The sequence below is a fragment of the Pongo abelii genome, chromosome 4 (genome assembly GCF_028885655.2).
Source record: "Pongo abelii isolate AG06213 chromosome 4, NHGRI_mPonAbe1-v2.0_pri, whole genome shotgun sequence".
Lineage (NCBI taxonomy): Eukaryota > Metazoa > Chordata > Mammalia > Primates > Hominidae > Pongo > Pongo abelii.
Window position 1 is genome coordinate 134,466,246 of NC_071989.2, and position 72,089 is coordinate 134,538,334.

The 72,089-nt window shown below is 39.0% G+C and overlaps 1 long non-coding RNA gene across 1 annotated transcript; it reads left to right on the plus strand.

The window, feature by feature from the left end:
• The first annotated feature begins 20,241 nt into the window (after positions 1-20,241).
• Positions 20,242-39,838, plus strand: LOC129059525 (uncharacterized). The gene is made up of 3 exons (XR_008525487.2): positions 20,242-20,397; positions 21,235-21,370; positions 39,787-39,838. It is a non-coding gene; the product is annotated as an uncharacterized LOC129059525 (long non-coding RNA).
• Positions 39,839-72,089: the final 32,251 nt, after the last annotated feature.

A 72,089-nucleotide genomic window follows, 5' to 3' on the forward strand; every position in this document is an offset into this window, starting at 1 on the left:
AGCAACCCCTTGATAGACAGGTTTGCATGACTCAAAGGGAGTTAAGTACTAATATCCAAGACAATGGGGAAAAGGTCTCAAAGGCATTTCGGAGATCTTTGTGGCAGCCCCTCACATCATAGGCCCAGAGGCCTAGGAGGAAAGAATGGTTTTGTAGTCAGGCCCAAGTCCCCACTGTTGTGTGCATCCTCAAAACACTGCTCCCCCATACAGGCTTCATTGGCTGAAGCCTCAGCTCACAGGGTCCCAGTTATAGCCCAGGTTGCTGCTCCAGAGGGCACAAGCCATAAGCCTTAGTGGTTTCCAGATGTCATTAAGCCTGCAGGCGCACAGGATGCAAGAGTAAAGGAAGCTTGGCATCCTCTGCCTAGATTTTGTAGAATGTATTGGAAAGCCTGGGCATCCCAGCAGAAGCCTGCTTGCAGGGGCAAAACCCTCACAGAGAATCTATACTAAGACAGTGTGAAGCAAAAATGTGGTGTTGAAGGCCCCATGCAGAGTCCCCACTGAGGCACTGGCTAGTGGAGCTGTGGGAAGGAGGCCACCATCCTACAGACTCCAGCATGCTAGATCCACCATCCCTTGGTGCTATTCTCACAGTAGTGAGTTCTTGTGAGATCTGGTTGTTTAAAAGTGCATGGTAACTCCCCTCACTCTCTCTTGCTCCCAACTCTTTCCATGTGAAACACCTGCTCCTCCTTTGTCTTCTGCCATGACTGTAAGCTTCCTGAGGCCCTCCCCAGAAGCAGATGCTGGTTCCATGCTTCTTGTACCATCTGCAGAACCATGTGCCAATTAAACCTCTTTTCATTATAAACGACCCAGACTAAGATATTTCTCTATAGAAACACAAGAATGGTCTAACACAGTATTGTCATGAAGGAGTATTGAACTTTGCCAATGGCTTTTTTCAAACCTAATGAGATTAGGATGATTTTCTATTTTATTCTGTTAGTAAAATGAATTACATTGATTGATATTCAAATAGCAAACTAAGCTCACATTCCGGGATAAACTCATTGGTCATGTTGTATTATCCTTTTCACATGTTACTAGACTTGATTCACTGTATTAGTTTGTTCTTTCATTGCTATAAAGAAATACCAGAGACTGGGTAATTTAGAAAGAAAAGAGGTTTAATTGGCTCACAGTTCCACAGGCTGTACAGGAAGCATAGCAGCTTCTGCCTCCAGGGAGGCCTCCAGAAACTTACAATCATGGTGGAAGGTGAAGGGGAAGCAGACACATCTTACATGGCTGGAGCAGGAGGAAGAGAGAGGGGGACGTGGTGCTATGCACTCTTAAACCACCAGATCTCACAAGAACTCACTCACTATTGTGACACGGTACCACAAGGAAAATCCACCCTCATGATCCAATCATGTCCCACCAGGCTCCACCTCCAACAATGAAGAGTACAATTCGACATGAGATTTGTGTCGGGTGGGTGACAGGGTAGGGGTCACAAATCTAAACCAATCATTCACTAATATTTTTGTTAGGGAATTTTGTCTGTGTATTCATGAGAAGTATTGTTCAGATATTTTATTGTCTTACTGTATCTTTGAAAGATTTTAGTATCAGGGCTATGCTGTCCTCAACAAAACAAAACAATGAAAAGAATTATAAAGCCTTCCCTTTGCTTCTATTTTCTGAAAGAGTCTGTACAGAATTGTAATTATATCATTCTAAGATATTGTGTTGAATACTTGGATAAAACATCAAGACCTGGAAGGTAAAGTAATGAGGAAATAGTACTGTTGGCTTAATAATGAACAAATAGATCAGTGGGTGAGAGAGAGAGTCTATTCAAAATAGTGTTCAAACAACTTGAGATTCTAATATACTCCACTCCTCTTTAAATCATACACAAAAATTAATTCAACATGAATTAAAGACCTAACCATAAAAACCAAAACACAAATCTTATTTAAAAAAAAGGAGCAAATGTCTTTGTGACCCTACTATAGACAGAGATTTCTTAGAAAATAGATATCACAAACCTTAAAGAAAATATTAACAAATTGAAGTTCATCAACAATGAGAAATTATTAGAGAATTATAAATCAAAACCCTGAGGTAAAATGACACACCAACATAAATGGCAAAAATTTGAAAGACTTAACAACACCAAATATTGACAAGGATTTAAAGTAATGAAACTCTGACAGCATACTGGTGGGAGTGTAAAATGCTATAACCATATTGGAAAATGGTTTGGGAATTTTATGTTTAATTAAACATATGCCTACCTATGACCCAAAAATTCCACCTAAGATAAATAATAAGCCATTTCTAGAAAAAGCCATATTCAAGAATGTTCATAGATACATATTTACTTATAGGCAAAACAAAACTATACCAATGTCATTCAACAGGAGATTTGATACATAAATTGTGGTGTATATTATGAAATACTATTCATCAATAGAAAAGCCAAATTAAGTATGCATAAAACAGCATGGATAAATTCCAAAAACTTCATGCTGAACAGAGAAGCCAGATACAAGAGTACATACTTTTGATTTCATTTAAGTGAATTTCAAGAACAAGCAAAACTAATTGATAGTGCAAGATATCAAAATAGTTGCTTTGAGGAAAAGGGGAGTTGACTGGAAAAGGGCACAGAAAAATCTGGGGTGATGTTGCATGTGGCAACTGAAGGGATGTAAGCTGCTAGAAAAATATTACCCTCTTCCATTTCCTTCATGGATACTTTTAAGTGGCCTTCAACATGGTTACATATATGGCTCCCAGCAAGATTAAACCCAATTGCTCAGAGCAGATATCCCCTTGATAACGCAACTCTGGATGGACTTTCCTTCCTTTCCTGTTTATTCTTCCTAGTCCTATACTCTCCTTGGTTGGAACCACTTTCTGAAACACACTTTCTGCCCACAAGCCCATGTGCCAAGCTCTACTCTGTTGGGGAAAGAAACAAAAGTTATCTAGAGGGCTCTGTAGCTGTCAGGATGGATGAAATCCAAATCTATTTGGTCATTTTTGTCACTCTGCTCATGATTCAAATCCTAGGAGAGAACACACAATTGGCCTAGCTTGGGTCCTATCTTCCAATACACAAGGGTGGACATAGGTCCTTTGATAGATAGTTCCTCAAAGAGAAAAGAGGTAATTCCTCAAAAAAAAAATGGAATTCTAATTCCAAATGAAAAATTTCTATTGTCTATATCTTTGTGTCCAAATTATATTAAGAACCTGAGGAGCATAACTTAGAAGAATACGGTATATTTAAATTACAGCCATAAATTAACAAAACTTAACATCATATTTACATTTTACTTATTTTACTAAGGGTTTGTGATTATAGGCCATTCCTATTTATGGAAATTAATTAAAAATTTAAAAATTTTGGGGCCACAGGTAGGCATATGTTTTTGGGTGTGTGCATTTCTCAAAACTCATTAAACTGCACCATTTAAGATTTATTTCACTAAATGAAAATTACACCTCACTAAAAATAAATGGAAGACACACACAAAAAAAATGTGTCAGGCAAAGCTAATCTGTGGTGGTAAAAGTCAGGATAGTGATTACCCAAGGTATGAGATTATGACTTGACTGAGGTATGAGGCAGCTTCTGCAGTACTGATAATGTCCTGTGTCTTTATGTTTACTTTGTTAAATTTCAATCACACTTACGATGTGTGCACTTTTTAAATATATTGTACTTCAGTATAATTAGTATTTTTAAATTTTGATGCAACTAATCACAAAAGCATGTTCCATCAATTCCTAAATATAAACATACATACTGTATCATTGACACAATGGGATGTAGGGGAGTTTCTAGCTGTACCATCCTATTGTGCATAATAAGCTCCTAGTGGAAAAGGTTTAACCTGTTACTATGACAGTATGCTTTGACTACAGCATTCACAGAGAATAAATCATTTCAATTTAATCTGTCCAGTTGCTTTATTATTAAAGATGAAAGGAAGCAACAGTGAACATTACTAGAGAAATCTCAGCAATATACATCTGTCACATTATAATACAGTGGAATCAGAGATCATTCAGGAGTGTCATAATTGTAATTTCAGAAAACCAAATACTATTTGTGTGATAGCATCCACCTGTGTCTCTTTAACCTGTATTTTCAATTTGCTGCCTGTTTATATCTATTCAAACCTGAAGCATTATGTGTCATTAAATACCATGTAAATAAGTTAGGCCTAACGGTAAAGAATGAGAAGCTAACTTGGGATCATCAGCATCTGGGGCCAGAAGATTATATTTTAACAATAGCTATGTGGTCCTTGAAGTATAACATAAGTATTTGGATACACATGCCAAGATGCAACTAAGGAAATAGACTTTACTAGAGATGAAACTATCTCCTGGTGAAAGAAAACATTAATGGATGTATCAGTTAGGGTTCTTTGGTTGCAATCTATAGAAACTCACTTCAGCTAACATAAGCAAAAAAAAAAAACGTATTATAAGTTGATTTGGGGATTTCTCATTGGATTAAGGTGACGAAGGACACGAAGGCATCTTTGGGTCTTTGAAAAGGTAAATTGATGGAAGTGTGATGGAAGTGGACTGCTTGACCTCACCTCACATCTTCTTGGATCAACTCCCTACCAATAGGATATCTGTGGGCACCCACTCGGTCATTCTAGCACATGCATAAAAACCTGAAGATATGAAACGGGTCATGATACACATGGCAACTGAAGGGATGTAGGCTGCTAGAAAAATATTACCCTCTTATATTTCCTTGATGGATACTTTTGTGGCTTTCAATGTGGTTACGTATATGGCTCCCAGCAAGATTAAACCCAATTGCTCAGAGCAGGGATCCCCTTGATAACGCAACTCTGGATGGACTTTCCTTCCTTTCCTGTTTATTCTTCTTAGCCCTATACTCTCCTTGGTTGGAACCACTTTCTGAAACACACTTTCTGCCCACAAGCCCATGTGCCACACTTTACTCTTTTGGGGAAAGAAACAAAAGCTATCTACATGGCTCTGTAGCTGCCAGGATGGATGAAATCCAAACCTATTCAGTCATTTTTGTCACTCTGCTCATAATTCAAATCCTGAGAGAGAACACACAATTGGCCTAGCTTGGGTCTTATCTTCCACTATTCAAGGGGTGGGCTTAAGGTCCTTTGAAAGATAGTGCCTCAAAGAGAAAAGTGGTAATTCCTCGGAAAAAAAACTGGAATTATAATTCCAAATGAAGAAAAATTGCTATTGTCTATATCTTTCTGTTTCCAAATTACATTAAGAACCTAAGGAGCATAACTTAGAATAAGGTATATTTAAATTACAACCCTAAATTAACAAAACTGTTAATGTCATATTTGCATTTTACTTATTTTACTAAGAGTTTGTCATTACAGGTCATTCCTATTTATGGCAATTAATTAAAAATCCATTATGAATATGAAGATGGTTAAGTTAGAAGCTCATATCCTCACTTACTCTTAAAAAGTTTGATATAACATTACCACTAGAAAGTAGCTAAGGCTTCTAGACATAATGAAGTAGCCCATTCTACCCTACTCATCCCACTAATTACAATTAAATATGCTGAACAAAATATATAAAGCTAAATATATATATATATATCAGGACTATGAAAGGTAGAGAAAAAAGGCAGACTGGCTAGGGACCTGTAGACTAAAGGGAGAATGTGGTAGTGAGTTCCTTGGTTTGGTTTTGTCTCTTGGCTTTGGCACTAAAGCAGCCTGAAGCCCAGAAACAAACAGATGAAGACCAAAAAAATAAAAAAGCACCCCCCCTCACTCCCAGTATTGTTCTTGATAGCCACAGAACAGGGAAAAGGCAGTCCTATGGCACAGAAACTGAAGGACAGGACAGGACAGAACAGATATTTTAACTATATCTTCCCTACTCTAGGCAAACACCACAAAAGAAACTGTGCCCCTCCCCTTTCTCATGAGGCATTGCAAAGACTGTGGAACTGCTCCATGTAAACATGCACTCATCACAAAGAAGCTGCAACATCCCTCATCCTCCCTCTCCTCTGGGTACTGTGGATACTATGGGTGGAACCCTGTTAACCAGTCCCACTCTATAATAACTTCAGGAGAGGCTGAACCCTTCCTTCCTCCACCTTCCCCATCAAATAGACCATCTGTACCCTGCACTAACATAAGCAGATGTAGCATTCCCTTTTCTCCCCAGCCAGGCACTACGAAGACTGTAGAGGTACCCTGTTCATAATATTTGTCCTGTACATCTTATATTTAATTAAAAGTTAGAACTTAGGAGTCTGAGGCAGGGAGATTGCTTGGGCCCAGGAGTTTAAGGCTACAGTGATCTATAATCACATCACTGCACTCCAGCCTCGGCAACAGAGCAAGACCCTGTCATTCATAGATAGACAGACAAATGGATGTCATTCATGGATAGATAGACAAACAGACAAATGGATGGATAGGTAGAGATAAATGCTAGAAAAAAATAGTAAGATCCTTTCAAGTTTGCTATTAATACATGACATGAGAAGAATGTTCCTAATTTCACGATTGCTTGATGAATTTACTGTTTTCTTCAATATGTGAGGGTTTTATCACTCATAAAGGGTATTTGTCTTTTAAATCTCTAAAGGCTTTAATTCAGAATCTTTATTAGAGCACTTTTTATTTTATAAAATATGTTGAAGATAACCTTACATTAAGAAAATTATATACAACCCTTCAGTTACTTAGGCCTTTCTGACCTGAGATTTTTACAAAATTTTTAATTTACCAAAATTTTAAATTTTGTTAAATGTTGTTCTACAGAAGAAAATGATTTACAATCTTTTTTTAATCCAGCCAGTCTTTATCTTTCAAGTGGAGAATTTAATCCATTTACATTCAAAGTTATTATAGATAGGTGAGGTTTTGTTTCTGTCATATTATTTTATATATTCTTTCCTTTTTCTGTCATTGTGGATTGACAATTATCTGTAGCGATACTTTTGAATTCCTTCTCCTCCTCCTTTGTGTGTTTTACCAGTTAGTTTTACATTTCATGTGTTTTCATTATTGTAAATGTTGTCCTTCACTGCCAGATTTAGGACTGCCTTGACCATTTATTGTAGGACCAGTCTAGTGATGATGAACTCCCAAGCTTTTGCTTCTCTGGAAAGACTACTTCCTCATTTATGAATAATAATTTTTCTGGCTATAGTATTCTTGGCAAGCAGTTTTTTTATTTCAGTACTTTGATTACATCAACACATTCTCTCCTGGCCTATAAGATTTCTGCTGAAAAATCAGCTTTTAGTCTAATGAGGGTTTCTTTATAGGTAAACTAGATGCTTTTGTCTTGCTGTTTTTAAAATTCTTTTTTGTCTTTGATTTTAGACAGTTTGACTATAATGTACTCTGGAGAAGACCTTTTTGCATTGTATCCATTTGGGGATCTCAGAGCCTCCTGTATCTGGATATCTAAATCTCTTCCTAGACTTGGAAAGTTTTCATCTATTATTTTCTTAGATAGGTTTTCTAACAGTTTCATTCTTTCTTCCCTCTGAGCCCACAATAATTTGAAATTTGGTTGCTTTATGGTGTCCCATATGTCATGAAGTCTTTGCTCATTGTTTATTTTTGTCTGAATGGGTTTCTTCAAAAGACCTGTCTTTAAGTTCTGAGATTCTTTCTTCTCCTTGAAACCTGTTGTGTAATGTTTCATATGTGTTTCGTAGTTCATTCAATGGATTCTTCAGTTCAGAATTTCAGTTTGGTTCTTTTTAACATCTATCTTTCTGTTAAATGTCTCATTCATATCCTGAATTGTTTTTCTAACGTGTATTATTTTTGAAAAATCTCTTTTTCTCACTGAGCTTCTTTAGAATAATTTGAATTCCTTTTCTAAGATTTTGTGAATTTCTTTTTGATTGGGATCTGTTGCTGGAGAATTATTGCATTCCTTTGGAAGTGTCATGTTTTCTTGCTTTTTAATGTTTCTTGTGTCCTTACATTGATTTTTATGTATCTGATGTAACAGTTGCTTCTTCCAATTTTTTAAATTTACTTTCATAGAAGAGGATTTTTTTCCTGAACGTGTATCTGTGTTGCTGGTTGTATAGCACACTTCGGCTTTGATTCTGAGTACATGCAGTGATATATTCTTTGTATGACTTCTTCAGCTGTAAACAGCATCAGTTGTATCTGTGATTTCCTCAGCGGCTTACAACGCAGTTATTAGTGGAGGCTGTGGTGAAGTTTTGCTGGGGATTGGGACAGCAGGCAGGTCAGTCTTTAGGCACCAGTGGTGGCAGCAGTGAGGTGATAATGTCTGCCCTCGCGCCCCAGGGCAGCATATGCTGACACCAGTGGTTAATTCTTGGGTGTCCAAGTAGCTTACTCAGATGCTGGTAGTTTCAGCAGTAGGCTGAGTGGGTTCTCAGGGTCCTGGGTAGGCAGCATGGCATGAGTGATGACAGTGGCAGTGGTAGAATGACCCTCTGGGTCCCAAGCAGTCTTTTTCGGTATTGGCAGTGGGTTGCAATGGGCTAGGCAGACCAGTCTCCAGGCCCAAGGTGGCATGTGCTATGGTAGTGGCTGGTTAGGTAGGCCCAACCTCAGGCACCTGGTAAAAGTATTCATGTGCCAGTGATGTTGGACTGGGTTGGGTGATCTCCTAGCCCCTGACTGGGTGCTGTGGCAAGTGTTAGAGGTGAAACCAGGCCTGTACTCAGGCTCTCTGTTAATAGTTTCAGGCATCAGACATGGTAGGCAGGGGTAAGGCAATCCCTAGGCCACCAATGAAATGCTCAGGTTGAGGTAGCAGCCATGCTGCTTCCTTGCCACTTGGAAAGGTAGTGCTGCCTTCAATTGCAGGCATCTTAGGCTGGCAGGTGAGGAACATGCCAGTTTTACCCCAGTCTCTGTAGTGATAGCCAGAACCTCAGTCACACCTCATCCCCTCATTCACTCACAATACCTGGGGGCAGCAACCATGCTTCTCTTGTACCACAGCTACACTACTCTTGCACCTCAGCCCCCACACTGCCTAGATGCAGGACACTGCATAGTCTGTTGGGGGTGTGGCTCTAAAATGTCGCCTTGCTGTAGGACCCAGCATAAGCTCCCTCCTTGGATCAGTGCCATTGCACAATCCAATCCATCCCGCAACTCCCTGTGTTAGTTTCAGGGCCCACAAGAGTCAAGGGGTTCTCCCATGGCTAGTATTGCAGGAGTCCACAGTGAGAATGTGAACTGCTGAGGGTCTCTTACTTGCCCTTTCCCCATATTGGGAAGCCTCTCAGCTCCCAGCTGATCCCAGTCAAGCAGGCTGCCGCACTTCCATCTTCTTCTTTGCTTAAGGTATTTCCTGTCACTTTTCTGTTGAATTCCAGTGTTCTCTCTTGGATAATCTATCCAAAGTTGATTAAATACCCACTCTTTTGGTTCTTCTTAGTGGAGTAGATGAGTACAAAATGACACTATTCAGCCATGTTGGAGCCTTCTTTGCTGAAAAAATTAATCTTACTCATGCCCTATGTGAAGATAACTGATGATTAACAGCAAAAACAGTAGCCAACACCATAGATATCTCAATTTGTTTAGCTTACACAATTCTGACTAAAACATTAACATTAAGCAAACTTTCCACTCAATATGTGCGAAAACCTTTACACCCCAGATCAGCTGCCAACAACAGCAGAGGTTTCAGTGGAAATTTTAAACAAGGAGGATCAATAAAGTGTTTCTTCAAAGAATCATAACAGAAGATAAAGCACGGCTTTTCCAGTATTATCCTGAAGACAAAGCACAATCAAAGCAATGGCTACCAAGAGGTAGAAATGGTCCACTAAAAGCAAAAGTAGATTAGTCAAGAGCAAAGGTCATGGCAACAGATTTCGGGGATGCTCAAGGTATTTTGCTTGTTGACTGTGTGGAGAGCCAAAGAATAATAACATCTTCTTTTTACTAAAATGTTTTAGAAAAGTTAGCTAAAGCTTTAGCAGAAAGGAACTCAGAAAATCTTTACCAGACAGTCCTCAATCATGACAACATTCCTGTTCATTCCTCTCATTGAACAAGGGCAATTTTGCAACAATTTCAATGAAAAATCATTAGGCATTCAGCTTACAGTTCTGATTTAGCCTGACTTCGTTTTGTTTTCTAATCTTAAAAAATATTTAAAGGGCATCCATGTTTCTTCAGTTAGTATTTTTAAAATACTGCATTGACATGGTTAAATTCCAGGATCCTCAGTTCTTTAGGGATGAAATGGCTGGTATCATCACTTACAAATTGTCTTCAACTTGATAGAGATTGTGTTGAGAAATAAAGTTTAATTTTCTTTTTTTATTATACTTTAAGTTTTTGGGTACATGTGCACAATGTGCAGGTTAGTTACATATATATACATGTGCCATGTTGGTGTGCTGTGCCCCGTAACTCGTCATTTAACATTAGGTATATGTATAATTTTCTATTTTTATCTTTTAATTTCATTTCTCCATAAACTTTTTAAGTCCTTTCATAAAATATCCATCTTTTTTCTCTCATACTCACTAAATGTAAGGATTCTACATATTTTATATATCTGAGAAAATACTCCTAAATAGCCTATAAGATCTCACTTTAAATACAGAAAAATAAAGAAGAACATATGCAAGAGAGTCAGTTTACATACATTATTAATTTGCAGTATTCACATCAACACTGCAAAGTAGTTTTATTGCCACTTAAGAAACAATAAAACTGAGCTTTCAAGAGGCTTAGTAACTTTTGCGTAATCACACAACTACCAAGTTGCAGAGCAAAGTCTATGTAACTACAAAAGGAACACGACCATAAACTTACTTCAAATTTCTTGAACTCTAGTTAGTTCTTAGCATCAACAACAGTTTCAGTGAAAAGTTAAATGTGTCAGTTATATAAAAAGAACAAAGTCAGAAAAAAACTCTCAAACTACTAGCAATGTTTTAGGCCTCTGAAAACATGGTTTTGCTATGGTGATAGAGTGAACTTTCCACAGAAGTTAAGGTTTCTCTATTACTCTCTGTGAAGTTGATGTGAAATGTCTGGCAAGCTATTTAGATAATATATCAAAGATAGTTTTCATTAAGTATAGTGTGTCTACATGTATGAAATATACCAAAATACCTTGGTTTCTGCCACCTTTAAAATAAACATACAATAATCCAGAAGTGGTGGCTCAGGCCTATAATCCCAAAACTTTGGGAGGCCAAGGAGGGAGAATCACTTGAGCTCAAGAGTTCAAGACCAGCCTAGGCAACATAGAGAGATCCTGTCTCTACAAAAAAAATTTAAAAAATTAGCCGTGTGTGGTGGCATGCACCTGTAGTCCCAGCTACTTGGGAGGCTGAGGTAGGAGTATCACTTGACCCTGGGAAGTCAGGGCTGCATTGAGCCGTGATTGCACCACTGCACTCTAGCCTGGATGACAGAGTGAGACCCTGTCTCTAAATAAATAGCCAGATGGCATCTTCACTATAAATCTACTTCTTTTAATGAACTTCAGTTTAGTCCAAGGAATATATCCTGTTGATTCTCCTTATTATAAAATATTATGCTGTAGCTTATAGTATTTGTTAACAGTTTTCTCCCCTAATATGTGGATTTTCTAAGAAAATGTAGTGTGATTTAATTTAATTTCCAACGTTAGTATTTGAATGCTCACACAATTCACCTTTCCTGGTGCGATGTTACACCCCCTGAATCTCATAACTGTATAAAATTACTTTCCATTACTCTTAAATAAAGTGATGTTAATTTAAGCAGATTTGAAAGGGAAGCACTAAATTGCCAAGGGAACATATTTGGGGTCACTTTGGGAAATAAGTGATTTCTTCCTTATTTATTACAGTATAATAGTATATTAAACCTTATAACTTATAACCAGAAGTTATAAGTAAATCTTGCACCTATAAAAAGTAAAATGTCTTTGTAATGTATACAAAGCTTATTTATAGATTTTCAGCAATTTCTCTATTATATAGCAAAACAAGATGTACCCCCAGTACTAATGTTTGGATGCCACGCTCCAAGTGGCATAGTGAGTTATAAACAATGGCCCAACAATTTATGCATAGTTTTAAACTATTAAGTACAACCAGCTATATTTATTTGAAATTCTTGATAAAAAACCAAATATACAAAAGGTAATTTTCATTTTTAATGGCTCAGAAAAAGATTAGACAACTGGTAAAATCTGAATAAATTCTATAGTTTAATATATTGTACTAATATTAATTTTTTAGTTTTGATCACTATACTATGATTACAAAAGATATTAACACTAAGGCAGGGCAGTGTCAAGATGGCCAACTAGATGCAGTGGTGATCGGAGGCTCCCATCCAAAAGAGCCAAAACAGCAGGCAAATCCTGCACTAGCAGCTGACGTATCCAGGTTCTGTCATCAGGACTGACTAGGTGGTTGGCATGACCCATAGAGAGGAAGGAAGAGCACTGTGGTGCAGCGGCCCACTTGGGAGCCACCAAGGGCAGGGGAGCCCCCACCCACCCACCAGCCAAAGGAGGTGGTGAGTGAGTGTGCTACCCAGCCAGGGAAACCATGCTTTTTCCATGGAACTATGCAACCCAAAGATCGGAAGATCCCACTCATGAACCCACGTCACCGGAGCCTAAGGTCCCAACCACAGAGCCATGCAGATTCTCAACAGCCACTCAACTGGAATCGTCTTAAGCCTGCCCAGTTCCTGGGGGGAGGGATGGCCATCACCACAGCTGTGGCTGCATGCTGAGCCATCTGAATTCTTTGTGGGAAGGGTGGCAACCAACACTGGGACAGCTAGCTGCCTAAAACACTAAGCTCCCAGGGCAAGAGAAGGGCAGCAGCTATCTCTATAGCTCCAGGCTACGCTTTTTCCCTGCTAGAGCCACGGAGGCAGACAGCTGGGTCCCTGGAGGTATTCCTCACAGCCCAACACACCAGCTTTGGCAGATTGCAGCCAGAGTGCCTCTTTAGGCCTGACCATAACCCTTCCCTCCTTATTGAGTGGGGCCTCCCTGCAGGAACTCCAACAACTCCAGCCAGGGGCTCAAGGGCAGAACTTTGATCTCCCTGGGACTAAGCCCCTAGGAGAGGGCTGGTTGTTGTCTCCATGGACCAACAGACTTAGTCTTTCCTCCTGCTAATTCTGAGGAATCTGGGCAGTCCAGTCAAGTGGGTTTCCCCCAGTTGCAGCGCACCCCCTCCACCAAGGGACAGCCAAAGTGCATTATTAAATTGGTTCTGCTCCCTGTGCCATCCAACCGGGTAAGACCTTCCAACAGGAGTTGTCAGACACCCTATACAGGAGTGTCCCTACTGGTAACAGATTGGTGATCCTTGAATTCAGAGGTCCTAGAGGAAGGAGCAGACACCCTCTTTGCTGTTCTCCTGCCTCCTTAGGTGACACTTCCAGGTGTGTGAGTGAACCAGATGAATAGGGCCTGAAGTAAACCCCAGCAAACAGCAGCCATGCAGAAGAGGGACCTGACTATTGAAAGAAAAACAAACAGAAAGCAATGACAACAGCATCACCAAAAAAAAAAAAAAAAAAAAAGTCCCCACAAAATCCTCATCCAAGGGGCAGTAGCCTCAACGGTCGAAACTAGACAAACTCATGAAGATGAGAAAGAATGAAGAAAAATACTCTGAAAACCCAAAAGGCCAGAGTGCACATTATCCTCCAAATGATCACAATGTCTCTCCAGCAAGGGCACAGAACACTGGACGGAGGATGGGATGGATGAAATGACAGAAGTAGGTTTCAAAAGTTAGGTAATAACAAACTCCACTGAGATAAAGAGCATGTTCTAACCCAATGCAAAGAAGCCATGAACCTTGATAAAAGATTACAGGAACTGCTAATTAGAATAATCAGCTTAGAGAGGAACCTAAATGACCTGATAATGCTGAAAAACACAGCACAAGAACTTCGTGAAGCATACACAAGTATCAATAGCTGAATTGATCAAGCAGAAGAAAGAATATCAGTTTGAATACCATCTTGCTGATATAAGGCAGGAAGACAAGATAAGAGAAAAAAAGAATGAAAAGGAACAAATAAAACCTCTGACAAATACAGGACTATGTAAAAAGACCAAACCTAGTATTGACTGGAGTACCTGAAAGAGAAGGAGAGAATGGAACGAAGTTGCAAAATGCACTTCAGGTTATTCACTCCAGGAGAAATTCTCCAACCTAGCAAGACAGGCCAACGTTCAAATTCAAGAAATACAAAGAACTTCACTAAGATACTCCATGAGAAGATCAACCCCAAGACACACAATCAACAGATTCTCCAAGGTCAAAATGAAGGAAAAAATATTAAGGGCAGCCACAGAGAAACAGAAAGTCCAGGTCATCTACAAAGGGAAGCCCATCAGACTAACAGCTGATCTCTCCACAGAAACCCTACAAGCCAGAAAAGACTGGGAGCCAATATCCAACATTCTTGAATTTTCAGCCCAGAATTTCATATCCAGCCAAACTAAGCTTCATAAGCAAAAGAGAAATAAAATCCTTTCCAGACAAGCAAATGCTGAGGGACTTCATCACCACCAGGCCTGCTTTGCAAGAGCTCCTGAAGGAAACACTAAATATGAAAAGGAAAAACCGGTACCAGCCCCTGCAAAAACACACCAAAATATAAAGACCAATGACACTATGAAGAAACCGCATCAACTAGTGGGCAAAATAACCAGCTAGCACCACGATGACAGGATCGAATTCAATAACAATGTTAACCCTACATGTAAATGGGCTAAATGCCTCAATTAAAAGACACAGACTGGCAAACTGGATAGAGTCAAGACAAATTGGTGGCTGTATTCAGAAGACCCACCTCACATGCAAAGACACACATAGGCTTAAAATAAAAAGGTATGGAGAAAAGTTTATCCTCAAATGGAAAGAAAAAAAAAACCAGTAGCTGCAATCCTAGTTTCTGACAAAACAAACTTTAAACCAACAAAGATCAAAAAAGACAAAGGGCATGACATAATGGTAAAGGGATCAATTCAACAAGAAGAGCTAACTATTCTAAATATATATGCACCCAATACGGGAGCACCCAGATTCATAAAACAAGTTCTTAGAGACCTACAAAGAGACTTAGATTCCCACACAATAATAGTGGAAGACTTTAACACCCCACTGTCAATATTAGATCAACGAGACAGAAAATTAACAAGGATATTCAGGACTTAAACTCAGCTCTGGATCAAGTGGACCTAATAGACATCTCACAACTCTCCACCCCAAATCAACAGAATATACATTCTTCTCAGTGCCACATCGTACTTATTCTAAAATCAACCACGTAATTGGAAGTAAACACTTCTCAGCAAATGCAAAAGAACTGAAATCATAAACAGTATCTCAGACCAGAGTGCAATCAAATTAGAACTCAGGATTAAAAAACTCACTCAAAACCACATAACTACATGGAAATTGAACAAGCTGTTCCTGAATGACTCCTGGATAACAAAATTAAGGCAGAAATCAAGAAGTTCTTTGAAACCAATGAGAACAAAGAGACGGTGTACCAGAATCTCTGAGACACATCTAAAGCAATGTTAAGAGGGAAATTTATAGCACTAGAAAGCTAGAAAGAACTCAAATCAACACCCTAACATCACATTTAAAAGAACTAGAGAAGCAAGAGCAAACAAATCCAAAAGCTAGCAGAAGACAAGAAATAACTAAGATCAAAGCAAAACTGAAAGAGATAGACACACAAAAAACTCTTCAAAAAAACAATGAATCCAGGAGCTGATTTTTTGAAATGATTAACAAAACTGATAGACTGCTAGCAAGACTAATAAGAAAAGAGAAGAATCAAATAGACACAATAAAAAATGATAGAGGATACTATAAACACCTCTATGCAAATAAACTAGAAAATCTAGAAGAAATGGATAAATTCCTGGACACGTACACCCTCCCAAGATTAAACCAGGAAGAAGTTGAATCTTGGACTAGACCAATAACAGGTTCTGGAACTGAGGCAATAATTAATAGCCTACCAACCAAAAAAAGTCCAGGACCAGATGGATTCACAGCCGAATTCTACCAGAGGTACAAAGAGGAGCTGGTACCATTCCTTTTGAAACTATTCCAATCAACAGAAAAAGAAGGAATCCTCCCTATCTCACTTTATGAGGCCAGTATCATCCTGATACGAAAGACTGACAGAGACACAACAAAAAGAGTTTTAGACCAATATCCCTGATGAACATCAATGTGAAAATCCTCAATAAAATACTGGCAAACCAATACAGCAGCACATCAAAAAGCTTATCCACCAAGATCAAGTCAGCTTCATCCCCGGGATACAAGGCTTGTTCAACCTATACGAATCAATAAACATAATCCATTACATAAACAGAACCAATGACAAAAACCACATGATCATCTCAATAGATGCAGAAAAGGCCTCAATAAAATTCAACATGCTTCATGTTAAAAACTCTCAATAAACTAGGTATTGATGGAACATATCTCAAAATAATAAGAGCTATTTATGACAAACCCACAGCCAATATCATACTGAATGGGCAAAAGCTGAAAGCATTCCCTTTGAAAACAGGCACAAGGCAAGGATTCCCCCCTGTCACCACTCCTATCCAACATGGTATTAGAAGTTCTGGCCAGGAAAAACAGGCAAGAGAAACAAATAAAGGGTATTCAAATAGGAAGAGAGGACATCTAATTGTCTCTGTTTGCAGATGACATGATTCTACATTTAGAAAACCTCATCATCTCAGCCCAAAATCTCCTTAAGCTGATAAGCAACTTCAGCAAAGTCTCAGGATACAAAATCAATGTGCAAAAATCACAAGCATTCCTATACACCAACAACAGACAAGCAAGGAGCCAAATTATAAGTGAATTCCCATTCACAATTGCTACAAGAAAATAAAATACCCAGGAAAACAGCTAACAAGACATGTGAATAACCTCTTCAAGGAAACATACAAGCCACTACTCAAGGAAATAAAAGAGGACACAAACAAATGAAAAAACATTCCATCACACATAGGAAGAATCAATATCGTGAAAATGGCCATAATGCCCAAAATAATTTACAGATTCAATGCTATTCCCAAACTACCATTGACATTCCTCACAGAATTAGAAGAAATCTTTAAACTTCATATGGAACAAAAAAAAATTTCTTGTATAGCCAAGATAAACTTAAGCAAAAAGAACAAAGCTGGAGGCATCATGTACCTGACTTCAAACTATACTACAAGGATACAGTAACAAAAACAGCATGGTGCTGGTACCAAAACAGACATATAGACCAATGGAATAGAACAGAGACCTCAGAAATTACAACACACATCTACAACCATCTGATCTTCAAAAAACCTGACAAAAACAAGCAATGGGGAAAGGATTCCCTATTTAATAAATGGTTCTGGGAAAACTGGCTAGCCATATGCAGAAAACTAAAATTGAACTCCTCCCTTACACCTATACAAAAATTAACTCAAGATGGCTTAAAGACTTAAATGTAAAACCCAAAACCATAAAAACCCTAGAAGAAAACTTAGGCAACACCATTCAGGACATAGGCATGGGCAAAGACTTCAGGATGAAAACACCAAAAACAATTGCAACAAAAGCTAAAATTGACAAATGAGATCTAATTAAGAGCTTCTGCACAGTAAAAGAAGCTATCAGAATGAACAGGCAACCTACAGAATAGGAGGACAATTTTACAATCTACCCACCTGACAAAGATCTAATATCCAGAACCTACAAGGAATTTAAACAAATTTACAAGAAAAAATACACACAACCCCATCAAAAAGTGGGCAAAAGATATAAACAGACACTTCCCAAAAGAAGACATTTATTTATGTGGCATATGAAAAAAAGCACATCAGTGATTATTAGAGAAATGCAAGTCAAAACCACAATGATATACCATCTCATGCCAGCCAGAATGATGATGATTAAAAAGTCAATAAACAATAGATGCTGGTGAGGCTGTGAAGAAATAGGAACACTTTTACACTGTTGGTGGGAGTGTAAATTAGTTCAACCATTGTGAAAGACAGTGTGGCGATTCCTCAAGGATCTAGAACCAGAAATACCATTTGACCCAGCAATTGTGTTACTGCATATATACCCTAAGGAATATAAATCATTCTTCTATAAAGACACATGAACACACATGTTTATTGCAGCACTATTTACAATAGCAAAGACTTGGAACCAACTCAAATGCCCATCCATGATAGACTGGATAAAGAAAATGTGGTACATATACATCATGGAATACTGTGCAGCCATAAAAAGGAATGAGATCATGTCCTTTGCAGGGACATGCATGAAGCTGGAAGCCATCATCCTCAGCAAAGTAACACAGGAACAGAAAACCAGACACCACATGTTCTCACTCATAAGTGGGAGTTGAACAATGAAAACACATGGACACAGGGAGGGGAATAACACACACTGGGGCCTGTGGGGGATTGGGGGATGAGGGGCGGGAGAGACAAATAGCTAATGCATGTGGGGCTTAAAACCTAGATGACGGGTTGATAGGTGCAGCAAACTACCATGGCACACGTATACATATCTAACAAACCTGCACATTTTGTACATGTATCCTGGAGCTTAAAGTAAAATAAAAATAAAACACTAAGTCAAGTTGGGCAAAGGGTATATAAGAACTCTCTGTACTATCTTAGCAACTCTTCTAGAAGTCTAAAATTCTTTCAAGACAAAAAGTCAGAAAAGAAAACCCTCCCTTATCATACATACACTTTTCTCTTCTGTGTGTGGTGTGAAAAGAGGCCAATGCAAGTAGCCAAAGTGAAGTATATTGTTGGACACAAGTAAATCTTACCAGCTCAAAAACTTATAGAAAATACATCACTATTGATATGGCATTAATTCTTATAAGAGATTAAAAATTTCTAACAAGGTTAATATTTAGTGGCCAGCATTGTGTTTACACATTTCTAAGCAGCATCAAATAGTACAAGCTACTGGAAATCAGTAGGAAAGAATATCACATAGCTAAATAGCTATGTGAGCTCACATAATAGAAATGAAGGAATTACAGGAAAATTTCAATGTCCCTTTTATCCCCCCAAATTATTCCAATGAGTTTGAGTGACTTTTTATAATCCAATTACTCAAATCAACCCAGAAATCTAAACTGTTGAATATGAGAGAAATGTTGGTTCAAACAAGATTAAGAAAAAAGAATATTGATTAACTTAATTGAGAAGGCCAGAAAGAATGCTAGCTCCATACAGGACTGGATTCAGAGGCCCAGTGATGTCATCAGAAATTGGTTTCTCTCCAGCTCTTGGCTCTGTTTTCCACTGAGTTGGCCTCTTTCTCTGGCTTCACATCATGGCCCCTGACAGTGCCAGGATCATAATCTCTCATGATTAGCTCCAACTGGACTATCTTGGCTGCCACATATAACCCTGAATCACTGTGGCCAAGGAGATAGACTCTAGTCTGATTAGCCAGACCTGAGGCCCATTCTTAGCCCTGACTGAATTGTGGCTTTCACCCCCACTGTAAAATTTCTGTTATTTTCAGCTGAGTGCATTTCAACTAATACAGATTTTGATACCAGGAAATGAAATAAAGCAGTGTAGAAAACAGACTGGTTTAGTTAAAAGATAAAGAATACAGAACAAAGAAGACCCTATTATTTCTTTCTAGTAAGCTGGTAATCTTTTTATACTATATTGAGTATATCCATTAAACTATGGCCTTCATTATGTTGAAACTCTGTCAATGTGCCTACCACGGCTATAGCATTAGAGACTTGGTAAGAAACATGTTTAGAGTGTTTTTAATAGTTCTTAAGGCCATCAACAAAATCTTATAAGAGACAAACAGGTTGAATGTGGCCCACTGTAAGCACCTAAAGAAGAAAAAGTAGCTTAAGAGGATTATTTTCTGTAATCCAACATTATGAAATTTTTTAGGTTACAGAAATGAATTACCTACTTTAATAAATACTAATGCTGGTACAGGTTGGAAAGTAGGTAGTTTGGAACAATATAAGATTAAGCCACAAGAAAGACATGAGACTTAGTTCCAATTAAGGATTCTCTGCCTGTGAAAGGATACAACATATTGATGTCCACTAACCCAAGGTTATTGCTTCAGATCTCTTCCAGGTGCAGACCAAATGTAGATAGAAGCCATTCAACTAAAATTCTAGAAAACAGTGATTTGTTGCTTAGGAGACCAAAGTTCCAAACTCAAAGACCATGACCACACTAATATCCGCTGGTGTGGTTATTATGCAGTGAAAACTACAAATACTTATGGACCAAAAGCCTGCTAAAACTTGAAGAAAATAATAAATTAAAGAAATTCCGAGCTTGATCATAAATGGCTGTAACTTAAATCTTAAATCCCTTGGACACACTTTACAGGGGGTAAGCTACTATATCTGTGTAGTGTCAGAAAGTGCATCCTATCTCATGTCCATCTCATATAAAAATTGATGGATATGAGTAATCTCCCCAGGAGACAGGACACGGGGTAATAGAGGAAGATTGACAAGTGAATTTATTCCAAAGAGCAGAACTGGATGCTGCTATAATGTAACATAAGTAGTCACTGCACTGCCAGGTCAGAAAGTTCTCATTATTTCCAGCCAGCAGGCTATGGTTTATGCCATGTTCCAGTGAACCATGTGTGCTACTGCCCTTTCCACAATTTTCATTGTGCTTGTTATTTCTCCACTACTTTATATTAAATATGTTAAGGGAAGATAACAGTATCTTAGCCTTAATACAATTAGAAGCTACAACTATATAAGAGGAAGAGCAACTCAACCAAAAATCTGGAATTATAGCAGTAAAGACTTTGAACCATCTCATTTGGGGAAAACTGAATGTATTTCATGCTGGTGTGAGCATTGTAAGGGTGTGCATTTAGTTGGGAAGAAGCTAAGTTTGGATGTGAAGTCGTTAAAGGGGTAAAATATATTTCACATTTGCTTAAATCCTCAACACCTATCCCAAACTTTCCCTGTTATATAATAGCACTAGAGTTTGAATATTGACTTCCATTTGAAGAAGAGTTCCTGAATTGCCCTACTCAATAAGGATAATCTCTTCTCTCCAGCTGGTAATTAGTTCAAAAACTGAGGATCAAGCCAATGATTCATTCAAGGATAAGGGTGCACCCTAAATTATCTGTATTACAATGAAGTACTTATATTTAATGTTTGATGCAAAGGTGCTTTTTCTATCACTGGACATGAACAGGAAGTCAATGGGATGAAGCCAGAGCAGAAGATGACTGAGCAGAAATTAACAAAGTACATCAGTCCCAGCATGTCCTTGAGGAGTACCTGGAACAACTAATCTTGGAAGTCCGTGCTTCCTCTAGAGTACCAGTCATGTAAGATTTAAAATGTTATTATATTTATTTTTTTAAGAGACAGCATCTTGCTATGTTGCTCAGGCTGAACACAAATTTTTAAATGTTATTTTTTAAGTCAGGTTTTCTCTTACTTGCAGCCAAAACCACTCTGACTGATAGGCTATCTATATGCTAATGACACTCTGTATCAGTTGAAAATTGCAGTCAGTGGCAAGAAACAGAAATCTGAATAAGGGCTGCTTAAACACATTAGGGGTTTGGCTTTTCTCCAGAAAGATGACATTTGGAGGTACATAGTCCAGAGCTGACACACTGACTATATTCCAGGCTTCCTCTATCATTTTGTTCATCCTTCTTTAGCATGTGTTTTTTACATTATCACAAGTTAGATACATCAGTATTTTAATCAAGAAGAAAACAGCAAAAGATCAATGAGTCTCCTCCCCTGTTTTAGTTTTAGTTCTCAGAATTACCTCACAATTACTATATACATTTTGACAAAAGTGTGCCATGTGACCATCCAATGTGCAAGGGAAATGCAGATTTTATAGCTGAACCTATTTATACTACCGAAACAATCAGAATTGTATTCATAAGGTAGAAGGGAAGAATGATATTAGGTAGGCAAACTAGCCATCTCTGCCACATCCCCCAATTTATGTTTCCAGCTCAGATCTCCTCTTTGATCTCTTGACTTATATATCAAACTTATCTTATATATCAAACTTATATATCAAACAAGCACTCTCCATGCTTGTGGATTATAAACACCTCAAACTAAATATGAAAAAATAAAGCTACTGATCTCCACATGCAATCTGCCCCTCTGTGATAGTTAATTTTGTGTACCAACTTGACTGGGCCATGGTATACCCAGATATTTGGTCCAACATTATTCTGGATGTGTCTGGTGAGAGTGGTTTTGGATGAGAATAACTTTTGAATCTGTAGATTGAGTGAAGCAAGTTGCCCTCCATAATGTGAGTGGAGTTCACCAATCACTTGAAGATTTAAAAGAATAAAAGGGCTTATTAAGAGGGAATTCCTCCTGCCTAACTGCTGAACTGGGACATCAGTCATCTCCTGCCCTCAGATTAGAACATATACCATTGGCTCTCCTAGCTCTCCAGCTTAATAAGTGAATATTTTGAACTTCTCAGCTCTCTAGTCATGTGAATCAATTCCTTATTTTATATATCTAAACTGTTGCATGAAATATATATATAATTTTCCATTTCTCTGGAGAACCTATTTGTCCTGTTTTTCTAGAGAACCCTAATATACCTTCCTAAAGTCATTGCTATCTCAGTAAATACTACTACCACTTAGCCATTGCATGGCTCTACCATTTACCCAAGTGTACCTATAGAAACCTAGTAATAATTCATTCAACTGTTATTCACCCCTTTCTGTGCATCGAATTTATCACCACATTGAGTCAGTGCTTCCTTCCAGTGTATTTTAAATTCATTTCTCTCCAACTCCAATGCCATTACCTTGGTGAAGTCACCATTCTCCATTTAGACTCCGGAAATGTCTTCTAACAGATTCCACTGCTTCTTCTCTTAGTCCCTTACAGTGAAATTTCCAGGTAGCTTTTAGAGTAATCTCTTAAATCTGTTAATCAGATGACACTGTCCTGATCAACATTTTTCAATGGCTTACCATTGCATTTTATTTTACCATGAGCTACAGGGTTGCATAAAGTGGTTCCTCTGTCTCTCTCCAACCTTATTTCATTATCCTTCTTGCTTACTGCATTTCAGCCACACCAGTTTTTTTTCTTTTCTTCCAATATACCAAGCCCTTTGTAATATCTACCTCTAGCTTTTCCATGTGGCTAGATTATTCTTTTTAGATATTCTCTGACTGGCTTTGCCCATCTTCTCCAGTCAATCATTCATTATTTAATTATATGGCCCTTCATAGCAGTTACTCACAATCTATCATCCAAATTTGTGGTTATTTTTCATTTAACATTGTCTCACTCCCCAACTATAATATGCACTCCACCAGGACAAGAAACTAGTCTTTGAAGTTAGTTGATATGGCTAAGTCCTAGCACAATGCTAGCACTTAATCAAAGCCCAGAAAGTTTACTGAGTGAATTTATTCATTCATTCAACAAATATTTATTAAGGTCTTAGAAGGAACTGTTCCAGGCACTAGGGATGCAGCAGAGAATTAAAGGGCCAGAGTACTGCTTTTATGGAGTTTACCCTTTAAGAAGGAAGACAGAGATTAAACAAGTAAGTGGTCTGTCAGAAGGAGAAGCTTTTTAATGAAAAGAGCCCTCTGGACATTTATTCAGACTATTTTCTCTTTCTCTGGACTTAGACAAAGTCTGGGTGCTGAGAGAATACTAGAGGGTTTGGCACATGCCATCCCTACCAAATGAGCCCTTGGAGCTTGCAAATGCCGTCATGCATCCTGGGCAACTGAGTGAAGTGTCAGTTATCCTGACATCTATACAAGAGGCTAATATTGTCTATGGACCACTGGGGGCTAAATGCTTGTTGACTGAGATAATGATCAGATAGACAAACATACAACAGTCAAACTGTGAAGATTCACAATCTTGATTATGCCAAGGCCAAAAAAAGTCAACAAGATGGAATATGATGTACTGATCACAAATGCCAAAATGCTGAACCAAAAGGAAGCTGGAGTTGTATTGAGAAGAGAAAAATAGAATAAATGAGATACCAGATTAGATTACTGCCTGTCAGCCAAGCTTATGTAGGACTGGCTGCCAGTTGTGGAAACATGAAGGACAAATGCCATGCCATCCCAAACCGCCACCCGAGCTTCTTGCCAAGGCTGCCTGTGCATACACAGCTGGGCCTCCCTTGGCAAACTGGTTGATGTTCTCTCTCCATTTATTAACAATTGCTTCATTGTTGTTGATACTAAGTACCGAATAATTCTAACATTTTTTATAGCTGATGAAATTAATTGCCAAATTCAGACTCTGGGGGTTATTTTGCCAATAATTTCTTGCCCAGATTTGAGATGATATTCATTTTCAATGTGACTGTATGTTCACAAGCTCTGGTGATGTCTTTGAGTCATGCATTTCAGCCTCAGTGCTACATGCTTTGAGAGTCTACTTGGCACAATGAGCGGAAGCCAAATGTACATGGAGGGAAGTCTAAGCAAATATTTCAACTGAACAACAACAATAACAACAATGTTTTAAAAACTAATATTTACTGAAATAGGTACTTTTCTAAACATTTTATTATGCATTATTTTCCTCAGTCCAACAGAACTGTTAAATAGGTAAAATTAGTTTCTCTCTTTTACAAAAACAGGAAATAGGCAAAGAGGAAACATATCTGAAGTGTGTACCCATTGTTTTGGAGGAGGTAGAAAAGCATAGTGGCGGTAGGGAGGAAAGTACCAGGATAGCAAACAACAAATTAATTACTTAGGTTTTATTCAACACATTTTACCAGTATGGGGTTCAAATTGACCATAAATGAATAGTCCCTTTCTTTAAGAAATCATGGAAAATGTTTTGCTGTGCCTCATAACCAGCACTTCTTGCTACTCCATATAAACATTTATAAGGGTAGATTATTTCATCATCACTGAAATACTCATCAGAAGCTAGCCAGGAATACATTGACAAGCCAATCTACACAGAAACTGTGCATTGCCCCATCATACCTATGAGACTATGGGATGCTGGGAATGTATTCTACTCATTTTTCTATCCCCAATACTTTACATGGGCCTGACACATAAAAAGCAATTACTAAACGATTTTTGAGTGAACAAGTCCACAATTCTATTAGCTCCCACAAATAAAAGAGGATGTGCACCTATTAAGAGTACAAACCCTACAATTGGGGCAGAATGGCAAATAGATTTCATCTCATCAGCCAACACCAAGAGAAAGGTAGTGGCTGCCTATACTGATGGGTTGAGTAGGATTTTGACACTGCATCAGGTCTTTGTATAGAAAAGATCCTTCGACATGTTTGATTAATGTCTTTCAAGTGTTTAAGAACAAAGACATGGAAATATACATGTCATGTAACTGAAGCTGTTAAGATCTTTCCAGTTAACTAAAAGAAGTCAGAAAATATGATTTAATCAGTGATTTCTCCATAATATGAACAATTGAAATTGTCAGGTATGCAAGTATTATAATTCTTTTTTGACATTTGCTCTAAGGATTGAAACATGGAACAATGTTGTAAAAATTACAAACATGAATGCACTTAAATGCCTTCTCTCATTAAAATCAACCTAATTCAGCTGCATCAGAGAGTCCTAGATTAATGAGAACACACAGAAATTGGGACCATTATTTTTATATTCAAATTTTCTTAGCAAATCCTTAGGTATATGTAATTTCAGTTAATCTCACAAGTCCAAAGTCCACATCAAATGTTGTCTTGCAGCCTGCTTTAAGTCCCTGTCTTCTGCATCCAATAAGAGATAGAGAAAGCTTCATTGTAGCTACACAATTGTCTTTACTGAAATCAGGAAAAAGATGGCCTTGGATCTTTTTGTCATACTGGAATGAGGGCAAATATATTCACTAAAATTTATTTTGGCTTTATTTTTCTTTATAGAAAGTTTAAAGTATAATTTCATCTTGATAGTTTTGCACAAATATCACTCCGTAATTTTGATTCATTCTATTTTCTGCAGAAGTTTGTTCATAACCTACAATGTGCTAGGTTGGGGATACAAGTAGAACGTGTTCCTTATCCTTAAGCTTAGTCTACTACAAATTAATCAAATATAAAGTACATACACACACATTTTTAAAGCCTCTTTTCCTCTTTTCCCACATATTCTTAGATATAACACCAAAACCTATAAAAGAATGAATTGACTTTACCAAAATTAAAAACTTTGGCTCTTCAAAAGACACTGTTAAGAGAACAAAAAATAAGCCACAAACTGAGAAAAAAAATTGCAAAGCATGTATCTGAAAAAGGACTTGATTCTAGAATATATAAACAATACTCAAAACTCAATAAGTAAACAAACTGTCCATTTTTTAAATGGCAAAATATTTGAACAGACACTTTAGTAAAGGTAACAAATGGATAGCAAAAAAAGTATGTGAGAAGATGTTCAACATTATCAATAACTAAGAAAAAGCCAAATAAAAGCACTATGAGATACTGGTATAAATCTATTAGAATGTCTAAGATTAAAGATGGACCATGCCAAGTGTTGATGAGTATGTAGAGAAATTGAAACACTCATACACTGATAGGAAAGTAAAATGGTACAAACACTTTGGAAAATAATTTGGCAGTTTCTTAAAAAGTTAAACATTAAATATAACACCTAAAGTACAAGCAAAGAAAAAAATAGATAAATTAGATCTCATCAAAATGAAAAACCTTTGTGTTTCAAAGGCTATAATCAAGACAGTGAAAAGACCACCTATAGACTGGGAGGAAACTTTTGAAAACCACATATCTGATAAGGATCTAGTGTACAGAATATATTAAGAATTCTTCCAATTCAACAATAAAAAGACAAAGAGCCCAATTTAAAAATGGGCAAATAATTTGAATAGCTATTTCTTCAAAGAGATATACAAATGGCCAATAAGCACATGAAAAGATATTCAACATCATTAGTCATTAGGGAAATGCAAATCAAAACTGCAGTGTTGCTATTTCACATTGACAAGGATGGCTGTAATAAAGAGAGACAGATAATAACAAGTTCTGGGGAGAATGTGGAGAAACAGAAACCCCCACACACTACTGGTCATGATATAAAACAGTGCAGCTACTTTGTAAAACAGTCTGACAGCTCCTCAAGAGGTCAAACACATTAACAAAAAAGTTATCATATGTCTTAGTCCATTCTGTATTGCTATAATAGAATACCTGAGATTGGGTAATTTATAAAGAAAAAAGGTTAATTTACCTCATGATTCTGGTGGCTGGAAAATCCAGGATTGGGCAGCTGCATCTGGTGATGGCCTCAGGCTGCTTAAACTCATAGCAGAAAGTGGAAGGGGAGCTGCATGTGCAAAGAGCTCACATAGCTACAGAGGAAGCAAGAGAATAAAACCAAAGAAGACAGGCTCTTCCAACAGTCTGCTCTCTCTGATTGTTAATCCATTCCCATGAGAGTGAGAATTCACTCACTGCCAAGCCATTCATAAGAGACCCACCCTACAACTCAAACACCTCCCACTAGGCCTCACCTCCCAACACCACACAGCAGGGAGTACATTTCAACATGAGTTCTGGTGGGGACAAACAAATCATAAACCACAAACAAATCCAAACCACAGCACCATGTGACCCCACAATTCTACTCCTATCCGCACCTAAGAATTGAAAACATATTCACACAAAAACTTTTACATGAGTTTCCATAGCAGCATTACTCATAATAACTAAGAAGTGGAAACATAAATATCCATCAATTAAGGAATGAATAAACAAAATATGGTGTATCCTTATAATGGAGTATTATTCAGCCTTAAAAGGAATGAAATACTGACACATGCTGCAATATGAATAAACCATGAAAACACTATGCTAAGTGAAAAAAGTCAGACACAAAAGACTACATATTACACGATTCCATTTATTTGAACTGCCTCGAATAGGCAACTCCGTAGGGACACAAAGTAGATTAGTGGTTCCAGAGGCTGGAGGGAGGGAGAAATTTGGAAGTGACTGCTAACGGGTATAGAAGTTTTTTTGTGGAGGAGAGTTATAAAAATATTCTGGAATTAGTGATGATTGTTGTAAAACCTTGTGAATATAAAAAAACTGAATTATACAGTTTAAAAGGAAGAATCTTATGGCATATGAATTTATCTCAACTTAAAAAAATTAACCATATCCTATACTGGCCAACCATTCCACTACCAGATATTTACACAGAGACGAAAACATATGTCCATACAAAAACCTGTATACCAATGTTTATAGCAGCTATATCTGCAATTGTGAAAAAATAATCCAAATGTCCATCAACCAGATAAAGATTACATATGTGGTGTACACATACAATGGAATACTATTCAGTAATAAAACTTTATAAACAATTGATGTTATGAACCACATGGATAAATCTCAAAATAAATATGCTGCATGAAAGAAGCCAAACCAAAAAAAAAGCAACAAAAGTGCATACTAGGGGAGGAGCCAAGATGGCCCAATAGGAACAGCTCTGGTCTACAGCTCCCAGCGTGAGCGACGCAGAAGACGGGTGATTTCTGCATTTCCATCTGAGGTACTGGGTTCATCTCACTAGGGAGTGCCAGACAGTGGGCGCGGGCCAGTGGGTGCGCGCACCGTGTGCGAGCTGAAGAAGGGCGAGGCATTGCCTCACTCAGGAAGCCCAAGGGGTCAGGGAGTTCCCTTTCCTAGTCAAAGAAAGGGGTGACAGATGGCATCTGGAAAATTGGGTCACTCTCACCCCAATACTGCGCTTTTCTGATGGGCTTAAAAAATGGCCCACCAGGAGATTATATCCCGCACCTGGCTCAGAGGGTCCTACACCCACAGAGTCTCACTGATTGCTAGCACAGCAGTCTGAGATCAAACTGCAAGGCAGCATCAAGGCTGGGGGAGGGGCGCCCACCATTGCCCAGGCTTGCTTAGGTAAACAAAGCAGCCTGGAAGCTCGAACTGGGTGGAGCCCACCACAGCTCAAGGAGGCCTGCCTGCCTCTGTAGGCTCCACCTCTGGGGGCAGGGCACAGACAAACAAAAAGACAGCAGTAACCTCTGCAGACTTAAATGTCCCTGTCTGACAGCTTTGAAGAGAGCAGTGGTTCTCCCAGCACGCAGCTGGAGATCTGAGAACGGACAGACTGCCTCCCTAAGTGGGTCCCTGACCCCCAACCCCCGAGCAGCCTAACTGGGAGGCACCCCCCAGCAGGGGCAGACTGACACCTCACACAGCTGGCCGGGTACTCCAACAGACCTGCAGCTGAGGGTCCTGTCTGTTAGAAGGAAAACTAACAAACAGAAAGGACATCCACAACAAAAACCCATCTGTACATCACCATCATCAGAGACCAAAAGTAGATAAAACCACAAAGATGGGGAAAAAACAGAGCAGAAAAACTGGAAACTCTAAAAAGCAGAGCGCCTCTCCTCCTCCAAAGCAACGCAGTTCCTCACCAGCAATGGAACAAAGCTGGACGGAGAATGACTTTCACGAGCTGAGAGAAGAAGGCTTCAGATGATCAAATTACTCTAAGCTACAGGAGGATATTCAAACCAAAGGTAAAGAAGTTGAGAACTTTGAAAAAAATTTCGAAGAATGTATAACTAGAATAATCAATACAGAGAAGTGCTTAAAGGAACTGATGGAGCTGAAAACCAAGGCTCGAGAACTACGTGAAGAATGCAGAAGCCTCAGGAGCCGATGCAATCAACTGGAAGAAAGGGTATCAGCGATGGAAGATGAAATGAATGAAATGAAGTGAGAAGGGAAGTTTAGAGAAAAAGGAATAAAAAGAAATGAGCAAAGCCTCCAGGAAATATGGGACTATGTGAAAAGACCAAATCTACCTCTGATTGGTGTACCTGAAAGTGATGGGGAGAATGGAACCAAGTTGGAAAACACTCTGCAAGATATTATCCAGGAGAACTTCCCCAATCTAGCAAGGCAGGCCAACATACAGATTCAGGAAATACAGAGAATGCCACAAAGATACTCCTCGAGAAGAGCAACTCCAAGACACATAATTGTCAGATTCACCAAAGTTGAAATGAAGGAAAAAATGTTAAGGGCAGCCAGAGAGAAAGGTCGGGTTACCCTCAAAGGGAAGCCCATCAGACTAACAGCGGATCTCTCAGCAGAAACTCTACAAGCCAGAAGAGAGTGGAGGCCAATATTCAACATTCTTAAAGAAAAGAATTTTCAACCCAGAATTTCATATCCAGCCAAACTAAGCTTCATAAGGGAAGGAGAAATAAAGTACTTTACAGACAAGCAAATGCTGAGAGATTTTGTCGCCACCAGGCCTGCCCTAAAAGAGCTCCTGAAGGAAGCATTAAACATGGAAAAGCACAACCAGTACCAGCCACTTCAAAATCATCCCAAAATGTAAAGACCATTGAGATTAGGAAGAGACTGCATCAACTAACAAGCAAAATAACCAGCTAACATCATAATGACAGGATCAAATTCACACATAACAATATTAACTTTAAATGTAAATGGACTAAATGCTCCAATTAAAAGACACAGACTGGCAAATTGGATAAAGACTCAAGACCCATCAGTGTGCTGTATTCAGGAAACCCATCTCACGTGCAGAGACACACATAGGCTCAAAATAAAAGGATGGAGGAAGATCTACCAAGCAAATGGAAAGCAAAAAAAGGCAGGGGTTGCAATCCTAGTCTCTGATAAAACAGACTTTAAACCAACAAAGATCAAAAGAGACAAAGAAGGCCATTACATAATGGTAAAGGGATCAATTCAACAAGAAGAGCTAACTATCTTAATATATATACACCCAATACAGGAGCACCCAGATTCATAAAGCAAATCCTGAGTGACCTACAAAGAGACTTAGACTCCCACACATTAATAATGGGAGACTTTAACACCCCACTGTCAACATTAGACAGATCAACGAGACAGAAAGTCAACAAGGATACCCAGGAATTGAACTCAGCTCTGCACCAAGCGGACCTAATAGACATCTACAGAACTCTCCACCCCAAATCAACAGAATATACATTTTTTTCAGCACCACACCACACCTATTCCAAAATTGACCACATACTTGGAAGTAAAGCTCTCCTCAGTAAATGTAAAAGAAAAGAAATTATAACAAACTATCTCTCAGATCACAGTGCAATCAAACTAGAACTCAGGATTAAGAATCTCACTCAAAACCACTCAACTACATGAAAACTCAACAACCTGCTCCTGAATGACTACTGGGTACATAACGAAATGAAGGCAGAAATAAAGATGTTCTTTGAAACCAACGAGAACCAAGAAAAACATACCAGAATCTCTGGGATGCATTCAAAGCAGTATGTAGAGGGAAATTTATAGCACTAAATGAAATGCCCACAAGAGAAAGCAGGAAAGATCCAAAATTGACACCCTAACATCACAATTAAAAGAACTAGAAAAGCAAGAGCAAACACATTCAAAAGCTAGCGGAAGGCAAGAAATAACTAAAATCAGAGCAGAACTGAAGGAAATAGAGACACAAAAACCCTTCAAAAAATAAATGAATCCAGGAGCTGGTTTTTTGAAAAGATCAACAAAATTGACAGACCGCTAGCAAGACTAATAAAGAAGAAAAGAGAGAAGAATCAAATAGACGCAATAGAAAATGACAAACGGGATATCACCACCAATCCCACAGAAATACAAACTACCATCAGAGAATACTACAAACACCTCTATACAAATAAACTAGAAAATCTAGAAGAAATGGATAAATTCCTGGACACATACACTCTCCCAAGACTAAACCAGGAAGAAGCTGAATCTCTGAATAGACCAATAACAGGAGCTGAAATTGTGGCAATAATCAAAAGCTTACCAACCAAAAAGAGTCCAGGACCAGATGGATTCACAGCCAAATTCTACCAGAGGTACAAGGAGGAACTGGTACCATTCCTTCTGAAACTGTTCCAATCAATAGAAAAAGAGGGAATCCTCCCTAACTCATTTTATGAGGCCAGCATCATCCTGATACCAAAGCTGGGCAGAGACACAACCAAAAAAGAGAATTTTAGACCAATATCCTTGATGAACATTGATGCAAAAATCCTCAATAAAATACTGGCAAACCGAATCCAGCAGCACATCAAAAAGCTTATCCACCATGATCAAGTGGGCTTCATCCCTGGGATGCAAGGCTGGTTCAACATTCACAAATCAATAAATGTAATCCAGCATATGAACAGAACCAAAGACAAAAACCACATGATTGTCTCAATAGATGCAGAAAAGGCCTTTGACAAAATTCAACAACACTTCATGCTAAAAACTCTCAATAAATTAGGTATTGATGGGACGTATCTCAAAATAATAAGAGCTATCTATGACAAACCCACAGCCAATGTCATAGTGAATGGGCAAAAACTGGAAACATTCCCTTTGAAAACTGGCACAAGACAGGGATGCCCTCTCTCACCACTCCTATTCAACATAGTGTTGGAAGTTCTGGCCAGGGCAATTAGGCAGGAGAAGGAAATAATGGGTATTCAATTAGGAAAAGCGGAAGTCAAATTGTCCATGTTTGCAGATGGCATGATTGTATATCTAGAAAACCCCATTGTCTCAGCCCAAAATCTTCTTAAGCTGATAAGCAACTTCAGCAAAGTCTCAGGATACAAAATCAATGTGCAAAAATCACAAGCATTCTTATACACCAACAACAGACAAACAGAGAGCCAAATTATGAGTGAACTCCCATTGCTTCAAAAAGAGTAAAATACCTAGGAATCCAACTTACAAGGGACATGAAGGACCTCTTCAAGGAGAACTACAAACCACTGCTCAAGGAAATAAAAGAGAATAGAAACAAATGGAAGAACATTCCATGCTCATGGGTAGGAAGAATCAATATCATGAAAATGGCCATACTGCCCAAGGTAATTTACAGATTCAATGCCATCCCCATCAAGCTATCAATGACTTTCTTCACAGAATTGGAAAAAACTACTTTAAAATTCATATGGAACCAAAAAAGAGCCCGCATCACCAAGTCAATCCTAAGCCAAAAGAACAAAGCTGGAGGCATCACACTACCTGACTTCAAACTATACTACAAGGCTACAGTAAAGAAAACAACATGGTACTGGTACCAAAACAGAGATATAGATCAATGGAACAGAACAGAGCCCTCAGAAATAATGCCACATATCTACAACTATCTGATCTTTGACAAACCTGAGAAAAACAAGCAATGGGGAAAGGATTCCCTATTTAATAAATGGTGTTGGGAAAACTGGCTAGCCATATGTAGAAAGCTGAAAATGGATCCCTTCCTTACACCTTATACAAAAATCAATTCAAGATGGATTAAAGACTTCAACGTTAGACCTAAAACCATAAAAACCCTAGAAGAAAACCTAGGCATTACCATTCAGGACATAGGCATGGGCAAGGACTTCATGTCTAAAACACCAAAAGCAATGGCAACAAAAGCCAAAATTGACAAATGGGATCTAATTCAACTCAAGAGCTTCTGCACAGCAAAAGAAACTACCATCAGAGTGAACAGGCAACCTAAAAATGGGAGAAAATTTTCACAACCTACTCATCTGACAAAGGGCTAATATCCAGAATCTACAATGAACTCAAACAAATTTATAAGAAAAAAGCAAACAACCCCATCAACAAGTGGGCAAAGGACATGAACAGACACTTCTCAAAAGAAGACATTTATGCAGCCAAAAAACACATGAAAAAATGCTCACCATCACTGGCCATCAGAGAAATGCAAATCAAAACCACAATGAGATACCATCTCACACCAGTTAGAATGGCAATCATTAAAAAGTCAGGAAACAACAGGTGCTGGAGAGGATGTGGAGAAACAGGAACACTTTTACACTGTTGGTGGGTCTGTAAACTAGTTCAACCCTTGTGGAAGTCAGTGTGGCGATTCCTCAGGGATCTAGAACTAGAAATTCCATTTGACCCAGCCATCCCATTACTGGGTATATACCCAAAGGACTATAAATCATGCTGCTATAAAGACACATACACACATGTTTATTGCGGCATTATTCACAATAGCAAAGACTTGGAACCAAGCCAAATGTCCAACAATGATAGACTGGATTAAGAAAATGTGGCACATATACACCATGCAATACTATGCAGCCATAAAAAATGATGAGTTCATGTCCTTTGTAGGGACATGGATGAAATTGGAAATCATCATTCTTAGTAAACTATCGCAAGAACAAAAAACCAAACACCGCATATTCTCACTCATAGGTGGGAACTGAACAATGAGAACACATGGACACAGGAAGGGGAATATCACACTCTGGGTGCTGTTGTGGGGTGGGGGGAGGTGGGAGGAATAGCACTGGGAGATATACCTAATGGTAGATGATGAGTCAGTGGGTGTGGCGCACCAGCATGGCACATGTATACATATGTAACTAACCTGCACATTGCACACATGTACCCTAAAACCTAAAGTATAATAATAATAAATAAATAAATAAAATAAATAAATAAATTTTTTAAAAAGTGCATACTGCACAATTTCATTTATATACAATTCTAGGAAATGCCAACTAATGTATAGTGACAGAAAGCAGACCACGGTTGCCTGTGAATATAAGAAGGGTTGCAAAGTGCATGATGAAATTTCCAAAAATGATGAATCTGTTCATTATCTTGGTTGCAGTGGTGGTTTCACAAGTATAATTGATATAGCCAAGTAAAAAGTAGTCCCTAGAGAATCTCCCACCAGCCTGCACTCTGGGAGGATGGGGTGTAGCCTTGGGAAGTTCACATCGTTTGCAACAGGGAGGAGCCTGGCCTCTCCAGTTCCTGGGGGGTGACCTAGAATTCAGTCTGTGAGGTGGAGAGCCTGTTAGCAGGACTCCATCTCACTTTGTTGAGTTGTTTCTCCTTTTTCCTTTTCGCCCAATAAATTCTGTCCCCCCTCACACTTCAAAGTGTCTGTGAGCCTAATCTTTCCTGGTCCTGTGACAAGAACTCGTTCTTTTTCTACAACATATCATATATCGAAACATCAAATTGTGCACTTAAAATATGTGCACTGTACAGTTTGTCTACTATACTTCAATAAAGCTGTTTTTAAAACATAAGGAATCTGCCACAAAATGTTTTCTGTGCTATGCTATTCCACTTCCCTTTGGTTTTTGGAGGACTCGAAAGGCATGCTCCTGTTCTAATGTGGCTGGCACCTAGTGACTCACCAAGGGATACTGGCAGAAACACTGAAGGCACAGCAACTCCATACCAAACTTCACCCTGCAGAGGTGTAGAAGAGACTGATGGCACGAGCAACAGTACTGATGCTAACCTTATTTGTCCAGACATGCTTTGCTGGGACTGTCTGGTTAATCTGCTTTGTTCCCTGCTTCCTTTGGACTGTAGGGGTGTGGCTTCATTGATTCTCATCATCCTCTCGGTTCCCAGTTCATCCCAAACCTAGAAAATGTCATGAACCTCAATGACATGTAAGTTTCTTCACAAGATATGTGGAAAGTTAAAATTTCAGACTCATAAAATCATCATCTTCTAATGTCACTGCACTATATAGCTCCCTTGATTGCCACTGAATCTGTAAAAAGAAAAATCAAGAAATCTACATTGCATACCAATTTGTAGTATATTTCCAAAATGACACATGCTGTGTCACTCTGACACTGAATGAGCCACAGAGAGGGGCTTGCACAACTGTAAGTCTGCTGAGTCAGGGGCTTCTGAACAGGGGCTTTTGAAGTGTTCAGGGCCCTGCCTGTACACACTACAGGGATTAGGGGCATGCTTAGTTTGGAGACATTTTACAGTAACAAAATATTGCTTGTTTAAGGCCTGTTCATTACTGGTCTGCTTTTTATCCTAAGCAATGCAGCTTAACTAGCCTGAAAGTCAATGCTTGAAGCCTGGAGGAGAATGAGAGCTGCCCAAAAATGCTGAAATAAGGAAAGATTCTTCCTAAGGAGCTGATAAAAGAATGTAGCCCTCCTCCACTCCCCTCAACAAAGAAAAGCTCATGAAAAGGTTACTTTCCTTGTGATTAACAGTCTTCACAATTAAAATTTTTAAGTGGCTGATCGAAGGATAATATAGCAGATTTCATTCAGCCTCACATACCTCAAGGGAAACTCAGCTTTCCTTTATTACTTTTACTGCACGTGCACGTTTTCCCTTAGAAATAAAAATTAAACCTTTGTACAATTGCTTCGAATAGCACTTTCTCTTTATGCTAATAATGGTTTTCACGAAACAGCTGTACCAAATTAAAATGTTCCTTTTTTAAAATTTCATAGAGGTCAAGAAACTGATGTAAAATATGAATATGTATAAGGATAAATAAACATCCATTGCTAACCATTCATCTTCTAAGTACCACGGAGTGCTTCCCTCACCTCACCTTCCTATTTCTTGACCTTTTGGGTGATTACTGTTATCAGAAAAATTCACAAATATATAAGGGATAGAGATTATGAAAATCTCAAAAGGTAATTTATTCTTTCTCTTTTTTTACACTCTCACACTTCCTTAAAGTGATATGGATAATCAGAAATTAAGTTGTATTTGCTGAAATCTTCAACTTTTAATTTTTTGATGATCTTATTTTTATAGACTTTGAGACAAAAAAAAAAAAAGGACAGGACCAGGAGGACTGAAAGACTGTGTGGGAGACGTGGTCAGAGCCACAATAACAATGACCAATCTTTGTTAGATGCCTACTACTCCTCAGGCAGTAATCCCATTGAATACACCTCCTCAAACAGAGGTAATTGGTGTTTTTGTCCTCACCATTAAACAGATGCCAAAGCTGGGATTAAGCAAGGTCAAACTACCTGCTCACAGCCTTACTACTTATAAGTGACGGAATTATGAACCACAACCGGGTCTTTGCAAGAAAAGTACATGCTCTTTTATAAGTGAGAAAAAAATACAGAATATTACATTGAAGCATTCCTTGTCATTTTCACTTGTAATATAGGAAGTACACTTGATTTATCTTTGTGAGATCAACTTTTAAAAACCATACCTCTTTGAGGAATATTTTTGTCCTCCAATTGCCTCTAAGTTCTACCAATCATTAAAAACTTCAGCTGAATTAAATTTAAAGGAGTTTAATTGAGCAATGAATGATTTGCAAATCAGACAGCCCCCAGAGTCACAGCAGATTCGGAGAGACTCCAGAGCAGCCACGTGGTGGAAGACAATTTATAGAAGAAAAAAGGGAAATGATGTGCAGAAATCAGAAGTGAGGTATAGAAACAGCTGGATTGGTTACAGGTTTGTGTTTGCCTTATTTGAACAGTTAGAACACTCAGTAGTCTATGAGTGGTTGAAGTATAGCTGCTGGGATTGGCCAAGACTCAGCCATTGTTACAATGTATTACTCCTGAGTTAGGTTTTCAATTTTGTCTGCCAGTTAAGCTAGGTTACCGTTCATCCACAAGGACTCAAATACAGAAGTATAGAGTCCTTCTCAGGCCATATTCAGTTTGCTTTGACACAATCAGCTAGATTCTCCTTTCCCAGATTGTCAAAACTGCTGATGAGGAGCCTGCTTGTTGCTTTCCTCACCCTTCTGTCCAGTGTTTCCTTGGGGCTGTGAAAACAACACTTGGAATATTGAGATTTTGAACAAGAGTATATGCAGCTCTGAGAAGACCTCAGCAGGAGAGAAAAAAAAAAAGCTACAACACTCCACTTAATACATAAAACATCTTCTGTAAAGTTCTGGAACTCCCAACTCATCCTTTTGGGTGAACTTTCTTGTCCACCTACACACATTGAATTTTATATCCTCACTCCATAATATGTTCATTTATTACACATGCCCACTGTGCATTGTCCCGTGTGATGAAGATAGGATTCTAAGGTTTGGCACTTCTTCAAATAGGATTAGTTGGAGGATGTTTCAAAGGCAATGACTAACTTTCTGAAGTAAAACCCACTTATCTAAAAGAAAAAAAAAGCATACCTGCATACACGTGCACATACACTAACAAATCCCCAAATTTGGGGTCACATATCCTGATATTATGATGAAGAAAAAAAGCTAAAAAGATTAGAAATTTAAAAGCTAGCCCAGGCACAGTGGCTCATGCCTATAATCCCAGCACTTTGGGAGGCCGAGGTTGGCGGATCACCTGAGGTCAGGAGTTCGAGACCAGCCTGACCAACATGGTGAAACCCCATCTCTACTAAAAATACAAAAATTAGCTGGGTGTGGTGGTGCACACCTGTAATCCCAGCTACTTGGGATGCTGAGGCAGGAGAATCACTTGAACCCAGAAGGTAGGGTTTGCGGTGAGTCGAGAACGTACCACTACACCCTGGCTTGGGTGATAGAGCAAGACTTCATCTCAAAAAAAATAATAATAATAATAATACAACTAATATATAGTAACCATCATCCTGACACTCTGCCAGATACTTTACATATATTAATTCATTTAATCCTCACCAAATCCAATGAGATAGTTCCTATTACTTTTCCTATTTTATTGATTAGGAAACAGAAACATGGAGAGATGAAGTAGCTTGCACAAAACTGTGTATGTAGTAAGTATAGAAACCAAATGCAAACCTAAGGAGTCTAGCTCCAGAGTACAATGTTTTTTGTTGTTTCTATAATTTTCTTCCTTTTCTCACTCGTTAGAACCAATATATTCTAGATTTAGTGATTGCAGCCAATTTTTACAATAATTAACAAGTTTAATGAAGTGGCCTGCAATATCCTAAATTTTGTCTCCCTCCAATTTAACTTTCAATTATAGCACTACATACTGGAATGGAATATTGACAGAATTAAGGCTTCCTTCCCAAACTGTAAATGGTGTTAAAGGCAAAAAGATATAAAACTCTGTCTCCATTACATCTTTGTCCACTCAGATTTGATCCTAGCCTTTTAAAAACTTACACATCTACTGAACCCAGACATAAAAGGTGGTGATAAAAACTTCTGCTGTGAATTATTGGAAAACATTATTTCTGAGAAAGTGTTACTTTAGGGATTAAAAAAAGAGCTTGCACACTTCAGTCCGTCTGTGTTTCAGTCCACCTTAGAAACATGACACATAAGTTGAGCACTTACTTGCTCTAGACAAGCTGAATTCTTTCCAAGTAAGCATTGTGCGCAGGCCCTCAGTGGAGATCATCTTGATGTTCTGACCAAAAATCAGAAACTTTGTGCTCCAAAAAGGAAACTTTTTATCAAACTTGAGAACATACCAGGCAATGTGGTCTTCTGCTATATTTCCTTGACTCAGGATTTGCCCTGGGAAACTACGGCTTCAAAATGTCCCATTTGTAATATTTCGCTTGCCTATGATATTTGCTTCATTAAAAAGTTTCCAATCTGAAAAGACTCATTTCCAATGAGACTGTGTCTTGGTATTCTCACCATAATTAAATAAATATTTTGAGTACCCACTACGTGCAAAGTATTACATTAGACACTAGCGTAAGTAACAAGGATATAGCAATAAATCAAACACAACTTTTATGTTGAATTCCAAACTTACATAATACAGGATAAAGGCAAAGATTACATTAAATATTATATTAAAATTCCTTTTAGTTCGAACATCTTATTAATGTTTATAGATAAGGAACTAGTTTATCATCTAGAAAGGTGGAGAAAAAGTTGACATTAGAGTGTGCTAGATGCCTATCATGTTGCTAGTCACTGTACTGGAGTTATTTCACTGATTCCTAAACAACCACTGTGAACTAATTCTTGTTATTGCCATTTTACAGTTGGAAAGTTATGTGTGTTACCCTTGGTGCTGGAAGATTGCAACACTAAGGTAGGAGGTATAGGACTTTTAACATTTCACACATTTTGAAGATTCTTTGGAATTCCTAAGTGAGATTATATGCACCAATGCCTTAGCATGATACCTACCAAGACTCAACGCTCCACAAAGAGTTAGTGGTAGTGTCAATAGTGGTAGCAGATGCAGCAAAAGTAGATTAAGCCAGCATCTGAGCTCTCAATTGCACAAAAAGCCACCATCACAAATGTTCTGACCAAACACTCCAACCCCACCTCAACTTCCTTTTCTAAACAAATCCTAATGGCAGCATTTCCCTGCGCTTTTTAAATGTGAGATTGCTGGTGACATTCCATCCGAGCCCTCAGTAACCCCACTTAGCCACTGCCACGTGCCTTTTCCTCATTTGTCCCTTTGTTCATTTTCATGTCATTTGCATGAACAATTGTCATTTCTTCCTTCTCTTCACTTCATCTCCTCCCAATTCACCTGATAACTTTTGTCAGTGGCAACTGGGATATTTCTCCAGAGCTTCTACAATGACAAATTGAGAGTTTCACAAGCACCTGGGGCCCAGCAGAGGTTGGGAAGCCTGTTCTGGGACTCACCTCCAACTAAATGATTTTAAAATTCAGCTCCTGAACACAGCCGGATTGCTGTCAGCAATTTGAATAAGTTTTAACAACACTGGATCCACCTCAAGGTTATTTCTTCAATATCATACAGAAAATATTGTAAATGAAGGAAATATGATGCAAAGTAATAGAATGATCTAGTCTATTTTTATGAAGTCTCCCTGCTATCTTGACTGATGGAGAAAAAATTTTCATAACAGAATCTATTTCTCATACATCTGAAATATTCCCTACAAAAATAACCCCTCTTTCCTGGAATGCTAAACGTAAGACCTTATACTTATATAATAATTGACCTAAAGGAAATTCCTTCTTGCTTTGGCCTTCACATTCTATCCAAGGTCTGTATCCAACCAGATAGTATTATCTATTCAAATGTAACCTGGACCTCTAATGACCACTAACTTCTACTTCCGTGGAGAAGCGGGGGTTTAGATCTACAAAGTCAATATATAAAGCAGCATTCAGACCATTGTAGTCCTTGCAATTGCTCAATTCATTGAATGAGGTAATTTGTGTCAGATTCATATGGCTGAGATTTATTTACACAGACTAAACCACTGAGTGTCATTGGATGTTTAAGCCTTGTTCTAAGAATGGCGCATAATTCAAGCATGCTGAATAAGAAGAGCCATCCCTAAGGACTAATTCACAAGAACCAGGATAACATGTACCTGCTTTGTCGACTTCCATTTAAGCAGAATTAGAGGTTACCTTACCAGATGCTCTAAGCACTAGTAATGAACATGCATTTTCCCCCTGTGAATATTATAATAAATTCAGAAAAGGTCCAGTTCTGATATCCAAAGGGCAGCAATATTATATCACTGACAATATGCTATTAGCAGTCATTTTCACTTATTACTGTTCTCCAGGCTTAGAGTGGGGTGTCCTGTTTTGTTTAATTGCCTCTTTGTAGCATTTCCCAATTTGAACTAGAGAGCTGCATTTTTCATATAAGCCCTGTAATTTTTCACACACAAGTCTAGCTTCTCATGGATTAGGTGCATTAAGTGACTCAACATCATACCAGAGTGTGATCTTCCCAACCAGTCACTGGGCAACATAGCACTATTCTCAGTATTATGGAAGAGGAGTGACTCTTCATCCTCTTTTTTGAAGAGCTTCCCCTCAAGGGGCTACGCAAACATACTTTCTGGATCCCATGTTGTTCCCACCCAGTGTACGTCAATATTCCCTTGTTTAAGAACTCTATTTCTGGTCAGGCATGGTGGCTTACACCTATAATCCCAGCACTTTGGGAGGCCAAGGCAGGCAGATCATTTGAGCTCAGCAGTTTGAGACCAGCCTGGCCAACAGTGAAACCCTGTCTCTACTAAAAATACAAAAAATAGCCAGGTGGTAGTGGCATGCACCTGTAATCCCAGCTACTCAGGAGGCTGAGGCAGGAGAATCACTTGACCCTGGAAGGTGGAGGTTGCAGTGAGTGGAGATCCTGCCACTGTACTCCAGTTGAAGGTGACAGAGTGAGACCTTGTCTAAAAAAAAACAAAAAGCAAAAACAAAAACAACCTCTATTTCCCCCTCCAAATCTTCTCTAACTTGCCCTTGTAATAACAGAAGCAATAAAATTTTTCTAAATCCTGGCAGATGCCTGAGTACATTCTTATACAAACAACTTACAAATAACATTTTTTAAATGTTGGTTTAAATGCTACAAGTCAATCGGTAGTTGGCAAAAGAGAAATAACTTTCTGACTTGTTCATTCCAGAGAATAATGAGGAAGAGAGAAGGAAAGAAGGCAAGCAGGCAAGGAAAGACAGAGGGAAGGAAAAGAAAGATTGTTTTGGTAGAAACTGGAAGTGAGCAATGAGAAACAGCTTTAGTCACCTGGGAACAGGAAGGCTATTCTTAAAGAGAAGACACACAGATCTCTGAGAGCTTTAACCCAAAACAGGCTGAATTCAAGCACTTCAATAGAGAAATTCTCCATCACAGAATAAATTATTTATTTACTACACTAGATAGAGATGATGTAGCTAACATTTGTCATTTCCAGAAAACTTGTTTACATTTGGGGAATTCCCCACATTAATGGTCCTGGTGGGAGACAGGACCAAATTCCATAGAGGTGCTGAAAATGCCAGAAACTCACTGCTGGGATTCCTCCAGTAGGGTAACATGCAGGCTCATGCTCTGGGACCCAGCTACCAGGTGCTTCAGCCCCAGCCTTCAAACTAGAAGGCAGTGAGCTAAGATGTAGGAACTGGGATAATTCCCATGGGTTGAGGGGCGGAGCGAAGGAAAAGAGACTTTGGGGCCAAAGTGGCAGTGGCTGAACTCCAATCAGAGGTAGCAGCCTCAGTTTTCTTCAGCAGTTTCTTCACCAGACCCATTCTATAGCACCAGCTTGGGCATTTTTTTTCTGGCTGCATGGCCCCAACCTGATTTTCAAGCTTTCAATTCCTCCTATTGATTCTGTGGCCTACCAAGTATTCTTTTATTAAATTTCTTTTATTCCTGAATTGGCCAGATGGATGGAGTGATTTATATACATGTATATGAAATTTGCTACTCTAATGTAACAAACTTCTGTCAAATTTCTATAATATTACAAACCACATAGAAGGGAGCAGTAATCTTTTTTTTTTTAAGTATTTATTGATCATTCTTGGGTGTTCCTCGGAGAGGGGGATGTGGCAGGGTCATAGGATAATAGTGGAGAGAAGGTCAGGAGATAAACACATGAACAAAGGTCTCTGGTTTTCCTAGGCAGAGGACCCTGCGGCCTTCTGCAGTGTTTGTGCCCCTGGGTACTTGAGATTAGGGAGTGGTGATGACTCTTAAAGAGCATGCTGCCTTCAAGCATCTGTTTAACAAAGCACATCTTGCACCGCCCTTAATCCATTTAACCCTGAGTTGACACAGCACATGTTTCAGAGAGCACGGGGCTGGGGGAAAGGCCATAGATCAACAGCATCCCAAGGCAGAAGAATTTCTCCTAGTCAGAACAAAATGGAGTCTCCTATGCCCACCTCTTTCTACACAGATACAGCAACAATCTGACCTCTCCTTCCTTTCCCCACACTTCCCCCCCTTCTTTTCAACAAAACCTCCATCGTCCTCATGGCCCACTCCCCGTGGTCGCTGTCTCTTTGGAGCTGTTGGGCACACCCCCCAGACAGGGCGGCTGGGCAGAGGCGCCCCCCCCACCTCCCAGACAGGGTGGCCTGGGAGAGGTGCTCCTCACCTCCCAGACAGGGCAGCTGGGCAGAGACGCTCCTCACCTCCCCGACGGGGCGGCTGGGCAGAGGCGCTCCTCACTTCCCAGATGGGGCGGCCGGGCAGAGACACTCCTCACCTCCCACACGGGGCGGCCGGGCAGAGGCGCTCCTCACTTCCTCCCAGACGGAGTGGCAGCCACGCAGAGGTGCTCCTCACCTCCCAGATGGGGCGGCCGGGCAGACGTCCTCCTCACTTCCCAGATGGGGTGGCCGGGCAGAGGCTCTCCTCACCTCCCAGATGATGGACGGCCGGGCAGAGGCGCTCCTCACTTCCCAGACGGGGTGGCCAGGCAGAGGCGCCAAGGGAGCAGTAATCTTATTCAACCCCATTCTTTTGTAGATAAGGAAACCTATACCCAGAAGGATTCAGAGGCTCACCAAGGCTCAACTGTCTAACAGAGCAGAGCAGGGACTAAAATGACTGTCAGTTCAACACCCTATCATACCATGCTCATGGTACCCTGATTGTTTGAGATGCTTTTGTTACAGATTACTGTATTTTGTTTTATAAGAAAGATTATTCTAGGATTTTATTTGATTATTTGGGAACCCAAATAATTTATTAGTACTGAGATAGACAAACTATGATAAGGAATTCAGGAAAAGGTGGAGTTAAGAAAGAGAAAGTTCAAAGGCCTAGCAAGTGAGGATATGACCAGTTGTTGCTATACCAATCTCTTCAGTAAAGTATGCTTAATTAAAGTAGCATACTTTTGAGTGGTACTGCTTAGCTGCTTTTGCTGCTTTGGGCCCAGAACTATTAAAACCCAGTTCACAGATATGTATCTAGAATAGTTAGAATTTTTAACCCTGGATATATATATAGTATATATATATATATATAAAATATATTTTATATATTTTATATATATCTATTTTATATATTTTTTATATATAATATATATTTTATATATTATATATTATATATTTTATATGTATTTTATATATTATATATATTTTATATGTATTTTATATATTATATATATTATATATAATATATGTATTACATATAATATATTGTATGTAATACATATATGTAATACATATATTATATGTAATATTATTATATTATTATATAATATAATATTATATATAATATATTATATGTATTACATATAATATATTATATATAATATGTAAGTGTGTGTATATATATATACACACACACACAGATATATACACATATATACACATATACATACACACACAAGTTCTGGGATACATGTGCAGAATGTGCAGTTTTGTTACATAGGTATACATGTGCCATGGTGGTTCGCTGCACCCATCAACCCATCATCTACATTAGGTATTTCTCCTAATGCTCTCTAATGCTCTCCCTCCCCTAGCCCCCCACCCACCAACAGGCCCCAGTGTGTGATGTTCCCCTCCCTGTGACCCTGGATTTATTTGTATGTAGAAAATAAAAGGATTTGCTGAAAAGAGTGGAACTCACAGTACGGAATGAGAACTATCCACATGTTTCAGAATTAAACAGAATGATACATAGCAAACATCAAAGTTTTCACTCCTGATTCTTTCAGGTTTTGCATGCGTATCATTTAGGCTGTATTTTGCATCAGTTTGAAATTCTTATTTTGAATTATCCAAGTGCTGCTGACACTTATCTACATGTGAATACATTTTTGTCCCTACCTTGGCTTCATGTAGGCCCAAATACCTTGGACCAAAAATATCAGAGCCATAGCTTTTTTTATTTCGTAGAATAAACTGCCCCTCTCTATACCCAACAATTGCTGAAACTATTTGTGAAATGCTGGTGTTCCAACAAGATTCCTTAGGAGATTTGTTTCTCTCCAATACACTCTGCAAAATGCTTGGCATTAATATACCGCCTATCTTCTCTAGAATGACTTCACTAACCTGAGCACTTTGTGCTCTAATTAATCCATATCTTAAATTTTTGAGTCTTTATCTTGTGACATGGTACAGCAATGGAAATTCTATTATAGTGATCATTTTTTGACAAGAAGCGTACCTTTCTTGTTAGCCTCCAAGATGAATTAAATTCACCACTGTGGACTCCATGTAGTGCTCCCCCAACGGCCCCACCAAGGTGTGCACACATGCACAACCCAGCCCACATCCAATATCAAGTGGCTTGCAAGGCCAAAACAAGGAGCTTGCTGGGTTACCACAAATCTTATCCCTAGGTTCTCTTGAAACTCTATCTTTTTCTTAGTCAGAAGAGATTTAGTCATATCTCCTTAAGAAATCCAATTTTAATGACTTCTCTCTTAAAATGAAACAGACTGACAATTCATTCCTAACATCCTCTAAAATTTCTTCAAATTATCTACACTATAGAAGATCCACTGTATAGGTGATCCAAACTGTAAATAATCTAAAAATGATGCACCCTTGGTTTTATAATGTATTACCTTTCTGAGACCAAATTGCAGTGTTAATTATATTTGGCTTCAGCAAATATTAACATTTCTTTACATCCCCTAAGCCCAGACACAAAATGAAAAGACTTGAATGTAAACCAGAATCAAACTGAGCCCCAAAAGCAGGCCAACTTTAAATTTTAAGCCACTAACAATAACCTACCGAGTAGCTAATCCCTATGGGGGTGGTCAGCTCAAGCCATTTATTCTGATAAATAGATAGCCCTGTGTGTCTAGTCCCTTACACCTCAACTTAGATTATCTTAGTTGGCCTTGCTGTTGGCATAGTCCTTAATACACAGAGGTGCATAAGCTGTTTGTAACAATATATTTAAGGTTCTGTTTCTAACAATATATTTAAGACCTGGAAATGCTATTATTTTAACAGCTGCAACACTTACCCTCCACAAGTAGTTCACTTTCTGTCTGCTTTTGACTAAAGTCTTAGGGCCCAAATGTTTAAAGCATGGAAGGTGGGAGTGGGGGCAAGGGGAAGCAAAATCATGTTCACAGCATGATCCCTGCAAACATCAAAACATTGTCTGTTCTTGCCTTTTGTGAAGGCAGCCCTTTAGCTATTTGTTCAGGTTTCCCTACCAACTTCATGATGAATGAGGTTTTTACACACGGCACTGTTATTTCACTGGGGCTGGGTGAGTACTTTAAACAGATGAAGACAAAGAAAGCCAGCCATGTAATTCAGTGTCTGATTGCTTTTCCACATGTCAGTGGTGAAAAGCACAACTCTCCCTTGAGCAGCGCTGAGTGGTTACCTGATTGAATCCGGTAAAGGCTGATAAATTTTAGAATGCTCTTTTAACACAAGAAAAATAGCATCTAGATGGAATTCTCTACTGTAGTACCTTACAAGAGAACCCTAGAAATCAGTACATTTCACCATTGGACATGAAGAGCAAAAGCTAACAGGATTTCCCATACTTTCCCAGTAATCACCAATATCTGAAGGATGAGAGCTGACTCACATTTTTTGGAGTGTTAACTATAATTATATAAGCAACAGATTATTAAGAAAAAAATGAATTTTAAGAGTGAACATTTCCAGAAGTAAAATTTTAAAAGGTACAATGAAGAAAGAAAAATTCCAATCTTTCCTTATATCACATTTTTCTACTGTCTAGAGAAAGAAATAGGTGGATGAAAAAAGGAGTATTAAGATCCTTACAGGTTATGCCTTTGGATCTTTCAGAACTGCTCTGCCTCTATGAATAAAAAACTCTAATCGTATTGGAGAGAGTTGACAAAACAGATAAAGAACAGGATCTCACCATGGGATACAACTTAGCGCAAGTTGGGAGGAGGGAAGCACGTGGTTGCAACCTTGCCTCCATGACTATACTTAGTTGCAGACACATCATCCCTTCATGCTTCAAAAACTTCCCTTGAGGGTAATTTTTGCTTATATATTGCCTTGAAAGAGTTAGTGTAAAATGCTTTAAGTAACACGTCCATAAGTAGATACTCTCCCTTGGACTCCAGGCACAGTGTATTCCATACAGCTAAATAACAACAGCTCACAGTAAAATTACACATAATCAATAGTCTGTCCACTGATCCAAATACCCAGGGGCCTATTTCTGAAGATTTTATTGTACATATATTCCAGGCACACGTATGGTAGAGTCTATTGATTCACGCACAGCTGTTTTTCTCCTGTTAGTGTGTGATTATTTTCAAGTGTTTTACGAGAGCAGATGTTTTAAGAGCATGCTGAGTATAGCCTTTCCTCGACTGACACTTTTTTATTTACATAAACAACAAATTGCTATTCTGCTGTTCTTTTGATACTGCACAGTTAGTGGGTAAAGTCACCAGTGTCAGTTTTCCTGGGCATTCTTAAGCAAAGGTGCTTTGTCTATTCTCCTCCCCTCAAGCACCACCACAAAGGCCCTCACAGTCTTCCTCCATCACTCCTCCTTTCTCTGATCCTTCTGTGATCAGACTGTTTGAACTTGGCTCTTCCACACCAAGACTTTTTAAGCTGGAGCAAACTGAATACACCAGTGTTCTACATAGAATGCAATTTTCTCTATTGGGTTTGTACCTGTTCCAAATAGTTGAATTTAGGTAACAGCTTATTTCCTGAGAGTCAACATGTATTTCTGCTTGAAGCCACTGCAGAGACAATTCCTTATTGGTGCTACAAAAGTATGTTACCATGGAAAATAATATTCTGCCACACATTCATTAAAAGAGACTGCCAATCTCATCATTTAGCATCAACAGAATGCAGATAGCTCTGAACTGAAAAGTTTTTCTACCTAAAGAACATGAGTTTTGGATCTTTCAAGCATGGAATATAGACATGTTTTGTGCTTTAATGAAATGTTAGAGATTCTCCAATGTATAGTAGTAAGTAAAAGGTATTTCTGTGACCCTTACTCCCTGCCAGTTTATAAACTGCTGTCAGGATTAGCACAGATGACTTTAGAATGATTCTAAATGTAGAATATTTGGAGATAGTAACTGAAGGTAGAAAGAGACTGATTATCCTTTCCAATTCCTCTCTGCTCATATAAATGTGACCTTCCTCTTCATGTACCACATTCAGTACAACTTTGTTCTTTCTACAACTTCATCATTAATTCAGATCTTTAGGAATTTTCAAATGGCCATGTCATATTAATCTCCATTTTATAATGAACAATAAGCTCATAGCCAATAATTAAAGCAACATGTATAGAGCACCAGTTATAATTTATGTACTCTGCTATATGCTAGGGGCATCGGCGTGGGTAAAACAAAGATTTTGGTAGGGAAGAAAATACAAACTGATTGTTCAACTTAAAGAGACTTTGTCAGAGAAGTGCACCAAGGAAGCTAGGAAGGTATTCATTTTCTCTGGAGACAAATGGATAAAGTCACCTTGAATTCTTGTAGAAAGGAATGTCTCCTTTCCCCTTCTATTCATTTCAGTATTCCTCTGTCTGATTTAGGGAGAAAGGCTAGCATTTGTGAAAACAAATTTTAAGCACCAGAGTGGTATAACATGGTGTTAAATGGAATTTTTCCTGCAACTGTGGAATTTCAGCTAAAGTATCAAAACTCAGGATGATAGGTGATAAGAAACTCACTTTCTAAAGATGGATGTTATTCTCATAACTTATTAAAAGTTGGCTCATGCCTGTAATCCCAGCACTTTGGGAGGCCGAGTAGGACGGATCACCTGAGGTCAGGAGTTCGAGACCAACCTGGCCAACATGGTGAAACCCCACCTCTACTAAAAATACAAAAATTAGATGGAGAGATGGCAGGCACCTGTAATCCTAGCTACTCAGGAGGCTGAGGCAGGAGAATCACCTGAACCCTGGAGGCAGAGGTTACAATGTGACAAGATTGTGCCACTGCACTCCAGCCTGGATGACACAGCAAGACTCTGTCTCAAAAACAAAAACAAAAGCTTACATAATTAGCCTATCAATGTCCATTTCCCACCTCCATGCCATGTAACAGAATGCTAGAGATTCGTTAAGGAGTTGATGTGAAGGGAGGTGTCCTTTGTGTATAGAAGTGCAGATGGTGAGGCATAGTGCTCCCCTTATGCCTCCCATACATGCTCCACCTCCAAGCCAAGAGAAGAGAGATACTGGGAGTTTCTGTGGGAAGGGAAATGGCTTCTCCCTAGCCGACAGTTCCTTGCTGAGTATATCAGATGCCAGCCCTACATCACTACTGCAGTGGAGTACAAGAAAACTCTGTGGAGAAATTAAAATAAATCCCTAATTTGAGAGAAATTCAGCAAGCAAAGACTAGTGTTAGCCTCAGCCCTATAGAAGCATCAAACAGGATGTTGTTTAAGCAAATGACAGTGACAGGAATGACAATTACAAGGCAAAAAAAAGGAGGACAGCATTTATTCAAACCCCAGTGAACAAATACTTGACGTTTCCTGTGGCAAAGGGACACCTTGGAGGGTAACAAGGCATGAAATGACTTTAAAGGCTGCATCTGGAAACAAAATGGCAGATAGGAGGCAGGACTAAATTGCAGCTCCCACTTGGATGGACACAGCCGCATGTGGAGACTCGTGTCATGAATTTCTGCCCCAGGAACTACTACAGGGATATACAAGGAAAGCCAAGAAAATCCACAGAGCCTTTGAAGGAAGCAGATTGCTCCTGCAGGACCCAGAAGATAGCCCAAATACAGTGAGTGCCCAAACTGTGAACATGGGAAAGGGGGATCATCTGCTCCTGAACACACACCCTCACTGGGGAACCTGAAGGTCCATATCATGGGAGAAGGATTTAACCTGACCTGGAGCTGAGACAATTTAGAGAGCCAAGCAAAATACAAGGGTGGAAGAAGCAGCAGGAAAAGCCCTGTGGGCTCTCTGGGTCCCTAGGGAAGGCATTTATGACTTGTTTCACAGGGGTCCTTGAGGAGGGCTGCCAGAGAAACTGGGAAAAGACCACAGCTGAACTTCTTAACAATTCCAACTGAAACTTTGTTCTGGCCACAGAGTTTCCTGGCCAGAACTTAGGGGAGGGTGTGAATCTAGTATGCAGACTCTGACAGGTAGGGAGGTGTGAAAGCCCTGCTTGCTTTCTTAGCCAGCTGGTAGCCTGGGGCAAGTTCTCAGCCCTGCTCACCTACTGCCTAGAAATAAACTCGGTGCTGTTGGTGAGGGCACAGTGGGAGTGAGACCAGCCTTTTGGGTTTTTTGTGGGAGCTGGGTGAGGCCTGTAACTGCTGGCTTTCTCCCACTTCCATGACAACTGCATGATACAGCAGAGGCCACCATAAACCTCCTAGGAGCATAACTCCATTGACCTGGGAACCACACCCCCATCCCCCACAGCAGCCACAGCAAGTCCAACTAGAGAAGAGTCTGAGCTCAGACACACATAACCCTTCCCAGCAATGGATATAAACTAAGAAGAAATTGCTGAATTGCCAGAAAAAGAATTCAGAAGGTCGATTATTAAGCTAATCAAGGAGATGGCAGAGAAAGGTGAAGTCCAACTTAAGGAAATCAAACCAATGATACAAGATATAAGGGGAGAAATCGTCAATGAAATAGATAGCATAAATAAAAAACAATAACAACTTCAGGAAATAAAGGACACACTTAGAGAAATGCAAAACATACTGGAAAGTCTCAGCAATATAATCAAACAAGCAGAAGAAAGAACTTCAGAGCTTGAAGACAAGGTTTTTCAAACAACCCAATCCAACAAAGACAAAGAAAAAACAATTTTAAAAAGAACAAAGCCTCCAAGAAGATTGAGACTATGTTAATCAACCAAACCTAAGAATAATTGGCATACCTGAGGAAGAAGAGAAATCTAAAAGTTTGGAAAACATATTTGGGGTAATAATCAAGAAAAACTTCCTCACCCTTGCTAATGATCTAGATACCCAAATACAAGATGCTCAAAGAACACCTGGGAAATTCATTGCAAAAAGATCATTGCCTAGGAACATAATCATGTTATCTAAAGCCAAGACAAAGGAAAGAATCTTAAGAGCTGTGAGGCAAAAGCATCAGGTAACATATAAAGGAAAACCTATCAGATTAACCTCAGATTTCTCAGCAGAAACCCTATAAGAGCTAGAAGGGAGTGGGGCCCTAACTTCAGCCTCCTTAAACAAAACAATTATCAGCCAAGAATTTTCTATCCAGTGAAACTAAGCTTCATAAATGAAGCAAAGATAGTCTTTTTTGGACAAAAAAATGCTGAAAGAAATTGCCACTACCAAGCCAGCACTATAAGAACTGCTAAAAGGAGCTCTAAATCTTGAAACAAGTCCTGGAAACACATCAAAATGGAACCTCCTCAAGGCATAAATCTTACAGGATCTATAAAACAAAAATACAGTTTAAAAAGGGTATTTAGGAAACAAATAGCACAATGAATGGAATAGTACCTCATATCTCAATACTAACATTGAATGTAAATGGCCTAAATGCTCCACTTAGAAGATACAGAATTGCAACATGGATAAGAATTCAGCAACCAGCTATCTGCTGCCTTCAGGAGACTCATGTAACACATAAGGACTCACATAAACTTAAGGTAAAGAGGTGGAAAAAGACATTCCATGCAAATGGACACCAAAAGTGAGCAGGGGTAGCTATTCTTATAACAGACAAAACAAACTTTAAAGCAACAGCAGTTAAAGACAAAGAGGGATCCTATATGATGGTAAAAGGCCTTGTCCAACAAGAAAATATCACAGTCCTAAATATATATGCACCTAACACTGGAGCTCCCAAATTTATAAAACAATTATTACTAGACCTAAGAAATGAGATAGGGAGGGAGGAGGGATAGCATTAGGAGATATACCTAATGTAAATGAAGAGTTAATGGGTGCAGCACACCAACATGGCACATATACACATATGTAACAAATCTGCACGTTGTGCACATGTACCCTAGAACTTAAAGTATAATAAAAATATATGGGGGAGGAGCCAAGATGGCCGAATAGGAACAGCTCCAGTCTACAGCTCCCAGCGCGAGCGACGCAGAAGACGGGTGATTTCTGCATTTCCATCTGAGGTACCGTGTTCATCTCACTAGGGAGTGCCAGACAGTGGGCGCAGGTCAGTGGGTGAGTGCACCGTGCGCCAGCCGAAGCAGGGGCGAGGCATTGCCTCACTCGGGAAGCGCAAGGGGTCAGGGAGTTCCCTTTCCAGGGGTGACAGACGGCACCTGGAAAGTCGGGCCACTCCCACCCGAATACTATGTTTTTCCGACGGGCTTAGGAAACGGTGCCCCAGGAGAGTATAGCCCGCACCTGGCTCAGAGGGTCCTACGCCCACGGAGTCTCGCTGATTGCTAGCACAGCAGTCAGAGACCAAACAGCAAGTCGGCAGCGAGGCTGGGGGAGGGGCGCCCGCCATTGCCCAGGCTTACTTAGGTAAACAAAGCAGCCTGGAAGCTTGAACTGGGTGGAGCCCACCACAGCTCAAGGAGGCCTGCCTGCATCTGTAGGCTCCACCTCTGGGGGCAGGGCACAGACAAACAAAAAGACAGCAGTAACCTCTGCAGACTTAAATGTCCCTGTCTGACAGCTTTGAGGAGAGCAGTGGTTCTCCCAGCACGCAGCTGGAGATCTGAGAATGGGCTGACTGCCTCCTCAAGTGGGTCCCTGACCCCTGACCCCCGAGCAGCCTAACTGGGAGGCACCCCCCAGCAGGGGCAGACTGACACCTCACACGGCCGGCCAGGTACTCCAACAGACCTGCAGATGAGGGTCCTGTCTGTTAGAAGGAAAACTAACAGAAAGGACATCCACACCAAAAACCCATCTGTACATCACCATCATCAAAGACCAAAAGTAGATAAAACCACAAAGATGGGGAAAAAACAGAGCAGAAAAACTGGAAACTCTAAAATGCAGAGTACCTCTCCTCCTCCAAAGGAACGCAGTTCCTCACCAGCAATGGAACAAAGCTGGACGGAGAATGACTTTGACGAGCTGAGAGAAGAAGGCTTCAGACGATCAAATTACTCCGAGCTACGGGAGGATATTCAAACCAAAGGCAAAGAAGTTGAAAACTTTGAAAAAAATTTCGAAGAATGTATAACTAGAATAACCAATACAGAGAAGTGCTTAAAGGAGCTGATGGAGCTGAAAACCAAGGCTCGAGAACTACGTGAAGAATGCAGAAGCCTCAGGAGCCGATGCGATCAAATGGAAGAAAGGGTATCAGCCCTGGAAGATGAAATGAATGAAATGAAGCGAGAAGGGAAGTTTAAAGAAAAAAGAATAAAAAGAAATGAGCAAAGCCTCCAAGAAATGTGGGACTATGTGAAAAGACCAAATCTACGTCTGATTGGTGTACCTGAAAGTGACGGGGAGAATGGAAACAAGTTGGAAAACACTCTGCAGGATATTATCCAGGAGAACTTCCCCAATCTAGCAAGGCAGGCCAACATTCAGATTCAGGAAATACAGAGAACGCCACAGAGACACTCCTCGAGAAGAGCAACTCCAAGACACATAATTGTCAGATTCACCAAAGTTGAAATGAAGGAAAAAATGTTAAGGGCAGCCAGAGAGAAAGGTCGGGTTACCATCAAAGGGAAGCCCATCAGACTAACAGCGGATCTCTCGGCAGAAACCCTACAAGCCAGAAGAGAGTGGGGGCCAATATTCAACATTCTTAAAGAAAAGAATTTTCAACCCGGAATTTCATATCCTGCCAAACTAAGCTTCATAAGTGAAGGAGAAATAAAATACTTTACAGACAAGCAAATGCTAAGAGATTTTGTCACCACCAGGCCTGCCCTAAAAGAGCTCCTGAAGGAAGCGCTAAACATGGAAAGGCACAACCGGTACCAGCCACTGCAAAATCATACCGAATTGTAAAGACCATCGAGACTAGGAAGGGACTGCATCAACTAACGAGCAAAATAACCAGCTAATGTCATAATGACAGGATCAGATTCACACATAACAATATTAACTTTAAATGTAAATGGACTAAATGCTCCAATTAAAAGACACAGACTGGCAAATTGGATAAAGACTCAAGACCCATCAGTGTGCTGTATTCAGGAAACCCATCTCACGTGCAGAGACACACATAGGCTCAAAATAAAAGGATGGAGGAAGATCTACCAAGCAAATGGAAAACAAAAAAAGGCAGGGGTTGCAATCCTAGTCTCTGATAAAACAGACTTTAAACCAACAGAGATCAAAAGAGACAAAGAAGGCCATTACATAATGGTAAAGGGATTAATTCAAAAAGAAGAGTTAACTATCCTAAATATATATGCACCCAATACAGGAGCACCCAGATTCATAAAGCAAGTCCTGAGTGACCTACAAAGAGACTTAGACTCCCAAACATTAATAATGGGAGACTTTAACACCCCACTGTCAACATTAGACAGATCAACGAGACAGAAAATCAACAAGGATACCCAGGAATTGAACTCAGCTCTGCACCAAGCAGACCTAATAGACATCTACAGAACTCTCCACCCCAAATCAACAGAATATACATTTTTTTCAGCACCACACCACACCTATTCCAAAATTGACCATATACTTGGAAGTCAAGCTCTCCTCAATAAATGTAAAAGAACAGAAATTATAACAAACTGTCTCTCAGATCACAGTGCAATCAAGCTAGAACTCAGGATTAAGAATCTCACTCAAAACCGCTCAACTACATGGAAACTGAACAACCTGCTCCTGAATGACTACTGGGTACATAACGAAATGAAGGCAGAAATAAAGATGTTCTTTGAAACCAACGAGAACCAAGACACAACATACCAGAATCTCTGGGATGCATTCAAAGCAGTGTGTAGAGGGAAATTTATAGCACTAAATGCCCACAAGAGAAAGCAGGAAAGACCCAAAATTGACACCCTAACATCACAATTAAAAGAACTAGAAAAGCAAGAGCAAACACATTCAAAAGCTAGCAGAAGGCAAGAAATAACTAAAATCAGAGCAGAACTGAAGGAAATAGAGACACAAAAAACCCTTCAAAAAATAAATGAATCCAGGAGCTGGTTTTTTGAGAGGATCAACAAAATTGATAGACCACTAGCAAGATTAATAAAGAAAAAAAGAGAGAAGAATCAAATAGATGCAATAAAAAATGATAAAGGGGATATCACCACTGATCCCACAGAAATACAAACTACCATCAGAGAATATTACAAACACCTCTACGCAAATAAACTAGAAAATCTAGAAGAAATGGATAAATTCCTCAACACATACACCCTCCCAAGACTAAACCAGGAAGAATTTGAATCTCTGAATAGACCAATAACAGGAGCTGAAATTGTGGCAATAATCAATAGCTTACCAACCAAAAAAAGTCCAGGACCAGATGGGTTCACAGCCGAATTCTACCAGAGGTACAAGGAGGAACTGGTACCATTCCTTCTGAAACTATTCCAATCAATAGAAAAAGAGGGAATCCTCCCTAACTCATTTTATGAGGCCAGCATCATCCTGATACCAAAGCCTGGCAGAGACACAACAAAAAAAGAGAATTTTAGACCAATATCCTTGATGAACATTGATGCAAAAATCCTCAATAAAATACTGGCAAACAGAATCCAGCAGCACATCAAAAAGCTTATCCACCATGATCAAGTGGGCTTCATCCCTGGGATGCAAGGCTGGTTCAATATATGCAAATCAATAAATGTAATCCAGCATATAAACAGAACCAAAGTCAAAAACCACATGATTCTCTCAATAGATGCAGAAAAGGCCTTTGACAAAATTCAACAACCCTTCATGCTAAAAACTCTCAATAAATTAGGTATTGATGGGACGTATCTCAAAATAATAAGAGCTATTTATGACAAACCCACAGCCAATATCATACTGAATGGGCAAAAACTGGAAGCATTCCCTTTGAAAACTGGCACAAGACAGGGATGCCCTCTCTCACCACTTCTATTCAACATAGTGTTGGAAGTTCTGGCCAGGGCAATTAGGCAAGAGAAGGAAATCAAGGGTATTCAATTAGGAAAAGAGGAAGTCAAATTGTCCCTGTTTGCAGATGACATGATAGTATATCTAGAAAACCCCATTGTCTCAGCCCAAAATCTCCTTGAGCTGATAAGCAACTTCAGCAAAGTCTCAGGATACAAAATCAATGTACAAAAATCACAAGCATTCTTATACATCAATAACAGACAAACAGAGAGCCAAATCATGAGTGAACTCCCATTCACAATTGCTTCAAAGAGAATAAAATACCTAGGAATCCAACTTACAAGGGATGTGAAGGACCTCTTCAAGGAGAACTACAAACCACTGCTCAAGGAAATAAAAGAGGATACAAACAAATGGAAGAACATTCCATGCTCATGGGTAGGAAGAATCAATATCATGAAAATGGCCATCCTTCCCAAGGTAATTTACAGATTCAATGCCATCCCCATCAAGTTACCAATGACTTTCTTCACAGAATTGGAAAAAACTACTTTAAAGTTCATATGGAACCAAAAAAGAGCCCGCATCGCCAAGTCAATCCTAAGCCAAAAGAACAAAGCTGGAGGCATCACGCTACCTGACTTCAAACTATACTACAAGGCTACAGTAACCAAAACAGCATGGTACTGGTACCAAAACAGAGATATAGATCAATGGAACAGAACAGAGCCCTCAGAAATAACGCCACATATCTACAACTATCTGATCTTTGACAAACCTGACAAAAACAAGAAATGGGGAAAGGATTCCCTATTTAATAAATGGTGCTGGGAAAACTGGCTAGCCATATGGAGAAAGCTGAAACTGGATCCCTTCCTTACACCTTATACAAAAATCAATTCAAGATGGATTAAAGACTTAAATGTTAGACCTAAAACCATAAAAACCCTAGAAGAAAACCTAGGCAATACCATTCAGGACATAGGCATGGGCAAGGACTTCATGTCTAAAACTCCAAAAGCAATGGCAACAAAAGCCAAAATTGACAAATGGGATCTAATTAAACTAAAGAGCTTCTGCACAGCAAAGGAAACTACCATCAGAGTGAACAGGCAACCTACAAAATGGGAGAAAATTTTCGCAACCTACTCATCTGACAAAGGGCTAATATCCAGAATCTACAATGAACTCAAACAAATTTACAAGAAAAAAACAAACAACCCCATCAAAAAGTGGGCAAAGGACATGAACAGACACTTCTCAAAAGAAGACATTTATGCAGCCAAAAAACACATGAAAAAATGCTCACCGTCACTGGCCATCAGAGAAATGCAAATCAAAACCACAATGAGATACCATCTCACACCAGTTAGAATGGCAATCATTAAAAAGTCAGGAAACAACAGGTGCTGGAGAGGATGTGGAGAAATAGGAACACTTTTACACTGTTGGTGGGACTGTAAACTAGTTCAACCCTTGTGGAAGTCAGTGTGGCGATTCCTCAGGGATCTAGAACTAGAAATTCCATTTGACCCAGCCATCCCATTACTGGGTATATACCCAAAGGACTATAAATCATGCTGCTATAAAGACACATGCACACGTATGTTTATTGCGGCATTATTCACAATAGCAAAGACTTGGAACCAACCCAAATGTCCAACAATGATAGACTGGATTAAGAAAATGTGGCACATATACACCATGGAATACTATGCAGCCGTAAAAAATGATGAGTTCACGTCCTTTGTAGGGACATGGATGAAATTGGAAATCATCATTCTCAGTAAACTATCGCAAGAACAAAAAACCAAACACCGCATATTCTCACTCATAGGTGAGAATTGAACAATGAGAACACATGGACACAGGAAGGGGAACATCACACTCTGGGGACTGTTGTGGGGTGGGGGGAGGGGGGAGGGATAGCATTGGGAGATATACCTAATGCTAGATGACGAGTTGGTGGGTGCAGCGCACCAGCATGGCACATGTATACATATGTAACTTACCTGCACGTTGCGCACATGTACCATAGAGCCTAAAGTATAATAATAATAATAATAATAAAAAAGAAAAAAAAAAAAAAAAAAAAGAAAATTTCTACATTTTGGCTATTCCACGAAAAACAACTTGACTAGGCATCATACTTCAGGGTCATATTTTTATTTCCTGTAAAAAAATGTTGTTGTTGTTGTTGTTGTTCCTTTGAATGCTGTTTTAGAGAAATCTGGTCCCAGAATAATTCTAGAGAATTCCTTATTCTTGGTAATTAATGCCAGTGCTTGTCTAGAAGGTATCTTCATGCCAGCTTTTATATTAATTTTTCTTTTGATTTGCTTATTTAGTTTTGTCTTCATTTCAGTGACATCTTTTAATATGACACTGATGATATTTTTTCTTCTATTTTTGGGTTTTCATCTTTAAGAATGCCAGTTATCTTTTTTGTGGATCACCTTTGTCTGCTGTAATATCTACTTTTTCTCTTGAATTGGATTAGTATATAAGTCCTTTCCCTCTTGCATGTTAAATGGATATCTTTAGCTTTTTCTCCTTGTCAACAGTCTGTCATCCATGCTTACTTACTGGTGTTTGTTTAAAAATAATTTAAAAATTTAAAAAAAAAAATAAAAAATAAAAATATATATATTAAGAAAAAGAAATGAGATAGATAGCAACATGATAATAGTGGGATACTTCAGTACTCCACTAATAGCACTAGACAGGTCATCAAGACAGAAAGTCAACCAAGAAGCAATGGATTTAAACTATAACCCAGAGAAAAATGGACTTAGATATTTACAGAACATTCTACCCAACAACTGCAGAATATATTTTCTATTCATCAGCACATGGAATTTTCTCCAAGATAGACCATATGATACACCACAAAACAAGTCTCAGTAAATTAAAGAAAAATTGAAATTATATCAAGTACTCTCTCAGGCCACAGTGGAATAAAATTGGAAATCAACCCCAAAAGAACCTTCAAAACCATGGAAATGAAATAATCTGCTCCCGAATGATCATTGGGTCAACAATGAAATCAAGATGAAAATTTAAAACTTCTTTGAACTGAACAATAATAGTGGCACAACCTATCAAAACCTCTGGGATACAGCAAAGATGGTACCAAGAGGAAAGTTCATAGCCTTAAATGCCTACATCAAAAAGTCTGAAAGAGCAGAAATAGAAAATCTAAGGTCACAACTCAAGGAACTAGAGAAACAAGAATAAACCAAACCCAAACCTAACAGAAGAAAAGAAATAGATCAGAGCAGAACTAAATAAAATTGAAACAGAAAACTACAAAACATAAATGAAACAAACAGTTGGTTTTTTGAAAAGATAAATAAAATTGATAGACTATCAGCAAGATTAGCAAAGAAAAGAAAAGATCCAAATAAGCTCAATTAGAAACAAAATAGGGGATATTACAGTCTATACCACAGAAATACAAAAGATTATTCAAGACTACTATGAACACATTTACATGCATAAACAAGAAAAACTACAGGAGACAGATAAATTTCTAGAAATATACAACCCTCCTAGCTTTAAAATAGGAAGAATTAGAAACCCTGAACAGACCAATAACAAGCAGCAAGATAGAAATCGTAAAAAAAAAAAAAAAAAAAAAAAAAAAAAACCCAACAAAAAAAGTTCAGGACCAGATGGATTCACAGCTAAATTCTATCAGACATTGAAAGAAGAATTGGTACCAATCCTATTGACACTTTTGCATAAGATAGACAGAGAGGGAATCCTTCCTAAATCACTCTGTGAAGCCAGTATCACCCTAATCCCAAAACCAGGAAAGGACATAAAAAAAGAAAACTACAGACCAATATCCCTGATGAACATAGATGCAAAAATCCTTAACAAAATACTAGCTAACAGAATTTAACAACATATCAAAAAGATCATCCAGATGATCAAGTGTGCTTCATACCAGGGATGCAGGGATGGTTTAACATATGCAAGTCAATAAATATGATACACCACCTAAACAGAATTAGAAGCAAAAATCACATCATCTCAATAAATGCAGAAAAAGCATTTGACAAAATCCAGCATCTTTTCATGTTTAAAACCCTCAGCAAAATCAGCATACAAGGAACATACCTCAATGTAATAAAAACCATCTATGACAAACCCACAGCCAACATAATACTGAACTTGGAAAAGTTCAAAATATTTCCTCTGAGAACTGGAACAAGACAAGGATGCCCACTCTCACCACTTCTATTCAACATAGTACTGGAAGTCCTAGCCAGAGCAATCAGACAAGAGAAAGAAATAAAAGGCATCCAAATTGGTAAAGAGGAAGTCAAACTGTCTGTTTGCTGATATGATTGTATACCTAGAAAACCTGAAGACTCCTCCAATAAAGCTCCTAGAACTAATAAATGAATTCACCCACGTTTCAGGATACAAAATTAATGTACACAAATCAGTAGCTCTGCTATATGCCAACAGTGACCAAGCTGAGAATCAAATCAAGAACTCAACCTCTTTTACAACAGCTCCAAAAATTAAAATAAAATACTTAGTAATATAACTAACCAAGGAGGTGAAAGACCTCTACAAAGAAAATTACAAACACTGCTAAAAGAAATCATAGACACAACAGACAAATGGAAATATATCCCATGCTCATGGATAGGTAGAATCAATATTGTGAAAATGACCATACTGCCAAAAGCAATCTACAAATTCAATCCAATTCCCATCAAAATACCACTATCATTCTTCACAGAACTTAAAAAATATCTAAAATTCACATGGAACCACCCCACACAGCCAAAGCAAGACTAAGCAAAAAGAACAATTTTGAAGGCATCACATTACCTGACTTCAAACTATACTATAAGGCCATAGTCACCAAAACAGCATGGTACTGGTATAAAAATAGGCACATAGAGCAATTGAACACAGTAGAGAACCCAGAAATAAACCTACATACTTAGAGTCAACTGATCTTCAACAAAGCAAACAAAAACATAAAGTGGGGAAAGGACGCCCCATTCAACAAATGGTGCTGGGATAATTGGCAAGCCACATGTAGAAGAATGAAGCTGGATCCTCATCTCTCACCTTATACAAAATCAACTCAAGATGGATCAAGGACTTAAATCTAAGACCTGAAACTATATAAATTCTAGAACATTGGAAAAACCCTTCTAGACATTGGCTTAAGCAAAAACTTCAGACCAAGAACCCAAAAGCAAATGCAACCGAAACAAAGAAATAGGTAGCACTTAATTAAACTAAAGTGCTTCCGCACAGCAAAAGGAACAGTCAGCAGAGTAAACAGAACCCAGTGTGGGAGAAAATCTTCACAATCTATACATCTGACAAAGGACTGATATCCAGAATCTACAAGTAACTCCAACAAATCAGCAAGAAAAAAACAAACAATCTCATCAAAAAGTGGGCTAAGGACATGAATAGACAATTCTCAAAACAAGATATACAAATGGCCAACAAACTTATGAAAAAATGCTCAACATCACTAATGAACAGGGAAGTGCAAATCAAAACCACAATGCAATACCACCTTACTCCTGAAAGAATGGCCATAATCAAAAAATCTAAAAACAATCGATGTTCGCGTGGATGTGGTGAAAAGGGAACACTTCTACACTGCTAGTGGGAATATAAACTAGTACAACCACCATGGAAAACAGTATGGAGAGATCTTAAAGAACTAAAAGTAGAACTACCATTTGATCCAGCAATCCCACTAATGGGTTTCTACCCAAAGGAAAAGAAGTCATTACATGAAAAAGATACTTGCACACACATTTATAGCAGCACAATTCGCAACTGCAAAAACATGGAACCAGCCGAAATGCCCATCAATGAACAAGTGGATAAAGAAATTGTGGTGTATATATATACAATGGAATACTACTCAGCCACAAAAAGGAATGAATTAATGACAGTCACAGCAACCTGGATGAGACTGGAGACTTATTATTCTATTCAGGAATAGAAAACCAAACATCATATGTTCTCACTTATAAGTGGGAGCTAAGCTATGAGGATGCAAAAGCATAAGAATGATACAACAGACTTTGAGGACTCAAGGGAAAGGGCAGGAGGCAGGTGAAGGATAAAAGACTACAAACTGCATTCTATGTATACTGCTTGGGTGATGTGCACCAAAAATCTCACAAATCACCATTAAAGAACTTACTCATGTAACCAAATATCACTTGTTCCCCAAAAACCTATAGAATATAAAACTAAAAAGGTAAATAAATAAAAAGACCCCATCTAAGAAAGCTGCCTGCTGGAAAAGTGCTCCCCAGCAGGAAGAACCTATAGGTATACTGGTAGGGGCAGGGATATGTGAGGACAAGTCACTAGAGATTAGCTGGAGCATGTGCACTAACTCATATGAGGAGAGGCAGAGGGTGGAAGAGGGGAGACAGGGCCACTGTTTGAACACTTGTCATGACAGTAGGCATCATGGGCCAGATTATAGCAGCATCAGTAATATGAATCTTTGTTGACTTTCCTCTAAACCCACCCTCCACATACCACGGACCCTGTGGGAGCCATAGGCAGAGCATATAGGGAAGGATTGGAGAGCACAGAATGTGAAGAAACAGACCATACTCCATTCTCTCAGTCAGTTCTGTAGCAGGAGAAGCAGTCAAACTCTTCAAACTGATTGGAAAACTGAGGTTTGAGATTGAACTAGACTGGCACTTTAAAACCAGACTATTTTGTAGTTGAAATAGACCAGAAATCTATAGATTCTTCCCAGATAGTGAAGAGCGAGAGAGATCCAAAAGAACTTTCTCCAAGACAGTATGATAAGAGACAAAAGGCCATTCCTGACTGAGCCAGTTCAGCCCATTCAATAAACCTGTTATACTAGTTACATCAGAATCTATGCAATAGGAAGGTATGGAGAAGCGGAAAACAACTCAATACTTCATAGATACCTGTTGAGCCAGCTTGGGCTAACATAACAAAATACCAAAGCCTGAGTGGCTTAAACAACAGAAATTTATTTCCTTATAGTTCTCAAGACTGGGAAGTCCAAGATCAAGGTAGTGGCAAATTTAGTTCCTGGTGAGGGCTTTCTTCCAGACTTCCAGAGGGCTGATTTTTCTCTGTGTTCTCACAAGGCCGGGTGGCAGGGGAGGGATGGGGAAAGAGCAGGAGAGAGCAAGAAAGAGCAAGCACAAGTGCGCTCTAGTTTCTCTTCCCATAAGGACACTAATTCTATCGTCTCATGGCCTGACACTTATGACCTCACTTAATCTTAGCTACTTCCATAAAGGTCCTGTCTCCAAAACAGTAACAACTGGGAGTTAGGGCTTCAATATATGAGGGAGACAGGGTGGCAGGGGACACAGAGGTCCATGGCTATCATTTCAAAAAGAATTTGAGAAGACATCTAATAAGAAAAATAGTAGGCAATCTCTACTCACACACAAAATATCTTCTCACCTAAAAATAAGAAGGGGGTGTGGGGAAGTGTATGATTTTGTGCTTAAAGCTTCTTGAGAAAAAGAACTGCTAAATTATATGTAAATACAAAAACATGTCAAAAGGGAAATTCATTAGAAAAGCAAATCACAATGAGAAAAAGAGGGGAGAAAAGTGGGCTTGAGCTTAAACTGTCTTTATAGAAACTATGTAATTAATTGAATGCATATGAAATCTATAGACTTATGGTTATAATTTAAGTATAGATGTTAAAAATAATGTAGGATCTCAAACTTTAAAACTTTGAATTCAAATAATATATAAGCACATAGAAAAGTTGAAAATAAAACTGGCTTAAAAAAATCATACAAAGTAAAATTAAAATGTGTGTTTATTACATTTATAGGAACCTCAGTTATGACCAAATATTTCAGAAATAGTGGTTAGCTTTCTTGAAAGAATAAAGGAAAATTAATTTAAATGTATGGGGTAAACATGTTGGTATTTATTTTAAATGGTGCTGTGGCCTGGGCTTCTCAAATAAAAAAACAGTGAAATATGAAGTCAAAGTAATGAAGTTCAAGATGGTAGGTTTAGCATATGCCTTTGCCTCTTCTCCTGTAAAACATTGCAGTTAAAAAGGACACAAGGAAGTAAATTCACAGAAGCACTGAGAATGTATGAAACATCAATGGGCCAGATACGGGTTTCTGGATAGCTGAGTAGAAAATAGGATAGTACAAAATCTACAGGAAAGCAGAGGGAGCTGTCACTCAAGCCATCATCGAAAGAGAGGACTGAAGTGAAAACTGCTGTTAATCATGGAATTCTCCAAAAAGAGCAAGTAAAATGGGCACGAGGATCAACTGCCAAAATTTTTAAATGCAATAAGGTGGATCAAAAATAAAGCTGAAGAATCTTTTATAATATAGAACAGAAAAAACAAAGAAATTTAAAGTATGTGCAAAAAGAAAAGAGGCATATAAAATCAAACCAGGTTGGCCAGCATCTGATTAAGAGAACTACTATAAAAAAAAATAGATACAAAATAAAGGATTTCATTTTATTCTGATGAATGGCTGGGGGTGGGTGGGATATAAGGGAATTCAAAAGAAAAAGAAATAGAATCATAGCACACTACATGTCTTGGCAATAAAAAATTATATATCCATAGTAATATAAAGATTGATTTTTATTTGCCTCAAAAGCAAGAAACATAGGCAGACAGCACAGAAAGTACGGTTGTAATTGCAAAACAGAACGTAAATGTTATCAACCTTGACAATACAGAAGCAAAAACTAAATTGAAGGAAAATAGGAGGAGAAAAACAAAGAAGCAGCAGAGGAAAGGGTAGAGACACTAATTTTCCACCTTAGAGCAAAATTGAGTTAATTAAAGGGAAAAAAGAAATAGAATTATTTCAGCCAAGATGGCCGAACAGGAACAGCTCTGGTCTACAGCTCCCAGCATGAGCGATGCAGAAGACAGGTGATTTCTGCATTTTCATCTGAGGTACTGGGTTCATCTCACTAGGGAGTGCCAGAGAGTGGGCGCGGGTCAGTGGGTGCGCGCACCGTGCATGAGCTGAAGAAGGGCGAGGCATTGCCTCACTCGGGAAGCCCAAGGGGTCAGGGAGTTCCCTTTCCTAGTCAAAGAAAGGGGTGACAGACGGCATCCGGAAAAGCGGGTCACTCCCACCCCAATACTGCGCTTTTCTGACGGGCTTAAAAAATGGCCCACCAGGAGATTATATCCCGCACGTGGCTTAGAGGGTCCTGCACCCATGGAGTCTCGCTGATTGCTAGCACAGAAGTCTGAGATCAAACCGCAAGGCGGCAGCGAGGCTGGGGGAGGGGCGCCAGCCATTGCCCAGGCTTGCTTAGGTAAACAAAGCAGCCTGGAAGCTCAAATTGGGTGGAGCCCACCACAGCTCAGAGAGGCCTGCCTGCCTCTGTAGGCTCCACCTCTGGGGGCAGGGCACAGACAAACAAAAAGACACCAGTAACCTCTGCAGACTTAAAAGTCCCTGTCTGAAAGTTTGAAGAGAGCAGTGGTTCTCCCAGTATGCAGCTGGAGATCTGAGAATGGGCAGACTACCTCCTCAAGTGGGTCCCTGACCCCCGACCCCCGAGCAGACTAACTGGGAGGCACCCCCCAGCAGGGGCAGACTGACACCTCACACGGCTGGCCGGGTACTCCAACAGACCTGCAGCTGAGGGTCCTGTCTGTTAGAAGGAAAACTAACAAACAGAAAGGACATCCACAACAAAAACCCATCTGTACATCACCATCATCAAAGACCAAAAGTAGATAAAACCACAAAGATGGGGAAAAAACAGAGCAGAAAAACTGGAAACTCTAAAAAGCAGAGTGCCTCTCCTCCTCCAAAGGAACGCAGCTCCTCACCAGCAACGGAACAAAGCTGGATGGAGAATGACTTTGATGAGCTGAGAGAAGAAGGCTTCAGACGATCAAATTACTCTGAGCTACAGGAGGATATTCAAACCAAAGGCAAAGAAGTTGAGAACTTTGAAAAAAATATCGAAGAATGTATAACTAGAATAATCAATACATAGAAGTGCTTAAAGGAGCCGATGGAGCTGAAAACCAAGGCTCAAGAACTACGTGAAGAATGCAGAACCCTCAGGAGCCGATGCGATCAACTGGAAGAAAGGGTATCAGCGATGGAAGATGAAATGAATGAAATGAAGTGAGAAGGGAAGTTTAGAGAAAAAGGAATAAAAAGAAATGAGCAAAGCCTCCAAGAAATATGGGACTATGTGAAAAGACCAAATCTACGTCTGATTGGTGTACCTGAAAGTGATGGAGAATGGAAACAAGTTGGAAAACACTCTGCAAGATATTATCCAGGAGAACTTCCCCAATCTAGCAAGGCAGGCCAACATACAGATTCAGAAAATACAGAGAACGCCACAAAGATACTCCTCGAGAAGAGCAACTCCAAGACACATAATTGTCAGATTCACCAAAGTTGAAATGAAGGAAAAAATGTTAATGGCAGCCAGAGAGAAAGGTCGGGTTACCCTCAAAGGGAAGCCCATCAGACTACAGCGGATCTCTCCGCAGAAACTCTACAAGCCAGAAGACAGTGGGGGCCAATATTCAACACTCTTAAAGAAAAGAATTTTCAACCCAGAATTTCATATCCAGCCAAACTAAGCTTCATAAGTGAAGGAGAAATAAAATACTTTACAGACAAGCAAATGCTGAGAGATTTTCTCACCACCAGGCCTGCCCTAAAAGAGCTCCTGAAGGAAGCAATAAACATGGAAAAGCACAACCGGTACCAGCCACTGAAAAATCATGCCAAAATGTAAAGACCATCGAGACTAGGAAGAGACTGCATCAACTAACGAGCAAAATAGCCAGCTAACATCATAATGACGGGATCAAATTCACACATAACAATATTAACTTTAAATGTAAATGGAATAAATGCTCCAATTAAAAGACACAGACTGGCAAATTGGATAAAGACTCAAGACCCATCAGTGTGCTGTATTAAGGAAACCCATCTCATGTGCAGACACACACATAGGCTCAAAATAAAAGGATGGAGGAAGATCTACCAAGCAAATGGAAAGCAAAAAATGTCAGGGGTTGCAATCCTAGTCTCTGATAAAACAGACTTTAAACTAAAAAAGATCAAAAGAGACAAAGAAGGCCATTACATAATGGTAAAGGGATCAATTCAACAAGAAGAGGTAACTATCCTAAATATATATGCGCCCAATACAGGAGCACCCAGATTCATAAAGCAAGTCCTAAGTGACCTACAAAGAGACTTAGACTCCCACATATTAATAATGGGAGACTTTAACACCCCACTGTCAACATTAGACAGATCAACAAGACAGAAAGTCAACAAGGATACCCAGGAATTGAACTCAGCTCTGCACCAAGTGGACCTAATAGACATCTACAGAACTCTCCACCCCAAATCAACAGAATACACATTTTCTTTCAGCACCACACCACACCTATTCCAAAATTGACCACATACTTGGAAGTAAAGCTCTCCTCAGTAAATGTAAAAGAACAGAAATTATAACAAACTATCTTTCAGATCACAGTGCAATCAAACTAGAACTCAGGATTAAGAATCTCACTCAAAACCGCTCAAATACATGGAAACTCAACAACCTGCTCCTGAATGACTACTGGGTACATAACGAAATGAAGGCAGAAATAAAGATGTTCTTTGAAACCAACGAGTACAAAGACACAACATACCAGAATCTCTGGGGTGCATTCAAAGCAGTGTGTAGAGGGAAATTTATAGCACTAAATTAAATGCCCACAAGAGAAAGCAAGAAAGATCCAAAATTGACACCCTAACATCACAATTAAAAGATCTAGAAAAGCAAGAGCAAACGCATTCAAAAGCTAGCAGAAGGCAAGGAATAACTAAAATCACAGCAGAACTGAAGGAAATAGAGACACAAAAAACCCTTCAAAAAATTAATGAATCCAGGAGCTGGTTTTTTGAAAGGATCAACAAAATTGATAGACTGCTAGCAAGACTAATAAAGAAAAAAAGAGAGAAGAATCAAACAGATGCAATAAAAAATGATAAAGGGGATATCACCACCGATCCCACAGAAATACAAACTACCATCAGAGAATACTACAAACACCTCTATGCAAATAAACTAGAAAATCTAGAAGAAATGGATAAATTCCTGGACACATACACTCTCCCAAGACTAAACCAGGAAGAAGTTGAATCTCTGAATAGACCAATAACAGGAGCTGAAATTGTGGCAATAATAAATAGCTTACCAACCAAAAAGAGTCCAGGACCAGATGGAATCACAGCCGAATTCTACCAGAGGTACAAGGAGGAACTGGTACCATTCCTTCTGAAACTGTTCCAATCAATAGAAAAAGAGGGAATCCTCCCTAACTCATTTTATGAGGCCAGCATCATCCTGATACCAAAGCTGGGCAGAGACACAACCAAAAAAGAGAATTTTAGACCAATATCCTTGATGAACATTGATGCAAAAATCCTCAATAAAATACTGGCAAACAGAATCCAGCAGCACATCGAAAAGCTTATCCACCATGATCAAGTGGGCTTCATCCCTGGGATGCAAGGCTGGTTCAATATACGCAAATCAATAAATGTAATCCAGCATATAAACAGAACCAAAGACAAAAACCACATGATTGTCTCAATAGATGCAGAAAAGGCCTTTGACAAAATTCAACAACGCTTCATGCTAAAAACTCTCAATAAATTAGGTATTGATGGGATGTATCTCAAATAATAAGAGCTATCTATGACAAACCCACAGCCAACGTCATAGTGAATGGGCAAAAACTGGAAACATTCCCTTTGAAAACTTGCACAAGACAGGGATGCCCTCTCTCACCACTCCTATTCAACATAGTGTTGGAAGTTCTGGCCAGGGCAATTAGGCAGGAGAAGGAAATAATGGGTATTCAATTAGGAAAAGAGGAAGTCAAATTGTCCCTGTTTGCAGATGACATGATTGTATATCTAGAAAACCCCATTGTCTCAGCCCAAAATCTGCTTAAGCTGATAGGTAACTTCAGCAAAGTCTCAGGATACAAAATCAATGTGCAAAAATCACAAGCATTCTTGTACACCAACAACAGACAAACAGAGAGCCAAATCATGAGTGAACTCCCATTCACAATTGCTTCAAAGAGAATCAAATACCTAGGAATCCAACTTACAAGGGATGTGAAGGACCTCTTCAAGGAGAACTACAAACCACTGCTCAATGAAATAAAAGAGGATAGAAACAAATGGAAGAACATTCCATGCTCATGGGTAGGAAGAATCAATATCGTGAAAATGGCCTACTGCCCAAGGTAATTTACAGATTCAATGCCATCCCCATCAAGCTACCAATGACTTTCTTCACAGAATTGGAAAAAACTGCTTTAAAGTTCATATGGAACCAAAAAAGAGCCCACATTGCCAAGTCAACCCTAAGCCAAAAGAACAAAGCTGGAGGCATCACACTACCTGACTTCAAACTATACTACAAGGCTACAGTAACAAAAAGAGCATGGTGCTAGTACCAAAACAGAGATATAGATCAATGGAACAGAACAGAGCCCTCAGAAATAATGCCACATATCTACAATTATCTGATCTTTGACAAACCTGAGAAAAACAAGCAATCGGGAAAGATTCCCTGTTTAATAAATGGTGCTGGGAAAACTGGCTAGCCATATGTAGAAAGCTGAAAGTGGATCCCTTCCTTACACCTTATACAAAAATCAATTCAAGATGGATTAAAGACTTCAACGTTAGACCTAAAACCATAAAAACCCTAGAAGAAAACCTAGGCATTACCATTCAGGACATAGGCATGGGCAAGGACTTCATGTCTAAAACACCAAAAGCAATGGCAACAAAAGCCAAAATTGACAAATGGGATCTAATTCGACTCAAGAGCTTCTGCACAGCAAAAGAAACTACCATCAGAGTGAACAGGCAACCTACAAAATGGGAGAAAATTTTCACAACCTACTCATCTGACAAAGGGCTAATATCCAGAATCTACAATGAACTCCAACAAATTTACAAGAAAAAAACAAACAACCCCATCAAAAAGTGGGCAAAGGACATGAACAGACACTTCTCAAAAGAAGACATTCATGCAGCCAAAAAACACATGAAAAAATGCTCATCATCACTGGCCATCAGAGAAATGCAAATCAAAACCACAATGAGATACCATCTCACACCAGTTAGAATGGCAATCATTAAAAAGTCAGGAAACAACAGGTGCTGGAGAGGATGTGGAGAAATAGGAACACTTTTACACTGTTGTTGGGTCTGCAAACTAGTTCAACCATTGTGGAAGTCAGTGTGGCGATTCCTCAGGGATCTAGAACTAGAAATACCATTTGACCAAGCCATCCCATTACTGGGTATATACCCAAAGGACTATAAATCATGCTGCTTTAAAGACACATGCACACGTATGTTTATTGCAGCATTATTCACAATAGCAAAGACTTGGAAGCAACACAAATGTCCAACAATGATAGACTGGATTAAGAAAATGTGGCACATATACACCATGGAATACTATGCAGCCATAAAAAATGATGAGTTCATGTCCTTTGTAGGGACATGGATGAAATCGGAAATCATCATTCTCAGTAAACTATCGCAAGAACAAAAAACCAAACACCGCATATTCTCACTCATAGGTGGGAATTGAACAATGAGAACACATGGACACAGGAAGGGGAACATCACACTCTGGGGACTGTTGGGGGGTAGGGGGAGAGGGGAGGGATAGCATTGGGAGATATACCTAATGCTAGATGATGAGCTAGTGGGTGTGGCACACCAGCATGGCACATATATACATATGTAACTAACCTGCACATTATGCACATGTACCCTAAAACCTAAGTATAATAATAATAATAATAATAACAACAATAATAAAAGAAATAGAATTATTCATATGTTTTCTAAAGTTATGAAGAGAACCACTAATAGAGCTGAAAATAATGATTAACTATTCAAGTTTAGGAGCAGGAGATGCACATAGAGGGTAAGCGAAACAAATTCTCATCTTCCATAATAGAAAGTAAGTAGAAATTGTTCAAGGTCATTAAATCAAAAAACAGTGGTTGACAAATTTTGTTTGGATAGCTACAAACTTCAATTTTATTCAGAAAAAAATGTTTTAATGGTTAAAAGAGGTGCTAGTGGAAATGAGCCTGGGAGTCGGGGGGCTAGAGTAGGGGACTTCCCCTTTTTCATCATAAGCTCTGTTGCTGTCCTGATCTGTTACCTTGGACAGGACATGTATTACATGGGTAAAAACAAACAACTTTTAGTGTTTAGTAAATGGCAACTGTCTGCATTTTCTAAATGTTGACTGAAGTCAACTTTACAGCCAGGCATGGAAAGCAGATTTTAATCTAGCAAGAAACTGAAGGGTAAAACAGTCAAAATAAATAACTAAAAGGCAATTTACAGAAACTCAAAAGAAACTTGTTTATCCTCTCCCTCTCTCTCACATACATATACACCACAAAATTCACACAGGATTGTCCTGCCCTTCATGTAGGATCATCAGATACTGACATACAACACAGAGTAATGACAACCTCTTCACAGACTCAATAAATCCTA